The sequence below is a fragment of the Triticum urartu genome, chromosome 5A (assembly GCF_056163025.1).
Source record: "Triticum urartu cultivar PI428250 chromosome 5A, HENAU_Tu73, whole genome shotgun sequence".
NCBI classification, from domain to species: domain Eukaryota; kingdom Viridiplantae; phylum Streptophyta; class Magnoliopsida; order Poales; family Poaceae; genus Triticum; species Triticum urartu.
The window spans coordinates 311,280,451-311,352,185 of NC_141877.1; the positions used below are offsets into that span (position 1 = coordinate 311,280,451).

The 71,735-nt window shown below is 46.0% G+C and overlaps 4 protein-coding genes across 5 annotated transcripts; 1 reads left to right on the forward strand and 3 right to left on the reverse strand.

The window, feature by feature from the left end:
- The first annotated feature begins 11,955 nt into the window (after positions 1-11,955).
- On the forward strand, positions 11,956-16,482 carry LOC125508641 (uncharacterized). Its single transcript, XM_048673398.2, has 7 exons — positions 11,956-12,303; positions 12,719-12,804; positions 13,174-13,182; positions 13,332-13,420; positions 13,777-13,901; positions 14,440-14,516; positions 15,605-16,482. Exons 1-7 carry the CDS (start codon positions 12,023-12,025, stop codon positions 16,222-16,224), a joined length of 1,287 nt encoding a protein of 428 aa, XP_048529355.2. The 5' UTR covers positions 11,956-12,022; the 3' UTR covers positions 16,225-16,482.
- A 418-nt stretch (positions 16,483-16,900) lies between these two features.
- LOC125508642 (protein ENHANCED DOWNY MILDEW 2-like) lies at positions 16,901-20,869 on the reverse strand. 2 transcript variants are annotated; one of them, XM_048673401.2, is made up of 8 exons: positions 20,614-20,869; positions 20,331-20,468; positions 19,655-19,698; positions 19,004-19,118; positions 18,814-18,912; positions 17,683-17,930; positions 17,494-17,583; positions 16,901-17,393 (listed from the first exon to the last, which is right to left on the reverse strand). In XM_048673401.2, exons 2-8 carry the CDS (start codon positions 20,433-20,435, stop codon positions 17,111-17,113), a joined length of 984 nt encoding a protein of 327 aa, XP_048529358.1. In that variant the 5' UTR covers positions 20,436-20,468; positions 20,614-20,869; the 3' UTR covers positions 16,901-17,110. The 2 variants fall into 2 exon arrangements, with proteins under 2 accessions (XP_048529358.1, XP_048529356.1); XM_048673399.2 differs by having other exon boundaries at positions 20,331-20,465; positions 20,614-20,868.
- Positions 20,870-23,696: 2,827 nt separating this feature from the next.
- LOC147971190 (uncharacterized) lies at positions 23,697-26,066 on the reverse strand. The gene has a single exon (XM_087523860.1). The coding sequence runs from the start codon at positions 26,064-26,066 to the stop codon at positions 23,697-23,699; it is 2,370 nt and encodes a 789-aa protein (XP_087379986.1).
- Positions 26,067-27,072: 1,006 nt separating this feature from the next.
- On the reverse strand, positions 27,073-27,576 carry LOC147971191 (uncharacterized). Its single transcript, XM_087523861.1, has one exon. The coding sequence runs from the start codon at positions 27,574-27,576 to the stop codon at positions 27,073-27,075; it is 504 nt and encodes a 167-aa protein (XP_087379987.1).
- Between the last annotated feature and the right edge of the window lie 44,159 nt (positions 27,577-71,735).

Genomic DNA, 71,735 nt, shown 5'->3' on the forward strand with positions numbered 1-71,735 from the left:
AGATCGTGTAGTTCGTATGCTAAAGCTTTTCTAATGTCAAGTATCATTTCCTTAGACCATGAGATTGTGCAACTCCCGGATACCGTAGGAGTGCTTTGGGTGTGCCAAACGTCACAACATAACTGGGTGGCTATAAAGGTACATTACAGGTATCTCCGAAAGTGTCTGTTGGGTTGGCATGAATCGAGACTGGGATTTGTCACTCCGTGTAAGCGGAGAGGTATCTCTGGGCCCACTCGGTAGGACATCATCATATGCGCAATGTGACCAAGGAGTTGATCATGGGATGATGTGTTACGGAACGAGTAAAGAGACTTGCCGGTAACGAGATTGAACAAGGTATAGGGATACCGACGATTGAATCTCGGGCAAGTACAATACCGCTAGACAAAGGGAATTGTATACGGGATTGATTAAGTCCTTGACATCGTGGTTCATCCGATGAGATCATCGTGGAACATGTGGGAGCCAACATGGGTATCCAGATCCCGCTGTTGGTTATTGACCGGAGAACGTCTCGGTCATGTCTGCATGTCTCCCGAACCCGTAGGGTCTACACACTTAAGGTTCGATGACGCTAGGGTTATAAAGGAAGCTTGTATGTGGTTACCGAATGTTGTTCGGAGTCCCGGATGAGATCCCGGACGTCACGAGGAGTTCCGGAATGGTCCGGAGGTAAAGATTTATATATAGGAAGTCCTATTTCGGCCATCGGGACAAGTTTCGGGGTCATCGGTATTGTACCGGGACCACCGAAAGGGTCCCGGGGGCCCACCGGGTGGGGCCACCTATCCCGGAGGGTCCCATGGGCTGAAGTGAGAAGGGATCCAGCCCAAAGTGGGCTGGGGAGCCACTTCCCCTAGGGCCCATGCGCCTAGGGTGAAAGGGGAACCCTAAGGAAGAGTCCCAAGGAGGGAAGGCATCTCCTAGGTGCCTTGGGGGGGAGGGAAACCTCCCCTGGCCGCCGCCCCCTAGGAGATTGGATCTCCTAGGGCTGGCGCACCCCCCCCCCCTTGGGCTCCCTATATATAGTGGGGGTAGGAGGGCCTCTTGAGACACCCCTTATGCCTTTGGTGCAGCCCCTCCCTCTCTCCCAAGTTCTTCTCCTCTCCCGTGGTGCTTGGCGAAGCCCTGCAGGATTGCCACGCTCCTCCATCACCACCACGCCGTTGTGCTGCTACTGGATGGAATCTTCCTCAACCTCTCCCTCTCTCCTTGCTGGATCAAGGCGTGGGAGACGTCACCGGGCTGTACGTGTGTTGAACGCGGAGGTGCCGTGCGTTCGGCACTTGATCATCGGTGATTTGGATCACGACGAGTACGACTCCATTGACCCCGTTCACTTGAACGCTTCCGCTTAGCGATCTACAAGGGTATGTAGATGCACTCTCCTTTCCCTCGTTGCTGGTCTCTCCATAGATAGATCTTGGTGACACGTAGGAAAATTTTGAATTTATGCTACGTTCCCCAACAGTGGCATCATGAGCTAGGTCTATTGCGTAGATTCTATGCACGAGTAGAACACAAAGTAATTGTGGGCGTTGATTTTGTTCAATATGCTTGCCGTTACTAGTCTTATCTTGATTCGGCGGCATCGTGGGATGAAGCGGCCCGGACCGACCTTACACGTATTCTTACGTGAGACTGGTTCCACCGACTGACATGCACTAGTTGCATAAGGTGGCTAGCGGGTGTCTGTCTCTCCTACTTTAGTCGGATCGGATTCGATGAAAAGGGTCCTTATGAAGGGTAAATAGCAATTGGCATATCACGTTGTGGTTTTGCGTAGGTAAGAAACGTTCTTGCTAGAAACCCATAGCAGTCACGTAAAACATGCAAACAACAATTAGAGGACGTCTAACTTGTTTTTGCAGGGTATGCTATGTGATGTGATATGGCCCAAAGGATGTGATGAATGATATATGTGATGTATAAGATTGATCATGCTCTTGTAATAGATAATCATGGAGCCCCAAGATGGAGATCAAAGGAGCTATATGATATTGGCCATATCATGTCACTATTATTTGATTGCATATGATGTTTATCATATTTATACATCTTATTTGCTTAGAACGACGGTAGTAAATAAGATGATCCCTTACAACAATTTCAAGAAGTGTTCTCCCCTAACTGTGCACCGTTGCTACAGTTCGTCGTTTCTAAGCACCACGTGTTAATCGGGTGTGATGGATCCTTACGTTCACATACAACGGGTGTAAGACAGTTTTACACATGCAAAAACACTTAGGGTTAACTTGACGAGCCTAGCATGTACAGACATGGCCTCGGAACACAGAAGACCGAAAGGTCGAGCATGAGTCGTATAGAAGATACGATCAACATGAAGATGTTCACCGATGTTGACTAGTCCGTCTCACGCACAGATCGGACACGGCCTAGTTGACTCGGATCATGTAATCACTTAGATGACTAGAGGGATGTCTATCTGAGTGGGATTTCATAAGATGAACTTAATTATCCTGAACATAGTCAAAAGGATTTTGCAAATTATGTCATAGCTCACGCTATAGTTCTACTGTTTAGATATGTTCCTAGAGAAAATTTAGTTGAAAGTTGATAGTAGCAATTATGCGGACTAGGTCCGTAAACTGAGGATTGTCCTCATTGCTTCATAGAAGGCTTATGTCCTTAATGCACCGCTCAGTGTGCTGAACCTCGAACGTTGTCTGTGGATGTTGCGAACATCTGACATACACGTTTTGATGACTACATGATAGTTCAGTGCGTAATGCTAAACGGTTTAGAATTGAGGCACCGAAGACGGTTTTGAAACGTCGCAAAACATATGAGATGTTTTGAGGGCTGAAATTGGGATTTCAGGCTTGTGCCCACGTCAAGAGGTATAAGACCTCCGACAATTTTCTTAGCCTACAAACTAAGGGAGAAAAGCTCAATTGTTGAGCTTGTGCTCAGATTGTCTGAGTACATCAATCATTTGAATCGAGTGGGAGTTGATCTTCCAGATGAGATAGTGATGTTTCTCCGAAGTCATTACCACCAAGATGCTAGAGCTTCGTGATGAACTATAACATATCAAGGACATATATGATGATCTTTGAGATGTTCGTGATGTTTGACACCACAAAAGTAGAAATCAAGAAGGATCATCAATTGTTGATGGTTGGTGAAACCACTAGTTTCAAGAAGGGCAAGGGCACGAAGGGATACTTCATAAAATGGCAATTCAGCTGCTGCTCTAGTGAAGAGACCCAAGGTTGAACCCAAACCCGAGACTGAGTGCTTCTGTAATAAGGGAAACAGCCACTGGAGCAGAATTACCCTAGATACTTGGTAGATTAGAAGGCTGGCAAGGTCGATAGAAGTATATTGGATATACATTGTGTTGATGTGTACTTTACTAGTACTCCTAGTAGCACCAGGGTATTAGATACCGGTTCGATTGCTAAGTGTTAGTAACTCGAAATAAAAGCTACGGAATAAACGGAGACTAGCTAAAGGTGAGCTGACGATATGTGTTGGAAGTGTTTTCAATGTTGATATGATCAAGCATCGCACGCTCCCTCGACCATCGAGTTTGGTGTTTGCGTTGAGCATAGACATGACTGGATTATGTCTATCGCAATACGGTTATTCATTTAAGGAGAATAATGGTTACTCTGTTTATTTGAATAATACCTTCAATGGTCTTGCACCTAAAATGAATGGTTCATTGAATCTCGATCGTAGTGATACACATGTTCATGCCAAAAGATATAGAATAGTAATGATAGTACCACCTACTTGTGGCACTGCCACATAAGTCATATCGGTATAAAACGCATGAAGAAGCTCCATGTTGATGGATCTTTGGGCTCACTCGTTTTTGAAAAGTTTGGGACATGCGAACCATGTCTATTGGTATATATGCATGAAGAAACTCCATGCAAATGGACCGTTTTGTACTCGCTTGATTTTGAATCACTTGAGACATGCAAATCATACCACATGGGCAAGATGACTGAAAGCCTCATTTTCAGTAAAATGGAACAAGAAAGCAACTTGTTGGAAGTAATACATTTTTGATGTGTGCAGTCCAATGAGTGCTGAGGCATGTAGTGGATATCGTTATGTTCTTACTTCACAGATGATTTGAGTAGATGTTGAGTATATTTACTTGATGAATCACGAGTCTGAATTATTGAAAGGTTCAAGTAATTTCAGGGTGAAGTTGAAAGATCATCGTGACAAGAGGATAAAATGTCTATGATATGATCATAGAGATGAATATCTGAATTACGAGTTTGGCACAGAATTAAGACATTGTGGAAATTGTTTCACAACTGATACAGCCTGGAACACCATAGTGTGATGGTGTGTCCGAACATCATAACTGCACCCTATTGGATATGATGCATACCATGATGTCTCTTATCAAATTACCACAATAGTTTATGGGTTAGGCATTAGAGACAACCACATTCACTTTAAATAGGGCACCACGTAATTCCGATGAGATGACACCGTATGAACTATGGTTTAGAGAAACCTAAGCTGTCATTTCTTAAAAGTTTGGGACTGCGACGCTTATGTGAAAAAGTTTCAGGCTGATAAGCTCGAACCTAAAGCGGATAAATGCATCTTCATAGGACACCCAAAATAGTTGGGTATACCTCCTGCCTCAGATTCGAAAGCAATAAGGGATTGTTTCTAGAATCAGGTCCTTTCTTGAGGAAAAGTTTCTCTCGAAAGAATTGAGTGGGAGGATGGTGGAGACTTGATGAGGTTATTGAACCGTTACTTCAACTAGTGTATAGCAGGGCACAAAGAGTTGTTCCTGTGGCACCTACACCAATTGAAGTGGAAGCTTATGATATTGATCATGAAACTTCAGATCAAGTCACTACCAAACCTCGTAAGATGACAAGGATGCGTACTACTTCAGAGTGGTACGTAATCCTGTCTTGGAAGTCATGTTGCTAGACAACAATGAACCTACGAGCTATGGAGAAGCGATGGTGGGCCTGGATTCCGATAAATGGCTCGAGGCCATAAAATCCGAGAGAGGATCCATGTATGAAAACAAAGTGTAGACTTTGGCAGAACGGCTCGATGGTCGTAATGCTATTGAGTACAGATGGATTTTAAAAGGAAGACAGACAATGATGGTAAGTATCACCATTAAGAAAGCTCGACTTGTCGTTAAGATGTTTTCCGACAAGTTCAAGGAGTTGACTACGGTGAGACTCTCTCACTCGTAGCGATGCTAAGAGTCTGTTGGAATTATATTAGCGATTACTGCGTTATTTATGAAATCTTGCAGATAGGATGTCAAAACATTGTTTCCTCGAAGATTTTTCTTGAGGAAAGGTTGTATGTGATACAACCGGAAGGTTTTGTCAATCCTGAAAGATGCTAATAAGTATGCAAAGCTCCAGCAATCCTTCTAGGGACTGGAGTAAGAATCTCGGAGTTGGAATGTATGCTTTGATGAGATGATCAAAGATTTTGGGTGTATACAAAGTTTATGAGAAACTTGTATTTCCAAAGAAGTGAGTGGGAGCACTATAGAATTTCTGATGAGTATATGTTGTTAACATATTTTTAATCAGAAATGACGTAGAATTTCTGGAAAGCATATAGGGATATTTGGAAAGTGTTTTTCAATAAAAACCTGGATTAAGCTATTTGAACATTGAGCATCAAGATCTATAAGGATAGATCAAAACGCTTAATGGTACTTTCAAATGAGCACATACCTTGACATGATCTTGAAGGTGTTCAAGATGGATCAGTCAAAGAAGGAGTTCTTGCCTGAGTTGTAAGGTATGAAGTTAAGACTTAAAGCTCGACCACGGCAGAATAGAAAGGACGAAGGTCGTCCCCTATGCTTAAGACATAGGCTCTACAGTATGCTATGCTGAGTACCGCACCTGAAGTGTGCCTTGCCATGAGTCAGTCAAGGGGTACAAGAGTGATCCAAGAATGGATCACAGTACAGCGGTCAAAGTTATCCTTAGTAACTAGTGGACTAAGGAATTTTTCTCGATTATGGAGGTGGTAAAAGAGTTCGTCGTAAAGGGTTACGTCGATGCAAGCTTAACACCTATCCGGATAGCTCCGATAGAGATACCGGATACGTATAATGGAGCAACAATTTAGAATAACTCCAAGTAGAACAGTTATTTGGAATAGCTCCAAATAGAACATGGTAGCTGCATCTAGGAGATGACATAGAGATTTGTAAAGCACACACGGATCTGAAAGGTTCAGACCCATTGACTAAAACCTCTCTCACAAGCAACATGATCAAACCCAGAACTCATTGAGTGCTAATCACATAGTGATGTGAACTAGATTATTGACTCTAGTAAACTCTTGGGAGTTAGTCACATGGGGATGTGACCTTGAGTGTTAATCACATATCGATGTGAACTAGATTATTGACTCTAGTGCAAGTGGGAGACTATTGGAAATATGCCCTAGAGGCAATAATAAATTGGTTATTATTATATATTTCCTTGTTCATGATAATCGTTTATTATCCATGCTATAATTGTATTGATAGGAAACTCAGATACATGTGTGGATACATAGACAACACCATGTCCCTAGTAAGCCTCTAGTTGACTAGCTCGTTGATCAATAGATGGTTACGGTTTCCTGACCATGGACATTGGATGTCATTGATAACGGGATCACGTCATTAGGAGAATGATGTGATGGACAAAGACCCAATCCTAAGCCTAGCACAAAGATCGTGTAGTTCGTATGCTAAAGCTTTGCTAATGTCAAGTATCATTTCCTTAGACCATGAGATTGTGCAACTCCCGGATACCGTAGGAGTGCTTTGGGTGTGCCAAACGTCACAACATAACTGGGTGGCTATAAAGGTACATTACAGGTATCTCCAAAAGTGTCTGTTGGGTTGGCACGAATCGAGACTGGGATTTGTCACTCCGTGTAAGCGGAGAGGTATCTCTGGGCCCACTCGGTAGGACATCATCATATGCGCAATGTGACCAAGGAGTTGATCACGGGATGATGTGTTACGGAACGAGTAAAGAGACTTGCCGGTAACGAGATTGAACAAGGTATAGGGATACCGACGATTGAATCTCGGGCAAGTACAATACCGCTAGACAAAGGGAATTGTATACGGGATTGATTAAGTCCTTGACATCGTGGTTCATCCGATGAGATCATCGTGGAACATGTGGGAGCCAACATGGGTATCCAGATTCCGCTGTTGGTTATTGACCGGAGAACGTCTCGGTCATGTCTGCATGTCTCCCGAACCCGTAGGGTCTACACACTTAAGGTTCGATGACGCTAGGGTTATAAAGGAAGCTTGTATGTGGTTACCGAATGTTGTTCGGAGTCCCGGATGAGATCCCGGACATCACGAGGAGTTCCGGAATGGTCCGGAGGTAAAGATTTATATATAGGAAGTCCTATTTCGGCCATCGGGACAAGTTTCGGGGTCATCGGTATTGTACCGGGACCACCGAAAGGGTCCCGGGGGCCCACCGGGTGGGGCCACCTATCCCGGAGGGTCCCATGGGCTGAAGTGAGAAGGGATCCAGCCCAAAGTGGGCTGGGGCGCCACTTCCCCTAGGGCCCATGCGCCTAGGGTGAAAGGGGAACCCTAAGGAAGAGTCCCAAGGAGGGAAGGCATCTCCTAGGTGCCTTGGGGGGGAGGGAAACCTCCCCTGGCCACCGCCCCTAGGAGATTGGATCTCCTAGGGCTGGCGCACCCCCCCTTGGTCTCCCTATATATAGTGGGGGTAGGAGGGCCTCTTGAGACACCCCTTATGCCTTTGGTGCAGCCCCTCCCTCTCTCCCAAGTTCTTCTCCTCTCCCGTGGTGCTTGGCGAAGCCCTGCAGGATTGCCACGCTCCTCCATCACCACCACGCCGTTGTGCTACTGCTGGATGGAGTCTTCCTCAACCTCTCCCTCTCTCCTTGCTGGATCAAGGCGTGGGAGACGTCACCGGGCTGTACGTGTGTTGAACGCGGAGGTGCCGTGCGTTCAGCACTTGATCATCGGAGATTTGGATCACGACGAGTACGACTCCATCGACCCCGTTCACTTGAACGCTTCCGCTTAGCGATCTACAAGGGTATGTAGATGCACTCTCCTTTCCCTCGTTGCTGGTCTCTCCATAGATAGATCTTGGTGACACGTAGGAAAATTTTGAATTTATGCTACGTTCCCCAACAGGAGTTAGGGTTGGAAGGTCTCCGAGGGGCCCACAAGCCTAGGGGGCCCTTGGGGCATGCCCCTAGGGCTTGTGGCCTCCTAGTAGGTCTTCTAGCCTCCTCTCGGAGCTTCCTAGGTTTCTTCTGGTCCAAGAAAAATCATCGTAAAGTTTTATTCCGTTTGGACTTCGTTTGATATTGATTTTCTGTAAAAGCCAAAAACAAGGAAAAAAATAGCAACTGGCACTTGGCCCTAGGTTAATAAGTTAGTCCCAAAAATAATATAAAATAGAATATTAATGCATATAAAACATCCAAAACAGTTAATATAATAGCATGGAATAATAAAAAATTATAGATACGTTGGAGACATATCAGCCGCTCACATGTGTATTGATGTGGAAGGAGTAGCGCGGGGTCACTCACAGTTTCCCCACACGGTGGCATAATAACACATGATGAGTCCGGGATGATGTGGAAAGAGTAGTGGGGTGGCACGCCCTAAGCATGTCATGCTATCATCCTCTTCGTTGTTAAAATCATCAATAATGTCATACCATTGTTGACCCTCTGTAAGTCATTCATGTGCCTCATGCGGCCACCGGTCACCGCCTATGTTGATGTGGAAGGAGTTGCGTGGCTCCACATGCTAATCCCGCCATATTATAGTCCTCTTCATTGTGAAAAGTAATGTTGGTGCCACACCATCGTCGACGCCCATGGGATATCCATTTGTCTCATGCGGCGGCACACTTACACACAGTGAGACCAGTCTGATTTGGCATGACTAGTGTAGGGTCACACCCTCAGCCTATCATAGTATCGCCTATTTGATGTTAAAAGGATGGTCAATGTCACACCATTTGTCGATGCTCCTAAGCCATTCATTTGTCTCATGTGGTCGTCGCTCACAAGTGATAGCCCTAGGCTGATGCAGAAGGAGTAGCATGGGATCACGTGCTAAGCCCGTCATAATGTAGTCCCCCTTAGTGTTAAAAGGAAGGCTTGTCTCATACCATCACTAACATTCTAGAGCCGCGGACGCACACTCACGCGTGATTGGGGCGAGGTCGATTTGGAAGGAGTAGTTTGCGGTTACACTAATCCCATTGACTTGTAGTCCTCTTAAATGTTAAAATGAAGATTGGTGACATATCATCATCGATGCTCTTGAGTTGTCCATTTGCCTCACGCAACCACATGCTTACACATGTTAGGGCCAAACCGACATGGGAATGAGTAGTGTGGAGTCGTATTGAGCCCATCGTGATGCAATCCTATTTTAGTGTTAATAGGAAGGCCGACACATGACACCATTTTCAACACTCTCAAGTTGTCCATTTGCCTCCCTTATCGCACGCTCATAGGTGATGGAGCATGATGTAGTGGAATAGAAGCATGGAGTCGTGTGATAACCACATAAGGTTGTAGCTCTAAGGTCACACCATCGTCTAGGCTCTCAAGCTATTCATTTGCCTTATATGGGGTCACATGATAAGCTAGTGCATAGTCCTCTTCAATGTTAGAAGAAAGTGCATGTCATAATTTTTCTTCGTATGCCAAGCAAGTATCTGAATAACATACTATGAGACAAATTTCCTCTCACTAGCCGTGAATATACCCATGCCATCCATGCACAATTACTTTGTGATTAATTGGTAGAGGAAGATTAATTCAAGCACCCATTGATCATACTGTTATGCCCAGTGGATTGGTTCTGTTGCATAAAATCACGAAAACAATCTTGAGAATGGAATCAAGAACATCTTTAGTATTTCCCTAAAATCTCTTGAACTATATAAAAAACTTCACTTTGAGGACTTATACCCGATCTAGCCCTTCCCTCATATCTTCAATTTCTCAAAAGTTTAAGGACTTACCCCTCACAATAGCCCTCCCTCCTTAAATTTAAGCCGCCACTCAAAATCTTCATAAAGCTTTTATTTCCTCTCTCAGACTCAGTCATCGCCCACCTCCTCGGCGACAACGTCTCAGAGTTCCCCGTCGTCCATGTCGACTACGCGCGACAACCCCGACTACCCCCACCCCACGCTTTCTCCCTCCTCGACGATTGCCAAGCTCCTGTAATCGCCGCTATCTCCCTCCACCATAGCTACAACAAATAAGAACGTAGTGATTGAGATAACTCACACATAACTCGTCGGGAGCTACTAGCCTCTCGAAAGAGGTCATTGTTGAGGAGGGCAACTGCCGAAGGGCCTCATGATGCTACATGCGCCCTTCGCCTCTATTGTCGGGATCCTTCGTCAGAGGCCGATATGGTGGCAGAGGTGGTGACATGTGTGAAGACGAGGCTCTGGACCTCGTCGATCGGTGTGGGAAGGATATGTCGGGGCGGAGGTGTACGAGGTTGGCGCGGGTGAGACCCTATCGCGAAAACATGCATGAACAACACCATGAAGCAGTGGCCCCTATTGTTTTAGAGCTCAAGGTGGGACATCTTAGCACCGTTAGTGTAGATCCTAGCACGGTAGAGGTCAAAGGGGCCCCACTCAATGAATACCTTGATGCACAAGCCGACAAAGGCAGAGGGGACATGGTCTATCTTGGTGGATTCGAGTCGCGGGGATGTCGATTTGGAGAATAAAGGATAGGAAGAGAGACGGGCTTGCATGCGGGACCCAGGGTGTAGAGGAAGAAGAAAGGATAGGGAGAGAGATGGGTTTCCTTTACTCTTGAGAATGGAATTAAGAAAGGAGATGGAGAATGGAGTTTAAGCAGCCACTTGATATCTCCCTAAAGCTTCTCTCCCCCCCTCTCAGACTCAGTCATCACCCAACTCCTCAACGGCAGCGTCTTGGAGCTCCCGGTCGTCCGTGTCGACTATGTGCGGCCTCGTCGACCCCCTCCTCACGACCACCCTGCTCCCGTAATCGCCCTCGTCGCTCTCCACTATGGCTACAAACATAGAAGAGCAAAACGATCGAGATGGATCACACAAAACTCACCAGGAGTTACTGGCCTCTCGAGAGAGGTCATGGCCGAGGAGGAGGACGAGTCGAAGGGTCCAACGATAGTCGATAGTCGTGCTCCTTCATCGGAGGCTGAGCTGGTGGCAGAGGTGGCGATGAGACTCTAGCCCTTGCCGGCTGGTATGGGGAGGATCATGCTGGGGCGGAGGCGTAGGAGGTCGGCGCGGATGAGGCCCTGTTGGGAAGCCGCACATAGACAAGACAATGAAGTCATAGCCCCTCTCGTTTTAGAGCTTGGGGCATGACACCTTGACACCATTGGTGTAGATCCTGACGCGGTAGACGCCAAACGAGCCCCGCTCGGTGAATACCTTGACGCGCAAGCCGACAGAGGCAAAGGGGCAGGATGTATCTCTGTTGGATTCGGTCACGGGGATGTCGGTTTGGAGAATAAAGGAGAGGGAAAGAGACATGCTTCCATGCGGGACCCGGGGTTTAGTGGGAGTTAACTGAGGGAAGAGTAAGATGCAACAAAATTAACTCATCAAAATCTAAAGGGCCAAGGTTTTCGAGTTGTTCCCTAAAAAAAAAGGTTTTGAAGTTGTTTGAGAAATGAAAAATTGGAGGAACGGCTAGAGATGCTCTGCCCCCCTGCCTTTTAACCATGGCTAGCTGTCATCGGTGCATGTTTTTTCTGCTTTAAAGCAAATGAGCCCTTATGTGCAACATTACAACAAGCAAGGTGTCATGAGAAACTAATGCCTGCTGGCGCTTAATGAAAACAATTAAGAAATAAAATAAAACCCTCGAGCAGAGTACCAGGCCGCACAGCCTTCTCCCTCTATAAAACCCCTGCCTACTTTCTTTCTTCCACCTTGACTCCCCACTCTCGCTCGGCCCACCACCATTGACACAGCACAGAGATCATGAAGAGATCCCCTCCTCCTCCTCCTCCTCAGCCATCTCCTTCTTCTTCGCCGGCATGCTCGCTGTCGCCGTCGCCGTCGTCTCCTTCCTCCTCCGACTCGTCCTCGATCGCCATTCCCCGCAAGCGGGCGCGGACGCAGAAGGCCGGGAGCGCCAAGGCCAAGGCAGCGCCCAAGCGGGCCAAGAAAGACGCGAGCAGGAGCAGCAAGGAGTCTGACGCCTCCGCCAATGGCGCCGCCGCGGCAGGGAAGAGGAGCTCCATCTACAGAGGGGTCACAAGGTATGGATCATGCCTGTATTCCGTGGATTGATTTCGATCTCTGCCCGCAAAGTAACCAGTCAATTGCGCATTGCCGCTGATTAATTAGGAGTCGCACAATTGGTTGGTCCCCAACCTTGGCTTGCATGTCAAAAGTCTGCACCCTTTTTTCCTTCCTGATCTCTCGGAGAGCCTGTTAAGCATGATCCCGGTGGAGTTCTTGAATTCGGCCATCGGATTTTCTTGCCGTGCTCCATTTGAATAATTCGGTCAACTGCTGTTAGTTGTTAGGAAGTAGGAGGGCTGGTTGATCTGCAATCTGCATTACTGCTGCCTGCTCATTTAATCCGGTCAATCAGTTTTTCCTTACTTTTTTATCTCCTTGAAAGGCAAGTGCTTATATTGATCAGCTGCATCCATGTCAATATGTACCCAGGCACAGGTGGACGGGCAGATTCGAGGCACACCTCTGGGACAAGAACTGCTTCACTTCCATCCAGAACAAGAAGAAAGGGAGGCAAGGTAGATTTTTTTCCTTCACTTCTTCTGATTTTCAGATTTAAATCGCATTAATGTTTCAGATTTATAGAATTGTTTTTGTAAGCATCAAAGGAAAAATAGAGATGCAATACGAGGATGGTACCTAATACTGAATAAAAAACTGCAAGGTCCTTGTGACCGAGGCTGCTCTGGATCCTGATATTCCCATCTCTGATATTAGCACAAAGCATATTTTTTTCTTCCGTAAAGCGAAACGAATTTATTAAGGCTGACATTCTGATTATACTTTTTTATCTCTTTGTTTTCTGTTATCTTTTGTGGGGGTCCTTGTCTGGTGATCTGCATGTGACTGCGATCTACTTCTGCTTTGATGCTGTGTTGGCTCAATAGTCTATCTGGGTAAGTCCCACAAGCATATTTGTAGACACACATCCAGCCTACCTGTTTTTGGCAGATTCATGTCACTTGTCATTTTTTTTCTTCAATTTTCCTTTAGAATCAAAATACTTATAATCTGCTTGTTGACGATTTGGTTGTCAATTCTGCAGGGGCTTATGATACAGAGGAGGCAGCTGCTCGTGCGTACGATCTTGCAGCTCTCAAATATTGGGGCCCTGAAACCACACTGAATTTCACTGTACGTTGTTCTCCTCTTGGAAATAGAAAAAGTAATGCATTGATATGAATGTGTACATATATATCCAAGTTGCTGCGTCAGTTCCTGTTTGGTACAAGCAGGAGCCAGGGTGTGTCTTGGCAAACACCACCATTGACTCGAGAGTTATGGTGGTGACAGCAGAGAGAGTAGTAACGTCTTGACAGCCCATGTCGCTTGTGTTTTAGTAGCACTACTACTAGATGAGCAACACGCATAAAAAGACGGCCTTGAATGTGCTGGTTGTATAACAACTGTTTGTTGTTTTTCTCAACAAAATAAACATAGTTACTTACCATGAGAAATTATATTAATTCATGGACGGACGCATGCTGCAGGTGGATGAGTACGCGAAAGAGAGGTCGGAGATGGAGGGGGTGTCACGGGAGGAGTACCTCGCCGCCCTCCGCCGCCGGAGCAGCGGCTTCTCAAGGGGGGTCTCCAAGTACAGGGGCGTCGCCAGGTACTACACTATTACTGCATTAATTAGCAGCTCCGTTTGGGTAACACTATTGCGAGGCATGCAAAATTCATGAAGAGACACGTGGCATGCAAGTGCCAAGTGTATGCTACGTGGGATACAGGGATGGTGCTGACTCGGGAGGAGGGACCTTTCTGGTCGACTGACAAAATAGGGGTACGTAGGCAGCTAGGATCCATCTGCACCGTGGAGTCAGTGGCATGCGTCAGCTGGCAGGCAGAAAGTGCAACGTCATACCCCAGCCAGCCATGTCATCTAGAGTGGCCACAGATGGCTCACCTACCTACCTCTTTCTCCCGTCAGCTTCGTGTGTCGAAAAAAGTCCAACCTGGCCGACAGCAGGCCGCCGGTTTGGAAATTCGACTGGAATTCACAGAAACGGCTCAACAATATGCATCCAACTTTTTTCTCGTGACTAATTTTGACAAAACACGGGAACTAATTTTGCTGAAATTTCAGAGAGAAACAGTTGGATTTGTTGTGTCTGAATATATGTAAATGTTTATCATTTTGGGTGCAGGCACCACCACAATGGGCGGTGGGAGGCGCGAATTGGGCGGGTGCTGGGGAACAAGTACCTATACCTGGGAACCTTTGGTGAGCTCCTCCTCCTACTCCTTTGAGCAAGAAAACAGTTTTAATTAATCGGCATTGAAAGGCTACCATTGTTCGTTGTAGAATCGTCCTGCTTAACATTCCGCAAGAGCAGAGCAGCTGCCCACCTAACTTTTACCAGAATTTTATGATCAAACCTAACACCCACATATATTCAATGGCATGCACTTGTTGTTTCCCTCCCTTCAATGCACCACACCCGGCCTTACCCTGATGCTGCTACCATAATCTTTACTACTAGCATGTTAATTACTAGTTGTTCTCGCTTTATTTCTACTTTCTTTTTATTTTCTATGTATCTGAAAAAGAAAGAAAGGAAGAAAAAAGGGGCAGTGGCAGGGTCAAGATTCAGGACCATGAGAGAGACAGACCAAGATACCATCCTGTGTGCAATCCCAAGGGGATTGCTCAACTTGCCCTAAGAATAACATTAAGCACACAGACAGAGCGTTGGATCAGATCATACGCAATGCCTGCACCGCTAATTACCAGTAAATACTGCGGGCATGTGAGCAGCACGTGGTGGGAGTGGTAATGCCACCGGCTGGTGCATAGGGATCTTCAATCTCTCCCTGTCTTCTTTTCACTTGCCTCTCTGACTCAGCAGTGAGTGGTCGCCTCACGTGCATGGGGCATGCCCTCCTCTCTGTCAAAAAACAGACCAGATCAAGATTCAGGATCCAAATCACCGCACAAATGATATGATTCACCACACTAACAGCAGAGATAAAAAAGAAAAAAAAATCCCCAAAGGGCGAGAAGATCGCCACTAAAGGGCAGGTTGCCACAAGAGTTCTCTAGTTAATTACTGCAGTAGCAAAACACCGCAATCAACTCTAGTGACCAGCACATGTGAAAGTAGCAAGCATCCCATCCACATCCACTGTCGTCTTTCAGGCAACTAGGGTGTGAAATTCAGCATCTTCTACTCTAGATATCTGATGCTTGCGCTCATTCACTGATACCACCAAACAACTCTTGTCCTTTGGGAGAACAATGGAGCCAATTTGACACAAGTTGGTAAATTCTGTGATTTAGCTCACCATAGTGCATCTACTTTCTTCCTGCAGATACCCAAGAGGAAGCAGCCAGGGCCTATGATCTTGCGGCCATCGAATACCGAGGCGCCAACGCCGTAACCAACTTCGACATTAGCCGCTACCTGGACCAGCCACAGTTACTGACACAACTGGAGCAGGGGCCACAGGTGGTGCCAGCATTGCAAGAGGAGCTTCAACATGATCACCAAAGTGACAATGCAGTCCAAGAGCTCAACTCAGGTGAAGCGCAGAAACCAGGTAGCGTCAACGAGCCCATTGCAGTGGATGACACAGACAACACCGGAGACATGGGTCCCCCCCTTGTGTTTGACAGCGGCGTCGAGGAGAACCTGTGGAGCCCTTGCTATGAATTGGAGAACTTCTTTGGGCCCAACAACAGCAACTCGATGAATCTGAGCGAGTACTTCAACGTAAACGATGCCACCTTTGAGAGCAACATCGGGTACCTGTTCGAAGGATGTCCCGACATCGACGACTGCAGCACCAGGCATGGCACAGGCCTGGCGGCGCTCGGTTTTCTCAAGGAAGGTGACGATAATATGAAGGATGTTCCAGACATGGATGCAGAATTAACTCCTCAAGCAAACGATGTCTCCTGCCCTCCAAAAATGATCACTGTGTGTAATTGAGTATCTCTGTGCTCTCATGTCCAAGGAAGGTTTCAGGTTTTCATGTTGGGTATACTTCTTAGCTAGCTCCTTGTAGGCTGTCTGTCTGTCTGATCAGGTCGGAAATTCATGTGTTCATCCCCATCCTTTGAGAAAAACCCAAAGGCATTCTACTTGGTATGGTATGAGTGCCAATGTTCCTTTTTCTTCTCCTTAAAAGTTACCCAGAAGGCTAATATACTAACCTCAACGAGATGTGCTCACTTAACCTCGGTTTAACCAATCACATTGTGATAGCTTACAAGTTTCATTCATGTATTTACCCTTTATTTTTTGAGTTGGATTCATGTATTTACTTGTTCCTATAGAAGTACGGTGGTCCTAATATACTACTCCCTCTGTAAAACATCTTATATTTGTTTGAGGACGTATTACAATATAGCTTGCTTGATTTGAAAATTCCCGCTACGAATGCAGAGAATGTCCTAGGTCCCCCCAAAAAAATCTTGATGGAAGAATCTTAACTTCCATTCAACACAAATGCCATCTGTGGTAAAAACAAAAACAAATGCCAAGTACTTAGAAGCAACGTTCTTGCAACAAGTTTTCGCCGTAGAAATAGTTCAATAAAAGTTCCCGTCATGGTTATTCTTTTTCCTTTTCAAATCAGAAAAAACAGAGGCAGAACCTCAGGATATATTCTGGTAAACGTAATGTTTATTTGGCGAATTGTCATGTTATAGTGTGTCTAGCCAACCAAATAGTGGAAATGACATACGTATTAAACTTAACAAAGGGCTACATAACATTTTCTTTTTTTCTTCTCGAGATGACATGAAATGTATAAGAGGGAGCCTGTAACCGATGGTTTCTCTACACGGCAAGGTGGGAGACAAGGAATGGATCATCAGTCATCAAGCCAACCGCAGGAGCCTGGCTGTGGACGCAGGAACAAGTGCTTCGGCGCAAATGAATCGATGGGCTTCACCCTACCGCGGCCAGTTTCTGCCGGCTGAGGGGACTGAGATGGATTGCAGGACGCTAGGCGGTCGAGTAGCTCGTCTTCGTCGGGTATATCGTGCCCGTGAGGTGCACCTCTATGCCTTTCTGCTGCATCAGGATTTCTCGCATCTGGAAAGACAATATGGTCCCTCTTGGGAGTTCCCAGCTCTTCTTGAATCTCATGCTTCCTGAAAACATTTACAGAAATTCACAGAGGGTACCAGAAACCAAGACAAATGGAAAACAGGAGAAATTATGTGGCTGATCAAAGTAGGAGAATCAACAGACCTGCAGTAGATTAAAATTTGATCAGGTAGAATGCCATCCCATGCCCTTTGTGGAGTAGCCTCTTCCTCGTCCTCTACCAAGGAAATATCCCTGGAAAACAAGTAAAGGTGACGACCAGAAATTCTTATTTTCTGCAATGGGACATTACATAAAAGAGACCGGGTTGAGGATGGCAATGCAAAGGCAAACCTTGGCAAGCACTTCCGGTGATATACAGTAGGACAGCGCCTGCATACTGCGAATTGCATTTCCTTGTCATGCTTGTTCTCTGCTTCCTTACACCGCTTACATTTATGCACGGGACAACTGAATTCCAGTCCACCAGCAACACAATGCTCAAAACATGTGGCCTTGGCTTTGTTATCAGGGTAGAGTATTTTAGCAACACATCCCGGGTGGTAAAAGTGCCCACACTTTTGCTCCTTACATTGGAATACCTGAAAAGCCATCAAGAAATGGGTAAGAAAATTAAGTATTTTATAAGATGAGAACACACAAGCATTATACTCCCTCCATTTTTATTTACTTCGCATATTAGCTTTGACCTAAGTAAAACTTTACAAAGTTTGACCAAATTTATAGAAAACAATATAAACTTTCACAGTAAAAAATATATATGATGCGAAAATATATCCAATGATGATTCTAATGGTATTGATTTGGTATTGTGGATGTTAATATTTTTCGTATAAATTTGGTCAAAGTTTACAAAGTTTGACTTGAGACAATGCTAATACGCAGAGTAAATAAAAATGGAGGGAGTAATTATTACTCGTATAGATGTGCAGCACACAAAGTCAAACGCCTTCTAAGATTTAATTTCACTGCAAAGCTCTGACATGGTCCTGACATACGCGCATATCCCAATACAAGCTGGCGGATAAGATAAGAAGGTATAAGACCGAGCTCAACAACACCTTTCCTGACAGGTAAGCAAATAAGCACATCATCATCGAGTGCGGCGTTGGTGTGCTCGATGTCAATTTGTGGTGGCAGTCCATCCAGCTTTGAATACACCGGGTGATAGATTTGACACCGATGGTTTGGATGCGAGGGGATATGTATATGTTTGATTTGGCACGATCGTCAAAATTTCTATACATGCAGTATATAGTTTTTTATTAATTCACAGCAACACATTGGTGTTGCACTACTTTCTAACATCTTAGAAAATACTATAATGAAAAAGGCATCTTGAAATGCTTCCTATTTCTTATAACTTTTGAGCAATATACTTAATTTCATTTCTTCATCTCTTCTGACATAAACAAAGACAGAAAGTATCGATGAAAGATAATGAAATGTATCTGTTCTGCATACCTCAGGACCTGCTGTTAAGTTTGAAGACCCCAATAATCCACAAGCAAAACATTGATGCTGCTTATGCTTGCAGTTCTCGCACAAATATAACCCCTTTTCCTGAATTACCATTCAAAATATGAAGCAAAATGTCAACTCCTATACATAAATAGAAGTGCAAAATGAAAAACGACTAAAATATATCATATACCGCTAGTGCTTTATGCTTTTGCCACTTTGCTTCATTTAGCCCAAGGGTTGTGCACATTGATCTTTCACCATGTCCTTTGGTTGGGTGGAAGGATCTCAGACATCCACCATCACAGCTAAAAAAACATAATGTAAGAAGGAAAATTGACATAAAGCAAGGAATGCGGTTCGTTCAAAGCAACAGGAAATTCAACAAACTTGCATCTATAACACTGGAAACCATAACTCAGTGTTGCGTTACAAACACATTGATGACAATATTGAAGAAGATCCATATATTTCATTTCAAACATGATGCCTATCACAATATTGGTGGGGCTGAATCACAGAACAATTTCTGGACATAGTGAACGTGCTATCTATTTGGAAACAACTATCATGTGAATGTCAGCTATCCGAGTAGAAAAGTACAGCATTCCTAGTTTCATTAGTTTGGTTGAAGAAACATGGAATCTGTTGCTTAAAGAACACTAATTAACTACAACGTTACACAACCAATGCCCGTGTTATGTGTCAAGAAACTAAATTGCTCTATAGAGTGGGTCAAAGTTTCAGTGGAGAACGATTCTCGAGGAAAGAAAGTGAATTCGCGATCACAACTGGACATTCATTAAAGATGAAGCCGCTGAAACTTGATTGTAGATAAACCTACCAGATTAAATCACCACCATCGTCGCAGAATGCACAAACTTCCCTCTGCACAAAAATTAGATATGTTAGCTTCGCAAAATTGGGCTTAAGTAGACCAGCAGAAAACGAACACAAAATCTGGGAACTAGTTAAGAAAAGGAAAATATGGTAATATGCTAGGCATATGGGTGGAAAAATTCAACTGAATCAAGAAAATGGTTAATGTAGTTGCCTCCAGAGAAGTCCATGGTTAAGAGCTTAAGGCTACTTGTGTAATTTCGAAAAACAAGATGACAACAAGCTAGGCATATGGGTGTCAAAAATCTGGGAACATGAGTACATCACTGCTAACTTCGCTTATAGCTTTGTAATGGCATTTTTTGTAGGTTGTTTTCTGTAGTCACATTTTTTATTATGCCAAGTTGGCAGTGCCATATTTCAAATTAACCAAGTTCAAAAAGAAAGAGTCAAACTTGTTTAAGTTTGACCAACACTGTACACAAATGTGGTAAGATCTAAACCACCAAATACACATGGTACAAAAAATATATTTCATAAATAAATAATCTCATGAGACTAATTTGGTGTTATAGATGTTAATATATTTTTCTATAGACTTGGTCAAACTTAAACAAGTTTTGACTTAGAACAAACCCAGAACTTGAATTATTTTGGAACAGAGGTATAGTATGCGGTACCTGCTGAGGCTCAACTGGTGCCTCGCCATTGGCCCTCTTGTGCCTGCTGTCCTCAACACTCTTTGCCTTGCGGAGTTTGCTCACTCGCACCTTTATCACGGCCATGATCTCCCCCAAGGATCGGGCAAGGCAGATCTGCTGCCAAGACGCGAACTTTAGTTTTTCATAGGGTCCCAAACAAAAAAAGAGAAGAAAAAAACTGTCAATCTCCCTCCCCCCTCCGCGGAGAAGTGCGGCGACCGAGCCGACAGACCGGACGCGGGCGGAAGTGAGAATCGCTCACCTCGAATCCTCTGGACCTACTCCTCTAGCGGATGCTGCAAAATCTCGGCCGCTGAAATCGCCATTAGGTTCGGATCGCTGGAATTTATGGAGCCTGGGACGCGTGATGGCGAAATCAGACTCGGATCGGTAACGATTATGGAGCCTGACACGCGTGATGGCAAAAATCGGATTCGGCACACACGTTATTATGCATAAATCATCTACCGTGTTGGACCCACCTGTCTGTCAGGAACTAGCTAGCAATCGGGATGCGATCTAGAGATTTGGAGGGGAGAGATTGCGGAATTCCGCCCAGATCTCGAATGTATGTATTAATATATGGATTTACTTAGCCATTTAGGCAATTCTCAGCAACAGCACGATGCCTCCAGCCAGCCATAGCCCGGCAACGGGGTGAAACGGAACAGTAACAGCTAACGGTAAAGACACAATTCAATCTAACGGCTAGCGACGAGCGGTAACAGTGAGGAGTCATCTTAGCCGGCCGTTTCTTCTAAAACGTTTTCCTTGATCTGCTACAGTTAACTGAAACTATCGACACCTGGTTCAGTCCTGACATTGCCCCCTTCTTGAGTTTCGACGTGGCCTCACGACGATGTTGCTTCTCGCTGCCATGCTCGTGTAGTGGTACTGAAGAACTCGGGGTACGTGTACTTGATGAAATCCGCGTTCTCCCATGTTGCATCTTCAGGTGGCAAGTTAACCCATCGAATCAGCCATTGCACCACTGGCACGTTGTGTCTCTGAACCTGATGAACTTGAAGTACTTCGACTGGCCCCATTTTCATTGTACCGTCCGCATTCACCAATGGTAGGTTAGGGCTTGGGATGGATTTGTCCCCTATGTGCTTCTTCAGCTGGCTGACATGAAAAACAGGGTGTATTTGCACTTTATCTGGTAACTGTAATCTGTATGCAGAATTGCCCACTTTTTGTGTCACCAGAAAAGGCCCATAGAACTTGTTTTGTAACTTCAGTGCTCCCCTGAATCCAAATGCAGCTAGTCTATAGGGTGCCATTTTGAGGTAAACATGATCTCCAACTTGAAAAAATTCTTTCACTTCTCTTGGTGTCTGCAAATTTCTTCATCCTGTTCTGAGCCAACAACAAGTTCTCTTTCAGTTGTTGCAAAATTTGTTGTTTGGCAGACAGAAAATCTTGTGCTTTTGGATCATCAGGACCAGGAATGGCCAACTCTGAAATGAGTGGTGGAGGAAAACCATATAAAGCCTGGAAGGGGGACATCTTGATTGTTGTGTGGTAAGTAGTGTTCTACCAGAATTCAGCTAGAGATAACCATGAAAGCCATTTCTTAGGAGCTGAAGTTGTCGTGCATCTTAAGTAAGTTTCCAGGCACTGATTTACTCTCTCGGTCTGACCATCAGTTTGTGGATGATATGCTATGCTGTACCTTAGTTCTACTTTAAGGGCTGCAAAAATATCTCTCCAGAGTTGACTAGTAAAAATTCTGTCTCTATCAGATATGATCATTTTAGGAGGGCCATGCAGTCTAATTATGTTATCCACAAAAGCTTGAGCCACACTGAGTACTGTATATGGGTGAGAAAGTGGGATGAAATGTGCATATTTAGTAAATCTGTCCATTATTACCATGATCACATCTTTTCCCTGAGAACTAGGCAGTCCTTTAATAAAGTCCATTGATATATGTTGCCATGCCATGTCAGCTACAGGGAGTGGCTCCGGTAGTCCAGGTTGCAAGCAGTTTTCATGTTTTGCTCTTTGGCAGATGGGACAGGCGGCAATGAAAGCCTCTACTGTTGATTTCAATCCAGGCCAGTAGAAAATGCTTTTAACTCTGTGGTAAGTTGCTCTTCTTTCAGAATGACCCCCCACAGGAGAACTATGCAGTGCAAGTAGTAGTTTGTTTCTTAACTCAGGGATATTGCCCACCAAATTTTTTCCCTTATATCTTATAATGCCAGCTGTAAGGGAATAATCTGATACTGAGTTGTCTTTCTTCAGTAGCAATTTCTCCAACAACTGAAGACTTCCTGGGTCTTTGTGATAACTGTCAACTAGTTCTTCTGCCCATATAGGAGTAGCAGCAGAGATGGCCATGCATTTAGGGAGCAGTCTTGACAATGCATCAGCTACTTTGTTCTGAATCCCTTTTTTATATTGGATGGTGAAATTAAATTCCAATAGCTTCATCATCAACTTATGTTGTACTCCTTCAGTAATTTTCTGGTCAGTTATAAACTTTAGTGACTGCTGGTCTGTTTTGATAATTAGCTCTTTGCCCAAGAGATAGTGCCTCCACCTCTTGAGAGCTTCCAGAATGGCCAAGGCCTCTTTTTCATAAGTAGACAGAGCAACATTTCTAGGGCAGAGAGAAGAACTGTAATAAGATATAGGTCTTCCCTGCTGCATTAACACAGCTCCAATACCTTTCCCACAAGCATCAGTTTCCAACATAAAAGATTGTGTGAAATCTGGTAGAGCCAACACAGGAGCAGATGTGAGAGCTTGTTTTAGTTGTTGGAAAGCCGTATTATGCTCAGGTTGCCAGGAGAAGTTGCCCTTTTTTAACAAGTCATGAAGGGGTCTGCATATTATACCATAACCTTTAATAAATCTTCTGTAATATCTAGCCAGACCCAAAAAACTTCTCAGTTTAGTTATGTTTTCAGGAGTTGGCCATTCTGCTATAGCTGAAATTTTCTGGGGGTCTGTTGCTACCCCTTTCTCAGAGATAACATGACCCAAATACTCCACTTGCTGTACTGCAAATACACACTTGGACATCGTTGCATATAGCTGATTTTCTCTGAGCAATTCCATTACTAGTTTGATATGTTCCAAGTGTTCATTGAGAGATTTGCTGAATATTAATATGTCATCGAAGAAAACCAATACAAACTTCCTCAAGTAAGGGGAAAATATGGTGTTCATTAATTCCTGAAATGTACCAGGAGCATTTGAAAGTCCAAATGGCATAACAAGATATTCAAAATGCCCTAGAAATGTTCTAAAAGCAGTTTTTGGTATATCTTCAGGAGACATCCTGATCTGATGGTACCCAGACCTTAAGTCCAATCTTGTGAAGTATTTTGCTCCTTAGAGTTCATCTAACAAATCTTCTATAACTGGTATAGGAAATTTATTTTTAATGGTGAGAGCATTGAGCTTTCTGTAGTCTGTACATAACCTCATAGGTCCATCCTTTTTCTTTACTAGGAGGACAGGAGCTGCAAAAGGGCATTGACTGTGTTTTATCATGTGTGCAGCTAGCAGCTTTTTGATTTGCTTTTCCATTTCCTTCTTTTGGTGCTGAGGAACCCTGTAAGGTCTGACCTGAGGTGGAGTAGCCCCAGCTACTAGAGGAATTTTGTGGTCCAGAACTCTCTGTGGTGGCAGTGTTTTTGGCTCTTCAAAGAGATTTGCATATTCCAGTAGTAACTTTTGTATTTGAGGAGGGGTTTTGAAATCTGGAGGGGCATCCATCAATATATTATTGATCTGACAAAGAAATACTTCAGGTCCTTTTTCCATCAGTTTGTCCACTCTCTTAGGTGGCACTTCTTTCAGATTAGCAGCACTTGAGAATATGGCTATAGATACAGTTTGTTTCCCTCCATGAGTGAATCCAAATTGCTGTGCAGGTTTGTCAAATGATACTGGACTTACATCAGTGAACCAATCATATCCAAGGATAACATCATGGCTGGGTAGAGGTATTACCCTAAAGTTGTGAGACAATGTCAGTTTAGCTATCTGAAATTTACAGTTGTGAACTACTGCATCAGATACTAATATGCCCCCTCCAGCTACTGAAATGTTTCTGGGCTTTACAGGTAACATGTTGCAGTTAGCTTTAACTGCAAAATCCTGATTAAGGAAAGAAGTAGTACTGCCAGAGTCAAGTAAAGCTACTGCCCTTTTTCCATTGATATGTATTATTACTGTTGGTGTTGGTACAGCTAACTGTTGTCCCATAGCAAAGGCAGATATAAACATAGCTTGATCTCCTTCAGATACTAGTTCCATTTGCTCCTCAAACTGTTGCTCTTCCATATCATAAGTTGTTTGCTCCTCTGTTTCCTGCTGCATGGCATGAACAGTTGGCACTAATTTACACTTATGACCATGCACCCACTTGTCACCACACCTCCAACACTCTCCTACTTTCCTGATTTTCTGTGTGTTGTTAACAGGAATTTCAGCTTGCCTGATAGGTGGTTGTTGCTGAGTAGAGGGAGTAGTGTTCTGTTTAAGAGGAGAACTGCCATGTGATTTCTGGTAGTAATTGCTATAAGGAACAGTATTTCTTTTGGGAACTGTTGATACTGGTGGATAGCAGGGCTCCACATCTTTAGCTAACCAATATGCATCAGTAAGTGTTTGAGGTCTCAGGGGTCTGATCTGGAATTTTATGCCATCTCTCAATCCATTGACATAGCATCTGACAAACCAAGATTCTCCCAGTTCTGGATTTTCTTCCTGAACTTCATCCATGAGATCTTCAAAGAGCTTTGTGTATTTAGATACATTGCTATTCAACTGTTTAACTGAATTGAATTTTTCAGTTAAGTCATAAGAACCCTGTGCAGAGAACCTCTTAGTGATTTCAGTGCAGAATTCCTTCCATGATACTTTCTTTTTTAACAGTCCTGATCTCCTCAACCACACATCTGCTTCCCCTATAATGTATAATTGTTCCAAAGAAACCTTATATTCTTCTGGTGCTCCAGACATTTGGAAGTATTTGTTACACTGCCTAATCCATCCAACTGGATCTTCACCTTCAAATCTAGGAAAATCCATTTTAGGCCCTTTTGTCAGAGATCTCATGAACTGGCACTGCATGTCATGTTCATAAGTTTTTGCATAGCCCTGCCATAACTGTCTATCTCTGTTTTGCTGATAATGTTGTTGAAATGCAGGAGTATAAGCATTGTGCCTAGCTATCAGAGGTGTTCCCAATGGACTTGCTTGCTCTGTTCTGCCCTGCTGATTAAATCCAGGAGGTACTGCTGGTTTACTTGTTCTGATAGGAGGTAAGTTTTGTATCTGCAACTCTTCCAGTTGTCTAGTTTTCTCTTTTTCTGCTTCTAGATGCTTCGTGAGTTGTTCTGTTCTGAGTAGTTGGTTCTGCATTTGCTCCTGATGTCCTGCTGGTGATTTAGGAACTTGCTGTGAGCTGGAAGGTAGATCAGTAGCCTCTCTTTGTACTTGGTTCTTCACCAATGTTTGCAGCACTGCATTAATTGTGGAGAGTTGTTTGCCTAGGTCCAACACAACTTGCTCAACATTCCCCACTTGCACTAATATTTCGCCCCGTTTGGAACTGATAGAGTGGACATCATCATGCAATTTCGCCATATCTGCCTGCATCTGAGCTTGATCTTTCTGTAAAACTCCCAAATCCTCGCGCAGAGACAACATCTCTTGAAGATCTGCCTCGTCAATTGCCTTTGTGCGCCCCATCTCCTTGATCTGAAGTGGTTCTTAGGAATTTTACCACTAGATGCCCAGCAACCCTCGCTCAACTTCAGATCCTGTCGTCGCCATGATCCACGCCTCCAAGGTACACGGATCAGTGCTCAGACACAGGATTTTACTGATCAGGCGATGTGCCCGACCAACCGCTCCTGCTCGACTGATCTGTACCCGAATGATCGCCGATCAGAAGAACTAGGGTGGGAAATCGGGTGGGATCTGGCTAGAGAGAAAAAATTTCCCCAATTTCACTCACTTCCGCCGAGGAACGACTGCTCATGATACCAATTTGTTAGGAACTAGCTAGAAATCGGGATGCGATCTAGAGATTTGGAGGGGAGAGTTCCGCCCAGATCTCGAATGTATGTATTAATATATGGGTTTACTTAGCCATCTAGGCAATTCTCAGCAACAGCACGATGCCTCCAGCCAGCCACAGCCCGGCTGTCTTTATAGGCGATAGCTCCCGGCAACGGGGTGAAACGGAACAGTAACAGCTAACGGTAAAGACACAATTCAATCTAACGGCTAGCGACGAGCGGTAACAGTGAGGAGTCATCTTAGCCGTCCGTTTCTTCTGAAGCGTTTTCCTTGATCTGCTACAGTTAACTGAAACTATCGACACCTGGTTCAGTCCTGACACTGTCATTGAGAGTATTTTCTCTTCCGGCGTGGGCAGGGAGCGGCGTGGCGTCGATTCGGGTGGCTGTAATGCCCCTGATCCAAGAGGTGATCAGCGATCCAGAGAGGGTGAGAGGGAGCAGGTGAGGAAAGGGGATGAGCTTGGAGAAGGGGTTGGGATTGCTGAGGGAAGTTTAGATATAGAAGTGATTTACACACGCATGCTTCATACGGCCACATGCGGCCACCCTTTATCGTCACCCACGCCTCCACTTGGCCGGCCAGCTGGCTGGGCCCACCAGCCAGCTCTTAGGCACACTAACAGCTGGTTATGTGTGACATTCTCCCCTCCTTAAGACGAGGCATCCCCCTCCTAGATGGTAGCTGTGGGAAATCGCCGGCGTAGCACTTCGTAGTCCTCCCAGGTGGACAAATCCGAAGATGATGACGACCACTGGATCTTGAGCTGCACCACGGGCGCGTCTCCATGCTTCATCATGCGCCTCTCCAGAATTTTGACGGGCTCTGTCGTCGAAGCAGACAGGTCTTGGACTCGGGGAAGCTCGGCGAACACCAGCGAGTAATCCAGCGTGAATGGATTAAGCTGGGAGACGTGGAAGACCGGGTGCACGCGGCTGTCCGGTGGCAAATCCATCTTGTAAGCCAGAGGTCCAATCTTCTCCAGCACGGTGTAGGGGCCGAAGAACTTGTAGGCAAGCTTGGCGCATGGGCGTGAGACCACGGAGCGTTGCACATAGGGCTGCAGTTTCAGCAGGACTTGTTCGCCCACTTGGAAGGAGCGCTCGACGCGGTGCTTGTCCGCCTGCTTCTTGAAGCGGTGCTGGGCGCGCGCCAGCTGGGCACGGATGGCATCCATATGTGCTGCCCAGTCCAGGTCGTCGTCGGCTGGTGCCTCATCCGCCTAGGTTGCCATGGCGCCCAAATTGGCTTCTCTGCCGTACAGGGCCTTGAAGGGTGTGCACTTGAGCGATGAATGGAAGGTCGAGTTGTACCAGAACTCAGCCATCGGAAGCCTGCGGCGCCACTTGTTGGGGGAGTCGTGGACGGCGTAGCGCAGGTACATCTCCAGGCACTGGTTCACCCGCTCGCTCTGGCCATCGGTCTGCGGGTGGTACGCTGTTGAGTACAGTAGCTTGGTGCCCGCGCTCTCAAGCAGCTCGCGCCAGAGGTTGCTGGTGAAGATCTTGTCGCGGTCGGAGACGATGGACGAAGGGATGCCGTGCAGCTTCACAATGTTGTCCCAGAACGCGCGGGCGACTGTCGCGGCGGTGAAGGGGTGGCGGAGTGGCACGAAGTGCGCAAACTTGGTGAAGCGGTCGACGACCACCATGATGGAGTTGCAGCTCTCGGACGCCGGCAAGCCCTCGATAAAATCCATTGTCAGGTCCTCCCATGGCGCAGAAGGAATGGGCAGGGGCGCGAGGAGGCTAGCCTGTTTGGTGTGCTCGTGCTTGGCATGTTGACAGATGGCGCATTGATGCACAAACTCCTCCACGTCCTTCTTCAGGCCACGCCACTTGAAATGCTTCTTGACATGGTGATAGGTCGCCGTGACGCCCGAGTGGCCACCCACCGCGCTATTGTGGAGCGCGGCGATCAGCTTGGTGCGCAGGGCCGTGTTCGCCCCAATCCAGAGCCGGCCTTGACGACGAATGACGCCTCGGTGGAGCTCGTACCCGTCTGCATCCGGGCTGGACACGGCCAGATGTTGGAGGTGCTCCTGGGCCTCCGCGTCCGTCGCATAGGAGTTAGCCACCTCTTGCAACCACCCCGGCTGGCAGGTCGAGAGCACGGCCACGCCCATGAGCTTGCCCACCCTGGAGAGCGCATCCGCTGCGTTGTCGAGGCCGCGCTTGTACAGGAAGCGAAACTGGAGATCGACGAGCTTGGACATGGCCTTGCGCTGGACGTCTGTCTCGAGGTGTTGCTCGCCCAAGTTGCAGAGGCTCTTGTGGTCCGTGAGGATGTCGAACGGCCCGCGTTGTAGATACTGTCGCCATTTGTCCACAGCCATCATAATCGCGAGAAACTCCTTCTCATAAGTGGAGAGTTTCTGGTTGCGTGCGCCCAGTGCCTTGCTGAAGTAAGCCACGGGGTGCCCCTCTTGAGTGAGCACAGCGCTGATGCCCGTGTTGCAGGCATCCGTCTCGATGGCGAACGGCCTGTCAAAGTTGGGGAGCGCGAGCACCAGTGTGGTGACCATGGCCTGCTTGAGCAGGTCGAACACAGCTTGGGCGTGCTCGGACCACTCAAAGCCTTTCTTGGTGAGGAGCCGCGTGAGTGGCTTGGCGATGATGTCGTAGTGCGGCACAAACTTGCGGTAGTAGCCGGTGAGGCCGAGGAAACCGCAAAGTTCAGTCGCCGTCGTCGGCGTAGGCCACTGCACCATGGCCTGGGTCTTCTCCGCATGGGTGGCGACGCCCTCGCGGGAGATCACGTGGCCGAGGTAGTCGATGTGGTCGGTGGCGAACTCGCACTTGGAGACCTTGACATAGAGTTGGTGTTGTCGGAGCAACTCCAGCACCATGCGCACATGTTCTAGGTGCTCCTCCATCGTTTCACTAAAGACCAGAATATCGTCAAGGAAAATGATAACGAACTTGCGGATGAACTTACGGAAGATCGCGTTCCTCAGGCATTGAAATGTTGCCGGTGCGTTGGTGAGGCCGAACGGCATGACGTGTGTCGGTGTCAAAACCGGCGGATCTCGGGTAGGGGGTCCCGAACTGTGCGTCTAAGGCGGATGGTAATAGGAGGCAGGGGACACAGTGTTTTACCCAGGTTCGGGCCCTCTTGATGGAGGTAAAACCCTACGTCATGCTTGATTAATATTGATGATATGGGTAGTACAAGAGTAGATCTACCACGAGATCGGAGAGGCTAAACCCTAGAAGCTAGCCTATGGTATGATTGTATGTTTTCCTATGGACTAAAACCCTCTGGTTTATATAGAAACCGGAGAGGGCTAGGGTTACACAAGGTCGGTTACAAAGGAGGAGATATCCATATCCGTATTGCCTAGCTTGCCTTCCATGCCAAGTAGAGTCCCACCCGGACACGATACGAAGTCTTCAATATTGTATCTTCATAGTCCAACAGTCTGGCCAAAGGATATAGCCCGGCTGTCCGGAGACAGCCTAATCCAGGACTCCCTCAGTAGCCCCTGAACCAGGCTTTCAATGACGATGAGTCCGGCGCGCAGTATTGTCTTCAGCATTGCAAGGCGGGTTCCTCCTCCGAACACATCTCAGAAGAATTTGAATACAAGGATAGTGTCCGACCCTGCAAAATAAGTTCCACATACCACCGTAGAGAGAATAATATTTCCACAAATCTTAATCTGCTGACACGTTTTGGCAGCATGACATCATGCCATGGCCCGATGATTATTCGAACCGTTTTTCTTCAACCAGCTCCACACATAACGTGAGGCGGTTTCTTGACACGTCTTGTCAAAGCAGAGATTGCGTTCCCCTAATTACAGGATTCTCATCAATATGGTCGTGGGTAACCCAACCGTGTCTAGGACTCCTAGATTATAGGCAAGTCCCAAACGGCTACGGAGAGGACGCTTGATATTCACCCTCTTTATAAAGGGACAAGGCTTTTACTTTTTTCCCTCCCGTGCTCAATCGAATCCTTCCCCCGCCTCGAGTTCTAACACCCAAAGCCCAGGTCAGGTGCTTCGGACCTTCAATCATGTCCGGATCTAGCCTTCAAGGCCGGTGGATGCCCTCCTCCATTACGGAAGAGGATATCAAGAAGTTGAGGGAGACCAGATACCTGACCGCCGAAATTTCGCATAGGCTGCCCACCCGAGGGCAGGTCATCCCTACTCCCGAACCCGACGAGAGCGTCATGTTCGTCTCCCACTTCCTCCGAGGTCTAGGCCTCACTCTGGATCCCTTCGTTAGGGGTTTGACGTTCTATTACGGGCTAGATTTCCACGATCTAGCCCCAGACTCCTTTCTCCACATCTCGGTATTTTATTGTCGTATGTGAGGCCTTCCTCCGCATTACCCCTCACTTCGGCCTGTGGCTCAAGACCTTCGACGTGAAGCCGAAGATGGTCGAAGGGCAGCATGTAGCGTGCGGAGGCGCATTAATAAGCAAGATCGCCAGAGCTCCATGGCCGAAGGGTTCCTTTCCAGAGGTGTCCGGATTATGGCAACGGGAGTGGTTTTACATCACAACTCCCAGAAGTGCCAAGTGGGTGGCTGCCCCTGCTTTCCGCTCGGGCCCTCCACCACAACTAATGTCATGGATTAGCAGAGGGCTGAGCTGGGGTCCAGCCAAGGACGTGCTTGTACTGCAGAGCCGCATTCAAGATCTCTTCGAAGGAGATTTTAGTCTGGTTATGGTGGTGCAAGTCATGCTGGTTCGACGAATCCAACCATGCAAACGCCGGCCCCTCCGCATGTGGGAGTTCAACCCAGAAGGACCGCGCACTATTCAGAATTTCCTCGGCCTGACGCACGAGGAGATGTACAAATCATTCTTCGGACCCCAAATGGAGTGTTCGGAGACTACCGAGGACGTGGGCCTAAGCAGCAACCATACCACCGACCAAGTAAATAATCCTTTAGCTGAACACACCGTCTTTCATTTACCATGACGTCATTCTGAGAAATTGCTCTTTGACCAAGACTGGCTAACAAGGGTGAAGATGATTCGGTGTTCGCCCCCCCTCCCTGAGGGTTTGGAGAATCCGGTACTGGAAAAGATGCTTGAGCTAGCACCTTGCCCGGAGCCCTCAAAGGAAGATAAATGGGGGAATAATGAGGTCGAAAGCGGACCCCCATCGCTACCAATTCCAACCGAGGGAATGAGCGCTTCCGTGAAGGAGGATAACCAAGGGGAAGAATCTGACCTTCTTTGGGGAAGGAAGAGGACTGCCTCTAAAGACCCGGAAACCAAGGCTTCCAAACGGGAGAAGAAGTCTCCACCAGAGGGTCCTGCCTTGGAGGGTGCTTTTGCCGCACAAAGTCCACGCGAGGATCAGCCCTCCAACGAGCTGTAAGTAATCAAAAAGTACTTTAATAGTGGAGATATACTATCTTACCTCTGAGGAAAATAACCGAGGCGTATATCTTGCAGTTCGGATCTTAGCCCTTCTCAGTAGAGCTCGTCTTCGGGGGATCTTCTTCCGGAGATGATGGAGAGCGAAACGCCTCCCCCAGACTCCCCCGCTCAAGAAGCGGGCGACCTTGAAGTGTCGTCATGGAGGGCCTATCCGGATCCGGTGAGGCTAGAAGATAATCCTATAGTCACCCGAAGTCCCCAATGCCCGACTCTTGAAGAGAGCAAACAAAAGAGTCCCGCACCGTCTGGTATGCGGTCGGACATACTGAGGGAGCTGTTGGAGCGAGCGGCCATCTCAGAAGAACACCGTACATTGATGGGTACGGTGATGGAAAGAATTTCATCCGCCGAAAGCGGATTGCATGAAGCTTTTATGAGTCTACTGACAGGCTTTGAGGTACGTGAAATGATATACTTTTTGATAGTACCGCACATTTTTAGGTGTGCCCTGTGTAGATAGTAGCCCCTGAGACTCTGGTTGTCATCGAGAACAGCGGCGAACAGAGGATCGTAGTCCCTGGTAATAACCAAACTGCCTTAATGTGCAGGTGGTGGAAGATCCGGTGGCTAGCCAGACTAATGAGTTTGCCGAACTAAAGCGGCAACTGGATGCGGCAGATGCCGACATCGAGCTTGTTAACAAGCGGCTTGACAAGGCACATGGTAAGTAATGTTTTCTGGTGAATGTCACATAGTAAGAGCAGCATGATGCCAGTATCTTTAATATGTTGTGACCGCAGATGGAGCTGCCACCATGGAGACCCTTCGGGCGGAACTTGCCCGAGCCAAGGAGCAAGCAAGAATTAGTAATGCGGCCGCTTTAAAGGCGACCGAAGAGTTAAGAGCCGAAAAGGCTGCACATTGCGAGAGCAAAGATAAAATGGCCAAGATGGCTATAAAGTTAAGAGACACTGCCGACCGTTTCCAGTTCCTTGAAGAAGAGAACCGAGCGAAGGCAACAGACCTCAAAAAGGCCACGGTGGCGGCCAAAGACACCCGCTCTGCCATGAGGGCAAAGAAGGAAGAGCTGCGTGAGGCTGGTGATATTGCGGCTGGGAAGCCCTTTTTGCTGTGGAGGAAATTCGGAGATCTGCGGTATGCTCCTCTGGATCGGCTGTGGAGTTCGGCAGACGCGTATATGGACTTGGCGGCGAGCGCTGTTGATGCAGCCGAATACTTCCGAGATCAGATAGATCGTGAAGTGGACAAGCTGTTCTGGTCGCAGTTTAACGTTCCAGAGCATCTGCTTCCATTGACTGATCAGCTAGCCAAATGGGCCGAACTCAAGAGGTTGTCCGGACTCGCCATGAGGTCCGTCGTAGATCATCTGTGGCTGGAAAAACCAAGGCCGAACAATTATTTCAGCTTAGTGCAGCAGTTCCTTGGAGCGGTGCCGCGCATCAGTGCGATGAAGAGGTCGGTGTGTATAGAGGGCTCGCGGATGGCCCTTGCCCGTGTCAAAGCATATTGGGCAGAGATGGATGCTACCACTGTTGCGGCGCAGGGTTCGGCCATAGGCCGAGTGGCTGCCGAGCACTATTTCGAAGACGTTCTCGAGGGTGCTCGTTTGATAGAGGCCCAGTGCTCGAAGAATATTATGTTTGAGTGACATGTATTCCCATTATAAACACAATGTTTTTATGAAATTTATTAAGGCTGTATTTATACTTTTGCCTGGAAGTAATATGATGCCTCATGTGCGGCCGTTTATGTATATATGTATATAACCTGAAAGATTGCAGTCGTCGGCTTCAACCCCCATGCATATAATGCGGAGGTGTTCGCAGAAGACGCGTGTTCACACTTAACCCAACGTCTTGGTCCTATTAAGGAGGTGATAGCGCAGCGAACGAGGCAACCAGACTATAATGCTTTAACACTTTCACTTAGCCATAGGAGTTTGACGGTGGGGCTACTATATAGCCCCTGGTGGCTCCGCACTCTCCCGAATTCGGGGTGCGTACCTGCCTGGCCGGGAAATGGCCCTTCGTTAAGGCGGAGGAATTCTAACATTCCGATAGGTCATCGAGTGGTTGACCAGTCTCACGCTATATCATGACAATCAGTTTTCGGCTTTCTCTATTGAGGTGCTCGTTCGGATGAACCGCGGCACAATCGCAGTAGTTCTCCTGGTGCCGCCTTAGCCGATAGAGCGGAACATAAGGCAGCAAAACACAGGAGCCGGGCAAACCCAACATTTGACCAAAGACATGACTCGGAGCTGATGCATATAAGGCCAAACTCGCGACGCCGAACACTCCCTAAGGTATTCGGTCTTTATGGTATAAACCGGGCCTAAACAGTGCCCTTTGTAAGGAGCCCCTGGTGTCCAGGTACGTGCATTATTCTGACGTGGCCACATGCCAAGACGCCAGCATCTTTCTCAATAGTACTGAGAATCCGAGGGATGTGTATCAACAAGAGACAGTAAGAAAGGTTTACGCAGGGTCTTAATCTAAAGAGAATCCTTGGAACGGGTCCCTGCTGCACGTCTGCGCCTGTGTCTCCGTTGTGCCGTATCCTGGACGGGTGTAGCACGATGGTCATCTGTAAAAGAGAGGAACTTAGGTGAAAAGTTGTCGTGCAAAAAAGGTAGGTTTAAAGAAACCAAGTATAATTCGAGATGAGTTAAAATTGCCACTTGTCTGCGCGCGTTGAGCCCCTTGTGTTTGTAATAGGGGTGTGGCCTTCAAACCTGTATGAATTACATATAGCTGCGTCGTACTCGTCTAACCGTGTCCATAGTCTTGACGACCTATCAGATGCTTTAGTTGGTGAGGCTGTTTTAGTGTGCGGCTGCCAGGGATCGCTCCATATTTCCATTTGCTGTAATGATGCCACGTGGACCGGGCATCTTAAGCGTGAGGGAAGCGTAATGCGGTATGGAATTAAAGCGAGCGAAAGCTTCGCATCCAAGTAGTGCTTGATAGCCACTTTGGAATGGAGCAATGTGGAAGGTTAAATTTTCGCTACGGAAGTTATCAGGGAAGCCGAATATAACCTCTAGTAGCAGGGAGCCCGTGCAATGAGCCCCTAGGCCTGGCGTTACTCCTTTAAAGGTAGTATTGATGTGGCAACTTTTCGTTGGGTCTATCCCCATTTTGCGGATTGTGTCCTGATATATCAGGTTTAGACTGCTGCCATCGTCCATCAGGACTCGTGTGAAAGGGTATCCGTCAATTATTGGGTCTAATACCAAGGCAGCCCATCCTGCATGCCGGATACTTGCTGAGTAATCCCGATGGTCGAAAGTGATCGCTTGAGACGACCAGTGGCCGGACTCCGCGGTGATAGGCCCTTGGGCATATTTCTCTTGGAGTGCCGCTTTGTTTCTCCCCTTGATCACGTGTAACACGTTTACTGTTTTGACTTCTGGTGGAAATTTCTTTTGTTCCCCAGTGTCTTGCTTGAGAGGCTCATCCTTGTCTTTGCTTGGTGTATCCTCCCCCTTGTGTACGGCTTTGAGCTTGCCGGACTGCTTGAAGACCCAACAGTCTCTGTGGGTATGATTAGCGGGTTTACCAGGGGTGTTATGGATCTGACATATTTGGTCCAGAATTTTGTTTAGGCTGGACAGTTCATCTCTGGTGCCTTTAGAGGGCGGCTTTTGCTGACCTGGCCGAGAGCTTCTGAATCCGGCATTTACTGCCGTGCTCTTCGGGCTGTCTTGTTTATTCCGGCGCTTATTATTTTTGCTGCGCCGTGATTTCCCGTTTCCATCTCTAACTTCGGATGTACTGGGGTCGCTGGTGCTGCATCTGGCTAGCCAGCTATCCTCACCCGCGCAAAAGCGAGTCATGAGGCTTGTTAATGCTGCCATTGTTCTCGGCTTTTCTTGGCCGAGGTGTCTGGCAAGCCATTCGTCGCGGATGCTATGCTTAAAAGCTGCCAAGGCTTCGGCGTCCGGACAGTCGACTATTTGGTTCTTTTTAGTAAGAAACCTGTTCCAAAGCTTTCGGGCTGACTCTCCGAGCTGTTGAGTTATATGACTCAAGTCGTCCGCGTCCGGAGGTCGGACATAAGTCCCTTGAAAATTTGCCCGAAAAGCGTCTTCGCGCTCTTCCCAGCTTCCAATGGAGTTTTCGGGGAGGCTTCTAAGCCAGTGCCGAGCTGGCCCTTTGAGTTTGAGGGGTAAATACTTAATGGTGTGGAGATCATCTCCTCGAGCCATATGTATATGGAGGATATAGTCCTCAATCCAGACCCCCGGGTCTGTTGTTCCGTCATATGCCTCTATGTTTACGGGTTTGAATCCCTCTGTAAATTCATGGTCCAGCACCTCGTCGGTGAAACATAGGGGGTGTGCAGCACCCCTGTATCTGGGTGTACCGTGGTGTTCGGATGTTTGTTGTGTTGCATCGTATGCTGGAGTGTGCTTGCATGGTCCATAGATGGATCTGGCTGCGTCATCCTTTTGATGCGAGCCATCGCGTGAATCGCGTATTGGCTTATGTGCGGCATTGGTTGCCGCTCTATGTTGGCCGTGAGGTCGTCTATTCGGCCAGATGGCCGTTTTAATTTTTGGTTGCGGGGGGTCTAAGGCCTCCTCATCGAATTCGGGTAGCAACTTCCGCTTCGGGTAGCTCTTGGTGGGGTGATTACCGCCGTACTTTGCTGCTGTGTTGAGCACTTTACTCCATCTAATTCTGAGTGTGTCTTGCGCAGCCTTGAGCCTTTGCTTCTGCTTTTTTAGACTCCTCGCGATGGCAACGAGCCTTTGATGGGCATTCTGTTGCTCTGGGTGTCTGTCCGGTGTGATGTCGTCCGGACTATTATCTTTGACAGAGTCGGGTTGTTCGGTTTGATTCTCCGTGTTGCCGTGGTCCGACGATGGTTCACCCTGCTCTAACGCTGGGTCTATATGATCGTTGTTTCTGCCGAGGCGGGATTTGGAGCGGCGCTTACGTCGCCACTTTGACTGCTTCTCGAGGGGACAGCCCTTCGTTGCGTCCTTCCGTTCCTCGTTGCCGTCTTCTTTTGGTGTGTCCACCATGTATACGTCATGTGATGAAGTGGGCGTCCAGTGCCCTGTGGGCAGTGGTTCCTGTTCGTCTCCTGCATCGTCGTCCATACTGTGGATGTCTTCGGAGTCGGAGTCGAGCATGTCGGTTAAGTCATCGACAGTGGCTACTAAGTGGGTGGTGGGTGGGCGGCGGATTTCTTCGGCATCCGCATCCCAATCCTGCCAGACATATTTCGGCCAGGACTCTCCTGATAAGGAGAGAGACTTTAATGAATTTAGTATGTCGCCGAAGGGCGAGTGCTGAAAGATATCCGCGAAGGTCAACTCCATGATCGGTGCCCAACCGGATTCGATAGGAACGGGCGCAGGCGGTTCGGAGTCCGTGGCCGGAGAAGTATCCGGCAGTTTAACAACACGGCTCTTGATACATCTCCAATGTATCTATAATTTTTGATTGCTCCATGCTATATTATCTACTGTTTTGGGAAATATTGGGCTTTATTTTCCACCTTTATATTACTTTTGGGACTAACCTATTAACCGGAGGCCCAGCCCAGATTTGCTGTTTTATGCCTATTTCAGTGTTTCGAAGAAAAGCAATATCAGACGGAGTCGAAACGGAACGAAATCAACTGTAGAAGTTATTTTTGGAAGGAAACACACCTGATGGACTTGGACCCCACGTCAAGGAAGAAACGAGGTGCTCACGAGGGTGGGGGACGCGCCCCCCCTAGGGCGCGCCCCCTGTCTCGTGGGACCCTCATGACTCCCCTGACGTACCTCCTGCACCCATATATACCTACGTGACCTAAAACTTCCAGAACGCAACATAGATCGGGAGTTCCGCCGCCAGAAGCCTCCGTAGCCACCGAAAACCAATCTAGACCCGTTCCGGCATCCTGCCGGAGGGGGCAATCCCTCACCGGTGGCCATCTTCATCATCCCGGTGCTCTCCATGACGAGGAGGGAGTAGTTCTCCCTCGGGGCTGAGGGTATGTACCAGTAGCTATGTGTTTGATATATATCTCTCTCTCTCTCGTGTTCTTGAGATGATACGATCTTGATGTATCGCGAGCTTTGCTATTATATTTGGATCCTATGATGTTTCTTCCCCCCTCTACTCTCTTGTAATGAATTGAGTTTCCCCTTTGGAGTTATCTTATCGGATTGAGTCTTTAAAGATTTGAGAACACTTGATGTATGTCTTGCCGTGGATATCTGTGGTGACAATGGGATACCGCGTGCCACTTGATGTATGTTACGGTGACCAACTTGCGGGTTCATGAACCTATGCATAGGGGTTGGCACACGTTTTCGTCGTGATTCTCTGGCATATCTTTGGGGCACTCTTTGAGGTTCCATGTGTTGGTTGAATAGATGAATTGAGATTGTGTGATGCATATCGTATAATCATGCCCATGGATACTTGAGGTGACATTGGAGTATCTAGGTGACATTGGAGTATCTAGGTGACATTAGGGTTTTGATTGATTTGTGTCTTAAGGTGTTATTCTAGTACGAACTCTAGGGCTGTTTGTGACACTTTTAGGAATAGCCCAACGGATTGATTGGAAAGAATAACTTTGAGGTGGTTTCGTACCCTACCATAATCTCTTCGTTCGTTCTCCGCTATTAGTGACTTTGGAGTGACTCTTTGTTGCATGTTGAGGGATAGTTATGTGATCCAATAATGTTATTATTGTTGAGGGAACTTACACTAGCGAAAGTATGAACCCTAGGCCTTGTTTACCATCATTGCAATACCGTTTACGCTCACTTTTACCATTAGTTACCTTGCTGTTTTTATATTTTCAGATTACAAATACCTTTATCTACTATCCATATACCACTTGTATCACCATCTCTTCGCCGAACTAGTGCACCTATATAATTTACCATTGTATTGGGTGTGTTGGGGACACAAGAGACTCTTTGTTATTTGGTGCAGGGTTGCTTGAGAGAGACCATCTTCATCCTACGCCTCCTACGGATTGATAAACCTTAGGTCATCCACTTGAGGGAAATTTGCTACTGTCCTACAAACCTCTGCACTTGGAGGCCCAACAACGTCTACAAGAAGAAGGTTGTGTAGTAGACATCAAGCTCTTTTCTGGCGCCGTTGCTGGGGAGGTGAGTGCTTGAAGGTATATCTTTAGATATTGCAATCGAGTCTTTTAGTTTCTTGTTTTATCACTAGTTTAGTTTATAAAAGAAAATTACAAAAAAGGGAATTAAGTTTGTCTCATACGCTTCACCTCTTTAATATCTTTCGTGAGTATGATGGAAAAGAAAATTGTGCTCAAGTACTAGAAGAAGAAATCTATAAAATATTTGGCACTAGATCTTTGAATAATGAGCATGATTGCAATGTTGTTAGTATGAATTCTTTGAATACCCATGATGCTAATGATGATTGCACTAGTTATGATGAAAATGTCTCCTATGAACATGTCAATTTTTGTGGAGTGCATTGGGTTTGTAGGTACACACCAAATAGGGAAGATAGATATTGCAAGAAGCATAAGTACTTAGAAACCAAATTGTTGCAAGAAGAGCTAGATGAATGTGCTGAAAATTTAAATTATTTTGGCCGTGCTTGTGGACTTTGCAATGAAATTGGTCATTTAGCTATCCGATGCAAATTGTTTCACGATCTAATCATGTCCAAAAATTATGATGACTTGATTTCCCTTGCACATTATAATGAACTTAGTTTGCTTATGGGTTATGAAGAAATGAAACGTTTAACTAATTATCTTCCAGAATTTGCCCATTACAAACTTCTTGGCTTTGACCTAGAAGAAATTTATATGTATTGTGCGGTGAATTGCATTGAAAATCCTTATATTGCCAATTACATAAAGAAAAGAAAACAAATAGAAGATGAAGAGAATACTAATGAAAGGGAAGAGACTTCCCAATATCCTCCTATTATTTCTTATGATGAATCAGGTAATGAGGAGGAGCCTTCTACTCAACCAATCTCATTAATAAGGAGCTCCAAAAAGAGGATTGAACCCCCACACTCTCAACACTTTATGATGATCTCGTTATGCCTATTGCTTGTTGTGATGATTATGATTGGGAATATAATGATACTTCTTATGATCTTGAAAATCTTTTTGGTACTTGCTTGGAAGAATATAATAATTGCTATACTATTGGTGCTATACATGGTAGTAATGATGAGAGTGATTATGCTTATGATACGAAAAGGCCCAAGCTTGGGAAGCTATGTTGATGCGGATGACATATTTGAGAATATATTTGCCGCAATTAATGTTTGTCCCAAGCTTGGGGAGGCTATGTTTAATAATGATGATATTTTTAGCCTCTCAAGTTTTGATATGCAAAGTAGTTATGATGATAGCATGCCTTCTACCTATGATGATTATTGTGATAAAATTTATGCTATAAAGAGTAGTGATGATTATATTTATAAAACTTGTCATGATTATGAGTACCCTTTCTCTGAACATTACTCTTTTAATGTGGAGACAATTTATAGTATCCAAGTCTCTTATAATACTCCCACTATTCTGAATGAGAAGAATTTTGCTTATGTGGAGAGTAATAAAATTTCTATGTTTGTAGATCATGAAAAGAATGCTTTAGGTGCTGGTTATATTGTTGAATTCATTCATGATGCTACTGAAAATTATTATGAGGGAGGAATATATGCTTGTAGGAATTGCAATAATATCAAGTTTCCTCTCTATGTGCTTAAAATTTTGAAGTTATGCTTGTTTTACCTTCCTATGCAAGTTGATCCTTGTTCCCACAAGTTGTTTGATCACAAAATCCCTATGCATAGGAAGTATGTTAGACTTAAATGTGCTAGTTATATTCTTCATGATGCTCTCTTTATGTTACAATTCTTATCTCTTATGTGAGCATCATTGAAATCATCATGCCTAGCTAGGGGCGTTAAATGATAGCGCTTGTTGGGAGGCAACCCAATTTTATTTTTGTTCCTTGCTTTTTGTTCCTGTTTAGTAATAAATAATTCATCTAGACTCTGTTTAGATGTTGTTTTATGCTTTTAATTAGTGTTTGTGCCAAGTAGAACCTTTGGGAAGACTTGGGGGAAGTCTTGTTGATCATGTTGTCAAAAACAGAAACTTTAGCGCTCACGAGAATTGCTGCCATTTTTATTTGGAGAGTGATATTTAGTTAATTCTTTTTGCAGACGATTAATAGATAAATTCCTCAGGTACAGAAATTTATTTAAGAATTTTATGAGTTCCATAAGTATACGTTTGATCCAGATTACTACAGACTGTTCTGTTTTTGACAGATTCTGTTTTTCATGTGTTGTTTGCTTATTTTGATGAATCTATGGCTAGTAAAATAGTTTATAAACCACAGAGAAGTTGGAATAAAGTAGGTTTAACACCAATATAAATAAATAATGAGTTCATTACAGTACCTTGAAGTGGTGATTTATTTTCTTGTACTAATGGAGCTTTCGAGTTTTCTGTTAAGTTTTGTGTTGTGAAGTTTTCTAGTTTTGGGTAAGGATTCGATGGACTATGGAATAAGGAGTGCCAAGAGCCTAAGCTTGGGGATGCCCGAGGCAACCCAAGGTAATACTCAAGGATAGCCAAGAGTCTAAGCTTGGGGATGCCCCGGAAGGCATCCCCTCTTTCGTCTTCGTTCATCGATAACTTTACTTGGAGCTATATTTTTATTTACCACATGATATGTGTTTTGCTTGGAGCGTCAATTTATTTTTTTAGGATTTGCCTGCTGTTATTTAGAACAATGTTTTGCATCTTTTATTTCAATAAAAGTGGCATTGATAGCCTTTACTATGCCTATGTTACAAGTATACATGTTGCTGTTTGAAAACAGAAAGTTTACCGCTGTTGCAATAATTCCCTAGAAAATTCAGAATGTGATAAAATGTTGAAACATTTTGAATATTAAGCTCTGATAAATTTACTACAGTGGGAATTTTCGTTCATAATTTTTGGAGCTAGGGAAGTATGGATGTTGCTGCATTCTTTACAGACTGTCCTGTTTAGGCAGATTGCTGTTATGTTTGCATTGTTTGCATATGTTTGCTTCTTTAATGATTCTATTTGAGGATAGGAATATTAAATATGCAGAGGCATTTAGTATGCAATGTTGAATAATAATTTTAGTGATTTGCTACAGTAGAGTATAATAAGGTTTCGGCAATGGTTTATACTAACTTATCTCACGAGTCCTTGTTGAGTTTTGTGTGGATGAAGCTTTTGAGATTTAGGGAGACCGTGATATGAGAGGAATTAAGGAGACACAAAAGCTCAAGCTTGGGGATGCCCAAGGCACCCCAAGATAATATTTCAAGAATTCTCAAGCATCTAAGCTTGGGGATGCCCCGGTTGGCATCCCACCTTTCTTCTTCAACAACTATCGGTTAGTATCGGTTGATCCTAAGTTTTTGCTTCTTCACATAATGATTGCTATTCTTAGATGTCATTTTATTTTGCTTTGCTTTCTGTTTGAATAAATTACCAAGATCTGAAATTATTAAATGTTAGAGAGTCTTCACATAGCTAAAAAAATTATTTAACTACTCATTGGTCTTCACTTAAATCTTTCGGAGTAGTTTGTCATTTGCTCTAGTGCTTCACTTATACCTTTGAGAGCATGGTGGTAGTTTTATTCTGAAGAAATAGATGAACTCTCATGCTTCACTTATATTATTTTTGAGAGTCTTAAATAGCATGGTAATGTGCTTAAAAATCCTAATATGCTAGGTATTCAAGAATAATAAAATCCTCTTATGAGTGTGTTGAATACTAAGAGAAGTTTGATACTTGATGATTGTTTTGAGATATGAGGATGGTAATATTAGATTCATTCTAGTTGAGTAGTTGTGAATTTGAGAAATACTTGTGTTGAAGTTCGTGATTCCCGTAGCATGCACGTATGGTGAACCGTTATGTGAGGAAGTCGGAGCATGATTTATTTATTGATTGTCTTCCTTATGAGTGGCGGTTGGCGACGAGCGATGGTCTTTTCCTACCAATCTATCCCCCTAGGAGCATGCGCGTAGTACTTTGTTTCGATAACTAATAGATTTTTGCAATAAGTATGTGAGTTCTTTATGACTAATGTTGAGTCCATGGATTATACGCACTCTCACCCTTCCACCTTTGCTAGCCTCTCTAGTACCGCGCAACTTTCGCCGGTACCATAAACCCACCATATACCTTCCTCAAAACAGCCACCATACCTACCTATTATGGCATTTTCATAGCCATTCCGAGATATATTGCCATGCAACTTTCCACCGTTCCATTTATTATGACACACTCCATCATTGTCATATTGCTTAGCATGATCATGTAGTTGACATCGTATTTGTGGCAAAGCCACCATTCATAATTCTTTCATACATGTCACTCATGCATCATTGCATATCCCGGTACACCGCCGGAGGCATTCATATAGAGTCATATTTTGTTCTAAGTATCGAGTTGTAATTGTTGAGTTATAAGAAAAATAAAAGTGTGATGATGATCATTATTAGAGCATTGTTCCAGTGAGGAAAGAATGATGGAGACTATGATTCCCCCATAAGCCAGGATGAGACTCCGGACGAAAAAAAGAGGCCATAAAAAGAAGAAGAGAAAAGGCCCAAACAAAAAAATGATGAGAGAAAAAGAGAGAAGGGACAATGTTACTATCCTTTTACCACACTTGTGCTTCAAAGTAGCACCATGATCTTCATAGTAGAGAGTCTCTCATGTTATCACTTTCATATACTAGTGGGAATTTTTCATTATAGAACTTGGCTTGTATATTCCAATGATGGGCTTCCTCAAAATGCCCTAGGTCTTCGTGAGCAAGTGAGTTGGATGCACACCCACTAGTTTCTATTGTCGAGCTTTCATACATTTATAGCTCTAGTGCATCCGTTGCATGGCAATCCCTACTCACTCACATTGATATCTATTGATGAGCATCTCCATAGCCCGTTGATACGCCTAGTTGATGTGAGACTATCTTCTCCCTTTTTGTCTTCTCCACAACCACCATTCTATTCCACCTATGGTGCTATATCCATGGCTCACGCTCATGTATTGCGTGAAGATTGAAAAAGTTTGAGAACATCAAAAGTATGAAACAATTGCTTGGCTTGTCATCGGGGTTGTGCATGATTTAAATATGTTGTGTGGTGAAGATGGAGCATAGCCAGACTATATGATTTTGTAGGGATAACTTTCTTTGGCCATGTTATTTTGAGAAGACATGATTGCTTGTTAGTATGCTTGAAGTATTATTATTTTTATGTCAATATTAAACTTTTGTCTTGAATCTTATGGATCTGAATATTCATATCACAAGTAAGAAGAATTACATTGAAATTATGCCAACTAGCATTCCACATCAAAAATTATCTTTTTATCATTTACCTACTCGAGGACGAGCAGGAATTAAGCTTGGGGATGCTTGATACATCTCCAACGTATCTATAATTTTTGATTGCTCCATGCTATACTATCTACTGTTTTGGGCAATATTGGGCTTTATTTTCCACTTTTATATTACTTTTGGGACTAACCTATTAACCGGAGGCCCAGCCCAGATTTGTTGTTTTATGCCTATTTCAGTGTTTCGAAGAAAAGGAATATCAGACGGAGTCGAAACGGAACGAAATCAACTGGAGAAGTTATTTTTGGAAGGAAACACACCTGATGGACTTGGACCCCATGTCAAGGAAGAGACGAGGTGCTCACGAGGGTGGGGGGCGCACCCCCTGTCTCGTGGGACCCTCGTGGCTCCCCTGACGTACCTCCTGCACCCATATATACCTACGTGACCTAAAACTTCCAGAACGCAACATAGATCGGGAGTTCTGCCGCCAGAAGCCTCCGTAGCCACCGAAAACCAATCTAGACCCGTTCCGGCACCCTGCCGGAGGGGGCAATCCCTCACCGGTGACCATCTTCATCATCCTGGTGCTCTCCATGACGAGGAGGGAGTAGTTCTCCCTCGGGGCTGAGGTTATGTACCAGTAGCTATGTGTTTGATCTCTCTCTCTCTCTCTCTCTCGTGTTCTTGAGATGATACGATCTTGATGTATCACGAGCTTTGCTATTATATTTGGATCCTATGATGTTTCTTCCCCCCTCTACTCTCTTGTAATGAATTGAGTTTCCCCTTTGGAGTTGTCTTATCGGATTGAGTCTTTAAAGATTTGAGAACACTTGATGTATGTCTTGCCGTGGATATCAGTGGTGACAATGGGATACCGCGTGCCACCTGATGTATGTTAAGGTGACCAACTTGCGGGTTCATGAACCTATGCATAGGGGTTGGCACACATTTTCGTCGTGATTCTCCGGTAGATCTTTGGGGCACTCTTTGAGGTTCTATGTGTTGGTTGAATAGATGAATTGAGATTGTGTGATGCATATCATATAATCATGCCCATGGATACTTGATGTGACATTGGAGTATCTAGGTGATATTAGGATTTTGATTGATTTGTGTCTTAAGGTGTTATTCTAGTACGAACTCTAGGACTATTTGTGACACTTATAGGAATAGCCCAACAGATTGATTGGAAAGAATAACTTTTAGGTGGTTTCGTACCCTACCATAATCTCTTCGTTCGTTCTCCGCTATTAGTGACTTTGGAGTGACTCTTTGTTGCATGTTGAGGGATAGTTATGTGATCCAATTATGTTAGTATTGTTGAGGGAACTTACACTAGCGAAAGTATGAACCCTAGGCCTTGTTTACCATCATTGCAATACCGTTTACGCTCACTTTTACCATTAGTTACCTTGCTGTTTTTATATTTTCAGATTACAAATACCTTTATCTACTATCCATATACCACTTGTATCACCATCTCTTCGCCGAACTAGTGCACCTATACAATTTACCATTGTATTGGGTGTGTTGGGGACACAAGAGACTCTTTGTTATTTGGTTGCAGGGTTGCTTGAGAGAAACCATCTTCATCCTACGCCTCCTACGGATTGATAAACTTGAGGTCATCCACTTGAGGGAAATTTGCTACTGTCCTACAAACCTCTGCACTTGGAGGCCCAACAACGTCTACAAGAAGAAGGTTGTGTAGTAGACATCAAGCTCTCGTGAAGGGTAAGATCGATATTCGGCTCGATCGCCGTTGGGGATGCGGCCTCTGTGGCAGGGTCTATCCACCCATCCATGGGAGGCGTAACTGACTCCGAATTAAGGGTTGGAGCGGTTGCCGGTGTGATTTCTTAAACACTGTACGATGGTAGAGCTAAATCGTACTCATCGTGACCGCGAGACGCACAAGGCAGAGGCTCGAATCCGTCGAAGATCAAATCTCCACGGATATCGGCCGTGTAGTTTAAGCTTCCAAACCTGACCTGGTGGCCAGGGGCGCGACTTTCGATCTGCTCCAGATGGCCAAGCGAGTTGGCCCGCAGTGCGAAGCCGCCAAACACAAAGATCTGTCCGGGGAGAAAAGTCTCAACCTGGACTGCATCGCCATCGATGATAGTAGGAGCCATCAAGCCTAACGGCGACGACACAGAGGAACTCTCAATGAAAGCACCAATGTCGGTGTCAAAACTGGCGAATCTCGGGTAGGGGGTCCCTAACTGTGCGTCTAAGGCGGATGGTAACATGAGGCAGGGGACACGGTGTTTTACCCAGGTTCGGGCCCTCTTGATGGAGGTAAAACCCTGCGCCCTGCTCGATTAATATTGATGATATGGGTAGTACAAGAGTAGATCTACCACGAGATCGGAGAGGCTAAACCCTAGAAGCTAGCCTATGGTATGATTGTATGTTGTCCTACGGACTAAAACCCTCTGGTTTATATAGACACCGGAGAGGGCTAGGGTTACACAAGGTCGGTTACAAAGGAGGAGATATCCATATCCGTATTGCCTAGCTTGCCTTCCACGCCAAGTAGAGTCCCATCCGGACACAAGACGAAGTCTTCAATCTTGTATCTTCATAGTCCAACAGTCCGACCAAAGGATATAGCTCTGCTGTCCGGAGACCCCCTAATCCAGGACTCCCTCAACGTGGAACTGAAAATGGCCGTGATGGGTTTTGAACGCCGTCTTGGCCTCATCTTCTTCTCTCATTCGAATCTGATGATGAAAGTGCAACTATCCCTAGGTGGTTTTGGTAATTCCTAACAACATATAGCTCATTGAGCTAACATTATTCCAAGATTAATATTTCAGGAAAAGCTCAATGAATGACATGGCATGGATGAGGAAAGTGGATCCCTCAAAATTCTAAGGACAAAAAGTTTGGCTCAAGCTTGAAGCTCAAGACTCTACATTTTATATTTTAGTGATCCAAGATCACATTGAGTCTATAGGAAAAGCAATACTATCAAGGAGGGATGAGGTGTTGCTTAATGGCTTGCTTGCTCAAAATGCTCAGTGATATGCTCCAAAATCCTCAACTACCTTCCCACATCCACATATGACCTAAACCAAAAGTCAAACTCGGCCCCACCGATTCTTTCTATCCGGCGCCACCGAGTTTCAAATGTCATAGCCACTGCCACAAACCCTAGGCAAATCGGTCTCACCGATAGGGATCTCGGTCTCACCGAGATGGGATTGTAATCTCTCTGTTTCCCTTCGTAATGTTTCAGTCTTACCGAGATGAGCGATCGGTCCCACCGAGATTGCAATGTAAACTCTCTGTTTCCCTTTTGTAACATTTCGGTCTCACCGAGATGAGCGAATCGGTCCCACCGAGTTTACCTGACCAACTCTCTGGTTAGCTTATTACCAAAATTGGTCCCACCGAGTTTGTGTAATCTGTCACACCGAGATTACGTTATGCCCTAAACCTAACCATATCGGTCCTACCGAGTTGCATCTCAGTCCCACCGAAAATCCTAACGGTCACTAGGTTTGCTGAATCGGTCCGACCGAGTTTAACCATTCGGTCCCACCGAGTTTGGCAAATTGTGTGTGACGGTTAGATTTTGTGTGGAGGCTATATATACCCCTCCACCCACTCTTCATTCGTGGAGAGAGCCATCCGAACATACCTACACTTCCAATACACATTTTTTGAGAGAGAACCACCTACACTTGTGTTGAGGTCAAGATATTCCACTCCAACCATATGAATCTTGATCTCTAGCCTTCCCCAAGTTGCTTTCCACTCAAATCTTCTTTCCACCAAATCCAAATTCTGTGAGAGAGAGTTGAGTGTTGGGGAGACTATCATTTAAAGCACAAGAGCAAGGAGTTGATCATCAACACACCATTTGTTACTTCTTGGAGAGTGGTGTCTCCTAGATTGGCTAGGTGTCACTTGGGAGCCTCCGACAAGATTGTGGAGTTGAACCAAGGAGTTTGTAAGGGCAAGGAGATCGCCTACTTCGTGAAGATCTACCGCTAGCGAGGCAAGTCCTTCGTGGGCGACGGCCGTGATGGAATAGACAAGGTTGCTTCTTCGTAGACCCTTCATGGGTGGAGCCCCCCGTGGACTCGCGCAACTGTTACCCTCTGTGGGTTGAAGTCTCCATCAACGTGGATGTACGATAGCACCACCTATCGGAACCACGACAAAAACATCCGTGTCTCCAATTGCGTTTGAATCCTCCAAACCCTTCCCTTTACATTCTTGCAAGTTGCATGCTTTACTTGCTGCTGCTCATATACTCTTTTGCATGCTTGCTTGAATTGTGTGGAGATTGCTTGACTTGTGCTAAGATAGCTAAAATCTGCCAAGAACTAAAATTGGGAAAAGGCTAGATTTTTATTTGGTCAAGTAGTCTAATCACTGTAGCGACCAGACCTCAAACAGTCTGATCTCTGTGCTCCGGTGTCATCCCTGGATCAGTAATGCTGACACCACACAGTACTCGGAGGATTTATAGCAGAGTAGCAATCACACACTTATTACATCGAGTGTCTCAAAAGAGAACTTATTACAATAAATATGGCTTAAGGCCATCTAATACCGATAACAGCGGAAGGCTTGGAAGATAAGTGAGTCGATCAACTCCAACGGCATCACTGAGTATAGAACCACGACCTAAAACTCCTCAATCGTCGTCTGAAAAGTCTGCAACATTAACGTTGCAGCCCGAAAACGGGTCAGCACATGGAATATGCTGGCAAGGTAACACATAGAGAGTAATGGAATGCAACAGCTATACTATATGCATATTTGGCTGGTGGAAAGCTCTAAGGTTACAGTTTTGTGTAAAGCCAATTTTTCCCTACTTCAAAGGAATAAAATTAATTACTATCATGGTGGTTGTTAAACATTGAGAATGGTTGACAGCATTCTCAATCCCAATTAAGTAACATCATTAAAAACCCCACAAAATTAATTTAGAGTAACATGTTGAGATTCACATGATAATCCAGGTACTAGATACTCAAGATGTCCATAACCGGGGACACGGCTAACCATGATTAGTTTGTTACACTCTGCAGAGGTTTGCGCACTTTTCCCCACAAGACTCGATCGCCTCCGTTTGGTTTCTCACAGTACAGGGTGTTTGAGAAGACGGATGACCGAGACACAGTCTTTCAGAAGCGCTAGCACCTTACGACGGATAGACCGGTACACCTACTTTCCCCTACATCTGCTAGTCTACCCTGTAAGAGTTCGCACAACTTAGTCAACTATGCCAGAGCCCATAATTGCTTGTGGCTGCACACGGAAGTTTCTAGTATGAATAATCTCATGATCCCTTTGGGCCTGGGTGGCGGTCCAAATAAAAACAGGCAAGTCCTGGAAACCCCAGGTGCCTCAATCCACCCAGATGTGTGTTAGGTTGCCACCTTAGATAAACCCTTAATTATCAATCTCACATCTGTCATGGATATCACTCACCCAATCCACGTCTACTAGCATAGCATGGCATAATAAGCAAACGTAGAAGTAACTCCCAAAGGTTTGATAATAAACAGGTAATAGGTACTACCTCATATACTTCCCATCCCACAATTTAATTAGATCCTAATCATGCAATGTGTGAGGATTGATCTAATGCAATAAAACTGGGTTGTAGAAAAGGTATGATCAAAGTGTTACTTGCCTTGCTGATGATCCGCGTAACCTAGAGATTCGAAGTAACAGGCGGCGCACTCCGGGTATTCTATCGCAGACAAACAACAAGCATACAATAAGTACTCATCTAATGCACAGGTAAAACTCAAATAAGAGATCTAACCAGAAAGTTCAACTTAAGAACCCTGGTTTGCAAAAAGAATCAAATCGAACGAAGCAAAAGAAATCAAACGGCGAAAGAAAACAACTTAGTTCTAGTAATCTGGATCTAGGGCAAATTTTACAGTAGCAAAAACATGTTTAAGTTGATTATTCGGAAAGAGGGTTTCGAGACGAAATTCCATGCGCTTGAATCGCCTGATTCCGATAAACGAGCGAAAAGTTATACTAAAACGAAAATCGGATCAGAAATCACGATCAGAAAATAACCGCGAAAAATCCGACGAAAAAGAAAAACGACGAACAGATTTTTTTTAAATAGCACGGAAAACGAGGCGGCGGCGAACCTCGGGCGGCGCGCAACTCCGGCGGCGGCGGGCGGTGGTGGCGGCGGCTGGGGCGGGGCTAGGGTTAGGCGGCGGCGGCTGGGCTCTCTCTCGGGTCGGGCCTCGGGCGCCTTATAAAGGCCCCGGCCAGGGAGTCCTGGCCGAGTACGGCCCGTAGTCGGTTCCGGTTTTTTTTAAATAATTCCGCTCCAAAGAAAAATAAAAAGAAATACTAAACGGACTCCAAAAATCACGAAATAAATTTTGCCGGGTTTCTAAAATCAAGCCCGATAAAGTGAACATTTATCTGGGCCCAAACTACAACTTTGAAAATCGCGCATTTTTCCTAAATTCAATTAAAAATACCGAAAAACTCTGAAATAAAACTTATTTGATTTTTTATTAAATCCTCAATATTTCTATATTTTGGGAAAGTCATTTTATTCCCTCTCTCATATTTTTGTAATAGAAATAATTTATGATAAAATAAATAAAATCAAATGATCCTGTTTACATAATTTGAGAAAACTGAAATATGTAAATAACGAAATCCCCAACTCTCTCCGTGGGTCCTTGAGTTGCTTAGGATTTTCTAGGATCAAAACCAAAAGCAAAATAAAATATGATATGCATGATGATCTAATGTATAACATTCCAAATTGAAAATTTGGGATGTTGCAAACCTACCCCCCTTAAGATGAATCTCGCCCTCGAGATTCGGGTTGGCTAGAAAATAGGTGAGGGTGGTCTTTAAGCAAATCTTCCTCTCGCTCCCAGGTGGCTTCATCCTCCGTATGGTGGCTCCACTGAACTTTGCAAAACTTGATAACCTTGCTGCGAGTAACTCGACTGGCAAACTCGAGGATCTTGACTGGTTTCTCCTCATAGGTCAAATTGTTATCCAACTGAATTGCTTCTAATGGCACTGTGTCTCTCAAGGGTATGTCAGCCATCTCCGCGTGACACTTCTTCAACTGAGAAACGTGGAACACATCATGCACTCCTGCCAATACTTCTGGCAATTCCAACTTGTAGGCCACTTCTCCCATACACTCCAAAACTCGATATGGTCCTACAAATCGTGGCGCTAACTTCCCCTTAACTCCAAAGTGCTTAATCCCTCGAAGTGGGGATACTCGAAGATAAACTCTGTCTCCAACTTCGTAAACTGTCTCCTTGCGTTTAGAATCTGCGTAGCTCTTCTGCCTGGACTGGGCTACCTTGAGCCTATCGCGAATCAACTTCACCTTCTATTCAGACTCTTTAATCAGATCTGGTCCAAACAACTGGCGGTCTCCAACTTCGTCCCATGACAACGGTGTCCTGCACCTCCTTCCGTACAAAGCTTCGAAAGGGGCCATCTTCAAACTGGTCTGATAGCTATTATTGTAAGAGAACTCTGCATATGGCAAATTATCATCCCAACTAGATCCATAATCTAGCGCACAAGCTCTCAGCATATCCTCCAAAATCTGATTGACTCTCTCGGTCTGTCCATCTGTCTGCGGGTGAAAAGCTGTACTAAATTCTAGCCTAGTACCCAAAGTCTCATGCAACTGCTTCCAGAACTTTGAGGTAAACTGGGTTCCTCTATCTGATACGATGCTCCTCGGAACTCCATGCAAACATACGATCCTGGTCATGTATATCTTTGCCAACTTAGCACTGGTGTAAGTGGTCTTTACTGGGATGAAATGAGCTACCTTCGTCAATCGATCAACTACAACCCAAATCGAGTCATAGCCTGAACGAGTCCTTGGTAATCCCATGATAAAATCCATGCCTAACTTATCCCACTTCCATTCGGGTGTTGGCAATGGTTGCAACAATCCTGCTGGCTTCTGATGCTCTGCCTTTACTCTCTGACATACGTCACAAACTGCTACATACTCCGCAATATCCTTTTTCATTCCAGTCCACCAGAAAATATCCTTCAAATCCAAATACATCTTGGTATTTCCTGGGTGAATCGAATACGGTGAATCATGTGCCTCTTGCAAAATCAACTTTCTGATCTCTGGGTCATTGGGTACATAAACACGGTCTTCGAACCATAGGGTGTCGTGCTCATCCTCACGAAATCCTTTAGCTTTTCCTTCTTTCATCTTCTCCTTTATGGAAGCAATCTCCTTGTCAGATTTCTGAGCTTCTTTGATTCTGTCCATCAATGTTGACTGAATCTCGAATGCTGCTACATAGCCTCTCGGAACTATTTCCAAACATAGTTCATGAAAATTTTCTGCTAACTCCTTGGGTATTTCTCCCGTCATTAACGTATTGACATGGCTCTTGCGGCTTAATGCATCAGCTACTACATTAGCTTTTCCGGGATGGTAATGTAATTTCATATCATAATCCTTGATAAGCTCCAACCATCTCCTTTGTCTGAGGTTCAACTTCTTCTGCGTGAAAATGTACTTCAAACTCTTATGATCCGTGTACACCTCACAATGATTTCCAATGAGGAAATGTCTCCATGTCTTCATTGCATGCACTACGGCTGCTAACTCCAAATCATGCGTGGCATAATCCAATTCGTGGGGCTTCAGTTGTCGTGAAGCATATGAAACAACTCTCCCTTCCTGCATAAGCACTGCTCCAAGTCCTCGACGTGAAGCGTCGCAATACACCTCATAATCCTTGGTTTGATCTAGCAAAATCAACACTGGTGAGGTAACCAAGCGTTTCTTCAACTCCTGGAAACTAGCCTCACACTCCTCAGTCCATTTGAACTTGGTATCCTTCTTCAGCAACTCCGTCATAGGTTTCGCGATCTTTGAGAAATTCTCAATAAATCTCCGGTAGTATCCTGCGAGTCCAAGAAAACTCCGGATCTCTCCAACGGTAGTTGGGGCTTCCCACTTGGTCACGGTTTCAACTTTAGCGGGATCTACTGCTATACCTTCTCCAGATATAACGTGTCCGAGGAATCCTACTTCCTTCAACCAAAATTCACATTTGCTGAACTTGGCGTATAATTGGTGTTCTCTGAGCTTTCCAAGTACCAAACGCAAATGCTCCTTATGCTCCTCTTCATTCTTCGAATATACCAGGATATCATCAATGAACACTACGATGAACTTATCCAAAAACTCCATAAACACTTTGTTCATCATGTTCATAAAATAGGCAGGCGCGTTAGTCAGTCCAAATGACATAACGGTATACTCATACAGTCCATATCTTGTGGTGAATGCTGTCTTCGGGATATCCTGTTCTCGAATCTTCAACTAATGGTATCCTGATCGCAAATCAATCTTGGAAAACACTTTAGCTCCTTGCAATCGATCAAACAGATCATTGATCATTGGTAGCGGGTACTTGTTCTTGATTGTTACTTCGTTCAATCCTCGATAGTCAACAACCATCCTTAACGATCCATCCTTCTTCTCCACTAGAAGTACTGGTGATCCCCAAGGCGAAGAACTTGGGCGAATATATCCCTTATCCAGTAACTCCTTAATCTGCTTCTTAATTTCCACCAAATCTTTTGCTGGCATCCTATATGGTCTCTTCGATATTGGCCTAGTGCCTGGCAAAAGCTCAATCAAAAACTCAATGTCTCTATCCGGTGGCATGCCTGGCAACTCTTCGAGAAATACATCAGGGAAATCCTTTACCACTGGTACTTCCTCCTGCACAACTCCTGTTAGGCAATTTAGTTGGGTGCTCTTTGGCACATGCCGGGATACATACTTGATCCTTCTCCCTTCTGGGGTGGTAAGCAAAATTGACTTACTAGCACACTCAATATTCCCTTCATACTTTGATAACCAATCCATGCCTAATATCACATCCAATCCTTGAGATTCCAATACTACTAGGTCTGAGGGAAAAACATAGTTACCAATCCTTAATGGTAACCGATCACACCATAGACTAGCCACATACTCTGCTCCTGGCGAGGTTACTAACATGGGTGACCTAAGAGCTTGGGTTGGAGGCATCTGAGGGTTTAGAAAAGATGAGATATAAGAATAGAGGGGGTCTAAAGAGAAAACACTACCCATATGCACATGAGGCAAAAGCAACCAATTCACTTCATTCAAACAAACAAATGCATACAATCGATCTAACTATCGCAAAGTGCTCGGACTACTATATTTACATGGTGGACTACTACTACTGATGATGCGGTCTACTAGAAATATTCTACGGTTGTAGACTCCATGATATCTGCTCCTGCTTCATCCACATAGTCATCATCGCTACTATCTTGCTCCGAGTCGGTGCAGTCAATGATGATGTAGTCTTCCGGGCTAATCTCCTTGGGTTCTTCGTCTTCATCTACTGGTGTCGGGCCTCCCATAAATATTCCAATCTTCTTGATCAGATCGTCATTCTTCTCCACCAATACTTCAATTTCTTCTTCATAATCTTCGCGTGTAGCCTTGAGTTCTTCCTCTAGTTCCTTGATTCTAGTCTTAGCCTTCTTCAGATCTATCATGTCGGCGCACATCTGATTCTCCTGTCGTCGAATGTGCTGGTTTAACTCCTGGATAAAAGATGCAATTGATCTATCTTTCCTGGTGCTGATCATCTCCCAGTGTTCATCTCGGCGTCCACAAATCTGGTAGATAGTATCCTTGAGATCCTTGCGGTAGACTTCTCCAATGCGTCCCATGGCGATATGAGCTGCCATGCTCTTTCCTAGACTCCAAGTTGGTGCATCAAAAGAAAACTCTATGGGCTCAGTGACTCGCATAAACGTCCTTCCTGGAACTTGAACTTGAATCATCCAGCGCTCTTCTTCAGGTAAGGTGGCGTTGTAGGTTCCCGTGAAGCTTGGTACTCCTATGTTCAGGTATCTAGTGACTTCCTTCAAGTGGCGTCCAAAGGGTGTATCTTCATCTGGTTGTGTGAACTTGTTCCTTGCATCCGCCATCCTAAAGAGTAGAAAAGATGAGAAGTCAGAAGAGAAGAGGGTGAGTAGTGATCTAAGTCTTTAGATTAGTGGTCGTGTCCTACAGTCAGCGTGTGCTCTGATACCATCTCTGTAGCGACCAGACCTCAAACAGTCTGATCTCTATGCTCCGGTGTCATCCCTGGATCAGTAATGCTGACACCACACAGTACTCGGAGGATTTATAGCAGAGTAGCAATCACACACTTATTACATCGAGTGTCTCAAAAGAGAACTTATTACAATAAATATGGATTAAGGCCATCTAATACCGATAACAGCGGAAGGCTTGGAAGATAAGTGAGTCCATCAACTCCAACGGCATCACTGAGTATAGAACCATGACCTAAAACTCCTCAATCATCGTCTGAAAAGTCTGCAACATTAACGTTGCAGCCCGAAAATGGGTCAGCACATGGAATATGCTGGCAAGGTAACACATAGAGAGTAATGGAATGCAACAGCTATACTATATGCATATTTGGCTGGTGGAAAGCTCTAAGGTTACAGTTTTGCGTAAAGCCAATTTTTCCCTACTTCAAAGGAATAAAATTAATTACTATCATGGTGGTTGTTAAACATTGAGAATGGTTGACATCATTCTCAATCCCAATTAAGTAACATCATTAAAAACCCCACAAAATTAATTTAGAGTAACATGTTGAGATTCACATGATAATCCGGGTACTAGATACTCAAGATGTCCATAACCGGGGACACGGCTAACCATGATTAGTTTGTTACACTCTGCAGAGGTTTGCGCACTTTTCCCCACAAGACTCGATCGCCTCCGTTTGGTTTCTCACAGTACAGGGTGTTTGAGAAGACGGATGACCGAGACACAGTCTTTCAGAAGCGCTAGCACCTTACGACGGATAGACCGGTACACCTACTTTCCCCTACATCTGCTAGTCTACCCTGTAAGAGTTCGCACACCTAGTCAACTATGCCAGAGCCCATAATTGCTTGTGGCTGCACACGGAAGTTTCTAGTATGAATAATCTCATGATCCCTTTGGGCCTGGGTGGCGGTCCAAATAAAAACAGGCAAGTCCTGGAAACCCCAGGTGCCTCAATCCACCCAGATGTGTGTTAGGTTGCCACCTTAGATAAACCCTTAATTATCAATCTCACATCTGTCATGGATATCACTCACCCAATCCACGTCTACTAGCATAGCATGGCATAATAAGCAAACGTAGAAGTAACTCCCAAAGGTTTGATAATAAACAGGTAATAGGTACTACCTCATATACTTCCCATCCCACAATTTAATTAGATCCTAATCATGCAATGTGTGAGGATTGATCTAATGCAATAAAACTGGGTTGTAGAAAAGGTATGATCAAAGTGTTACTTGCCTTGCTGATGATCCGCGTAACCTAGAGATTCGAAGTAACAGGCGGCGCACTCCGGGTATTCTATCGCAGACAAACAACAAGCATACAATAAGTACTCATCTAATGCACAGGTAAAACTCAAATAAGAGATCTAACCAGAAAGTTCAACTTAAGAACCCTGGTTTGCAAAAAGAATCAAATCGAACGAAGCAAAAGAAATCAAACGGCGAAAGAAAACAACTTAGTTCTAGTAATCTGGATCTAGGGCAAATTTTACAGTAGCAAAAACATGTTTAAGTTGATTATTCGGAAAGATGGTTTCGAGACGAAAGTCCAGGCGCTTGAATCGCCTGATTCCGATAAACGAGCGAAAAGTTATACTAAAACGAAAATCGGATCAGAAATCGCGATCAGAAAATAACCGCGAAAAATCCGACGAAAAAGAAAAATGATGAACAGATTTTTTTAAACAGCACAGAAAACAAGGCGGCGGCGAACCTCGAGCGGTGCGCAACTCCGGCGGCGGCTGGGGCGGGGCTAGGGTTAGGCGGCGGCGGCTGGGCTCTCTCTCGGCTCGGGCCTCGGGCGCCTTATAAAGGCCCCGGCCAGGGAGTCCTGGCCGAGTACGACCCGTAGTCGGTTCCGTTTTTTTTAAATAATTCCGCTTGAAAGAAAAATAAAAAGAAATACTAAACGGACTCCAAAAATCACGAAATAAATTTTGCCGGGTTTCTAAAATCAAGCCCGATAAAGTGAACATTTATCTGGGCCCAAACTACAACTTTGAAAAACGCGCATTTTTCCTAAATTCAATTAAAAATACCGAAAAACTCCGAAATAAAACTTATTTGATTTTTTTATTAAATCCTCAATATTTCTATATTTTGGGAAGTCATTTTATTCCCTCTCTCATATTTTTGTAATAGAAATAATTGATGATAAAATAAATAAAATCAAATGATCCTGTTTACATAATTTGAGAAAACTCAAATATGTAAATAATGAAATCCCCAACTCTCTCCGTGGGTCCTTGAGTTGCTTAGGATTTTCTAGGATCAAAACGAAAAGCAAAATAAAATATGATATGCATGATGATCTAATGTATAACATTCCAAATTGAAAATTTGGGATGTTACAATCACCCCCCTCTAGACATACTTAATTCCAAATTGAAAATTTGGGATGTTACAATCACCCCCCTCTAGACATACTTTCGATCCTACAAGTGGTATCAGATCTTTGGTCTCCATTTGCTTTGATTTCCATAGCTTTTGGTGGTCATAGCCTTGGTTTCACAACCTAGGTGAGTATGGCGTCTAGCGAGGGAAATTATCACCGTAGAGGTCCTTACTTTGATTGCACTAATTTTGCTAGTTGGAAGCATAAGATGAAAATGCATATTCTTGGACATAACCCCGCCGTTTGGGCTATTGTGTGTATTGGCTTGCAAGGTGAATTCTTTGATGGGAAAGAACCGAACCGTGAAGCTACCGCGGAAGAGTTGAAGATGCTGCAATACAACGCTCAAGCTTGTGATGTCCTCTTCAATGGATTGTGCCCCGTAGAATTCAACAAAATCAGCCGTCTTGAGAATGCAAAGGAAATTTGGGATATGTGACACTCCAAAATTTTTATTTGGTTTTCAGCAAAAACTTTGTTGGTTTTGAAAAGAGGCCATTTAAAATTTTTCTAGAAAACCTTCCTCTTAAAAACTTCTTTGGCAAGGATTTTTATTCTTGTATCTTCTTCAAACTATGGTGTTTGATCATTTAAAACTCTTTCTCTGATGGTTCCCTTCTCAAAGTATATTTTTGGAAATTATTCTTTTTCTTATAAAAAGAACTCTATGAATTTTGAGGTTTTTCTTATCTTGAAAACCACCCATGGTTTTACCATGTCTCCTATAGTAAATCTTCTCAAAATCCCTCCCTCCACTTTTGAACAATCTAAATTCTCTGTCTCAACAGGTCCAAACAAGTTTTGGATTTTATTTCAATTATTTTATCTCTCAAATCATTTCTGCCAATTATTTTGAGCCTGAGTGATTTTCAAAGCAAGTACCTCATTGCCTTTGAGTTTTTATCTCAAACCAACTCCTCTGGATAGTCCTTAGTACCCACAACCTAGAACCATCTTGGTCCACTCTTCTTCTCTTCAAATTTTTCAAATTTCACTCACCGCAAGTTTGGACCAGATTTGCCAAATTTGGTGAAATTCATATCTACACTTCTCCAAAAATTCCACCAAAATTCAAGCAACCTCTAGTTGCAATGAGAGGCCACTCCACCAAAAATCAGCTCAAGCAGAGCCTCCCTCATACCAAAAACATTCTGTCGAACACCTGAACTGCACTGTTCCTTTGCACATTCAGAAAATTCAGAGAAACTTCAGGGTTCAGTGTCATTTCTCTTCGTCAGATTTCGGTCATGCGGCCACAGTGCCCTTGGCACGTTGCTCGCCGCCTGGCCTGCTTGTCCGGAGCTCCACATGCGCGCTTGGCGCCTTCCTGGCGTCGGTAGCACCCTGGCCCGCCTGCACCGGCCTGTCTTGCGGCGGCCGAACCACCGTAGCGGCCGACAGGGAGCAGAACGGCGGCTCAACGCCGTTCGGCGCCGCCGAATCCTCCTGGTAGCTCCGCGTGGCCATCTCCTTGCCAGCGCACGCATGCGGCACCGTCGCCGTGGCGCGGCACGCACAGAGCGTGCTCCCTGACGCCGACGGGCCCGCGCCGCCCCGTTCCGTCGAAACCCACCCCAAGCTCCTAATCCAAGTCCGTTTAGCGTCTGAATGGAACCAGTGGACCTCCACGTTGATGCCCAACCTCCTAAACTCCCCGACCGAGCACTGCGCCGCCGTAATCCATCGCCGGAGAACCCCGTTCACGGCCACCGCCTCGGATCGCCTATAAAAGGGGACCCCGAGCTCGCCCTCGAGCACACACCCTCACTACACCCCACAGACACCCCGCCAGGCCACTAGGAGGACCTCGAGGAGGTCTCCTCCCCCAACTCCGGCCGCCTCGTTCCGCCTCGGCCACCAAATCGATTCACTCCGGTGAGGCCATCCCCGATGCCCAAACCTCGTCAGTAGCCCCCTCGAGCACCCGGTGAGCTAACCCAAGACTCAATTTGGCCTTCGCAGCTCTCCCCGACGAGATCCATCTCCACCCGAGCCACCGTCCGTCGGAGCAAGGGCCGCCGTCGACGTAGAGCTCGCCGGCGACCACCACCACCACCCAGTTTGTGCATTTATGGAATTGTTTTTGCGACCCTTTTCGCTTTTCTTATGGGTTTTACAAAATATATCCCCAGAGTGAAAAATGTCTCGTCCTTGGACTCGCTCCATGCCAACTCCACCAGAGGAAAATTATGACACTCAACCAGGCAACAATTTCACACAGGGACAGTCGAGTCAACAGGACAGTGAAACAGCATTTTCCCAAATGTGCCGCCTTTATGAGCAAAGTCAGCAACAACACCAGGAAATGATGAACCAAGTCATCAACATGGGAAATCACCATGGACAGTATCAGCAGCATTCCAAGTTATCTGAGCTACAGAAGACACGTCCCCAAACATTTTCTCATACTGACAAGCCTCTTGAAGCCGAGGATTGGCTTCGAGATATGGAGAGAAAATTAATTATTGCAAAATGTTCAGACCCCGAGAAGGTACTATATGCCCCACACTATCTCATAGGAGCAGCTGCATCATGGTGGGAGAATTTTCTGCACATGCACCCCAACGAAAATGATATAACCTGGGATGATTTCAAGGAAGGTTTCCGTGGTGCACACATTCCTAAGAGTATTATGAAAATCAAGAAGAGAGAGTTCGATGACCTCAAACAAAGGAACATGACAGTGTCAGATTACAACGGTCAATTTACTCTATTGTCTCGCTACGCCAATGAAGAACGTATGACTGAAAGCAAGAAGATGGAGAAATTCCTTGATGGTCTGGCGCCCGCGCTTAAATGCCAACTGGTCGTGCACACTTTTCCAGATTTTAAGACACTAGTGGACAAAGCCATTACTCTGGAAAATGAGAGACGTAGCTTGGAGGATTTCCGCAAGCGAAAAAGAGACCAGACTACTCTTGTGCGCAACCACCGAAGCAAGACAGATTTTCAGAAAGGTGGGACACACAAACCTATGACAAACGTCTCACGCCCAACCAAGAATTTCCATGCCAGAGACAAGGAGTTCACATATCGCCCAGGCGTTACTTGTTACGCCTGTGGAGAGGAAGGGCACTATGCCAAGCAGTGCCCCAAGCCAAGGAACTCGACCCCAAAGCCGAACAACGGTGGCAATAATTCAGCACCCAAGCGAAACAATTTCAACCCCAACAACAACCACAGGAAGGGTCATCTGAACCACGTGACCAAAGAAGAAGCACAGAACGCCCCGGATATCGTACTCGATACGTTTCCTGTCAACACAATACCTGCCATGGTTTTGTTTGATTCTGGAGCTTCTCACTCATTCATCTCGAAAAGTTTTGCTTTGCAAAATAATTTTTCGATGTTTCCCTTGGAAAAATCCATGATCATCAAGTCCCCTGGGATTCAGCAAGTCACTCAGAATTACTGTCAGGATGTGGTTATTGAGTTTGAAGGATTGAAGTTTCACGCCAATCTTATTGTATTGGAAAATAAAGGACTGGATGTCATCCTAGGGATGGACTGGTTAACCACCAACAAAGGTTTTATTGATTGTTTCAACCGGACCGTAATTCTCACACACCACCACGGGAAGACAATAAGAGTGTCGGCCAAAGAAAGAAAAATACCCCGGCAACCGAGATTGAATAAGGTGGACGTTTCTGAGCTAAACAAGGTTCCAGTAGTGTGTGAATTTCCAGACGTATTCCCCGAAGAACTACCAGGCATGCCACCAGACCGAGAGATAGAATTCAGCATTGAGCTAGCACCAGGAACCACTCCCATATACAAGAAACCATACAGAATGGCACCATCCGAGTTGGTTGAGTTGAAGAAACAAATAAAGGAATTATTGGACAAAGGGTATATACGAGCCAGCTCCTCACCTTGGGGTTCACCAAATTTATTTGCCAAAAAGAAGGATGGAACACTGAGATTGTGCATAGACTACCGAGCACTTAACATGGTCACAGTCAAGAACAAATACCCGATGCCAAGGATAAACGATTTGTTTGATCAACTCGCTCAGGCCAAGGTATTCTCAAAAATTGACTTAAGGTCAGGATACCATCAATTAAAAGTGCGAACAGAAGATATCCCCAAAACAGCCTTCACCTCCAGATATGGACTATATGAGTTCACAGTAATGCCATTTGGATTAACGAACGCCCCCGCATATTTTGTTCACCTCATGAACAAAGTATTTATGAAGTTTATGGACAAGTTCGTTGTGGTATTCATCGACGATATTCTGGTATACTCCAAGACACCAGAAGAGCACGCGGAACATCTCAGGATTGTGCTAGGAGAACTCAGGAAACACCAATTGTATGCCAAGTTCAGCAAGTGCGAATTTTGGCTAAGACAAGTAGGCTTTCTAGGCCACGTGCTGACCCAAGACGGTATTGCAGTGGACCCGGAGAAAGTCAAGGCCGTACTTGGCTGGAAGTCACCAGCCAGCGTAACAGACATACGAAGTTTCTTGGGAATGGCAGGACATTACCGTAGATTTATTGAAGGATTCTCCACCATAGTCAAGCCTATGACGCAGTTACTCAAGAAAGACAAGAAGTTTGAATGGACAGAAGCCTGCGAGAAAAGTTTCCAAGAGCTAAAACGGAAATTAACGACAGCACCGGTATTAATTGTGCCAGACATACACAAGAATTTTGAAGTGTATTGTGACGCGTCCAGAAAGGGTCTCGGATGCGTGTTGATGCAAGAAGGCAAGGTTGTCGCGTACGCTTCAAGGCAACTTCGCAAGCATGAGGAAAATTATCCCACTTATGACTTAGAATTGGCAGCAGTCATACATGCACTCAAGGAATGGAGGCACTTCTTACTTGGAAATCGTTGTGAAATATATACGGACCATAAAAGTCTCAAATATATTTTCACACAGCCAGAACTAAACTTACGGCAACGACGCTGGTTGGAATTGGTAAAGGATTATGATGTTGGTATCCACTATCATCCAGGAAAAGCAAACGTAGTGGCAGATGCTCTTAGTCGGAACCCCAGCCCGGATGACAACAGTCTGCCAGACTTGAGACCTGAATTCCAACAAGAATTTGCCAAACTCAACTTGTTAATGATCGCGGAAGGCACCATATCAAACTTGGAAATACAGCCCGACCTTGTGGAGAGAATTAAAGAAGCTCAGCCTGGTCACCCCAGCATCAAAGGAATTAAAAGAAAGGTGAGTATGGGCAAGGCCTCGGAGTTCGTCATAGACGATGGAGGAATATTATGGTATGGAGACAGACTCTGCGTGCCAAATATAGAGGACCTCAAACAGCAAATTCTAGCTGAAGCCCACACCGCCCCATATTCGATCCACCCTGGAGGAACCAAAATGTATAAGGATATTCAGGAAAGATTCTGGTGGCACGGTATGAAGAGGGACATAGCCACATTCGTTGCATGTTGCGATTCTTGCCAACGCATAAAAGTTGAGCATCAAAGACCAGCCGGACTACTGCAACCAAACAAAATACCTGAGTGGAAATGGGATGAAATAGGGATGGATTTCATTGTTGGACTACCTCGGTCACGACACGGGAATGATGCCATATGGGTCATCACCGATAGATTAACCAAGGTGGCACATTTCATTCCAGTAAAGACAACCTACAGAGGCTTGCCAGGATTTATCTCTCCCGTATAGTTTGTCTGCATGGAGTCCCGAAGACTATAATATCCGACAGAGGCACTCAGTTCGTCTAGATTTTGGGATCATTTACAACAGGCTCTGGGAACTCAACTGGCCTTCAGTACAGCCTACCATCCCCAGACTGATGGACAGGCTGAACGCGTAAACCAAATTCTAGAAGACATGCTGAGAGCATGTGTCCTCACCTATGGGACCAGTTGGGAAGAAAGCCTGCCATACGCCGAGTTCGCGTACAATAACAGTTACCAGGCCAGCCTGCAGATGGCACCATTTGAGGCTTTATACGGACGGAGATGTCGTACCCCATTAAATTGGTCAGAGACCGGAGACAGCCGCATCTTCGGCCCAGACATGCTCAGAGAGGCCGAGGAAAAGGTCAAGCTAATCAGAGATCGACTCAAGACCGCTCAAAGCCGACAGAAGAGTTATTACGATCAGAAACATCGTAGGGTCAGCTTCGAACCCGGTGAGTTCGTGTACCTAAGAGTATCCCCTATGAGGGGATTGCAACGATTCAAGATTAAAGGAAAGCTAGCGCTAAGATTCATCGGACCATTCTGTATAGTGGCACGAAGGGGCACTGTAGCCTACCAGCTAGACTTACCCGAAGAATTATCCGATGTCCACGACGTGTTCCACGTCTCGCAATTGAGGAAGTGCGTAAGCAACCCAGAGAAACAAGTATCCCATGAGAACATTGACGTGCAGCTAGACCTCACCTATCGAGAGCGCCTAGTAAAAATATTAGAAGGGTCTGAAAGGAGGACCCGACAAAAAACCATCAAGTTTTTCAAAGTTTAGTGGAGCAACCACACCGAAAGTGAAGCAACCTGGGAAAGGGAGGATTCCTTCGGACAGAGCATCCATACTTATTTAAGGATCAGCTGAAATCTCGGGGACGAGATTTTTCCTAAGGGGGTAGGTGTTGTGACACTCCAAAATTTTTATTTGGTTTTCAGCAAAAACTTTGTTGGTTTTGAAAAGAGGCCATTTAAATTTTTTCCAGAAAACCTTCCTCTTAAAAACTTCTTTGGCAAGGATTTTTATTTTTGTATCTTCTTCAAACTATGGTGTTTGATCATTTAAAACTCTTTCTCTGATGGTTCCCTTCTCAAAGTATATTTTTGGAAATTATTCTTTTTCTTATAAAAAGAACTCTATGAATTTTGAGGTTTTTTCTTATCTTGAAAACCACCCATGGTTTTACCATGTCTCCTATAGTAAATCTTCTCAAAATCCCTCCCTCCACCTTTGAACAATCTAAATTCTCTGTCTCAACAGGTCCAAACAAGTTTTGGATTTTATTTCAATTATTTTATCTCTCAAATCATTTCTGCCAATTATTTTGAGCCTGAGTGATTTTCAAAGCAAGTACCTCATTGCCTTTGAGTTTTTATCTCAAACCAACTCCTCTGGATAGTCCTTAGTACCCATAACCTAGAACCATCTTGGTCCACTCTTCTTCTCTTCAAATTTTTCAAATTTCACTCACTGCAAGTTTGGACCAGATTTGCCAAATTTGGTGAAATTCATATCTACACTTCTCCAAAAATTCCACCAAAATTCAGGCAACCTCTAGTTGCAATGAGAGGCCACTCCACCAAAAATCAGCTCAAGAAGAGCCTCCCTCATACCAAAAACATTCTGTCGAACACCTGAGCTGCACTGTTCCTTTGCACATTCAGAAAATTCAGAGAAACTTCAGGGTTCAGTGTCGTTTCTCTTCGTCAGATTTCGGTCACGCGGCAACAGTGCCCTTGGCACGTTGCTCGCCGCCTGGCCTGCTTGTCCGGAGCTCCACACGCGCGCTTGGAGCCTTCCTGGCGTTGGTGGCACCCTGGCCCGTCTGCGCCGGCATGTCTTGCGGCGGCCGAACCACCGTAGCGGCCGACAGGGAGCAGAACGGTGGCTCAACGCCGTTCGGCGCCGCCCAATCCTCCTGGTAGCTCCGCGTGGCCATCTCCTTGCCAGCGCACGCATGCAGCACCGCCGCCGTGGCGCGGCACACACAGAGCGTGCTCCCAGCCGCCGACGGGCCCGCGCCGCCCCGTTCCGTCGAAACCCACCCCAATCTCCTAATCCAAGTCCGTTTAGCGTCTGAATGGAACCAGTGGACCTCCACGTTGATGCCCAACCTCCTAAACTCCCCGACCGAGCACTGCGCCGCCGTAATCCATCGCCGGAGAACCCCGTTCACGGCCACCGCCTCGGATCGCCTATAAAAGGGGACCCCAAGCTCGCCCTCGAGCACACACCCTCACTACACCCCACAGACACCCCGCCAGGCCACTAGGAGGACCTCGAGGAGGTCTCCTCCCCCAACTCCGGCCGCCTCGTTCCGCCTCGGCCACCAACTCGATTCACTCCGGTGAGGCCATCCCCGACGCCCAAACCTCATCAGTAGCCTCCTCGAGCACCTAGTGAGCTAACCCAAGCGTCAATTTGGCCTTCGCAGCTCTCCCCGACGAGATCCATCTCCACCCGAGCCACCGTCCGCAGGAGCAAGGGCCGCCGTCGACGTAGAGCTCGCCGGCGACCACCACCACCACCCACCGACGCGGAAGGACGCACTGAACACAGAGGTACCACCCGACCCCCCTGCCTCGCCGTGGATCGCCGCCGGCGACCACCGCGGCTCTCGGGCACCGTCGAGCTCTGCCGCCTCTTTTGAAAATTTAAACCTGACGGGCGGTGATGAAGCTATGTACCTAGGGTAGGGGCACGGACCCATCCAAAGAGCCCTACCCAAGGACATCCCTAGAAGAAATCACCTATCAATCGACTTGAAGGTACCCCACTCGACAGGTTCAAGACACTCGACCAAGAAACTACCACTCGACCATGAAGCTAATCACTCGACTGCCAGGAGACCTACAGTCACTCCGTAGGCAAACGGTCAGCTGTTAAGTAGTCTTCATGGTCATTATAGCACTTTATTAGAGGCGTTACCAGTAACGCCCAATCTTAAATGTACCTTAAACCCTGCATTACTGAGGGCAGGAGGGGGCCGACGAACTCTATATAAGCCACCCCCTCCTCAGTATGAAGGGTTCGCACCCCTGTAATCCATACACGCATAATCCAGTCGACCGCCTCTGGGCTCCGAGACGTAGGGCTATTACTTCCTCCGAGAAGGGCCTGAACTCGTAAACCTCGCGTGTAACAACTTCCCAATAGCTAGGATCTAGCCTCTCCATACTCACCCCCCTACATCACTGTCAGAGTCGGAACCACGACAGTTGGCGCCCACCGTGGGGCAGGAATCTTAGCACTTAGTTGGAGAAGTTGCGATCTTTTCCGATCCCTTTGATCATGGTTTCTTGCGGAGTTTTGGTGGAGGGCCGCGAGATCCGTCTCGGCGCGCTCACCTTCATCGCCGATGACTCCGCCTGGCTTCAGGAGGCACCACTCGACATCGACACGCTCCCCGTCCGCGGCGTGACGCACTTCCGCGCATGCATTCGTGGCGTCCTCCTGCGGCAGCCGTCGACCCAGTATCGGTCGACCCCTGCGTCGTCTCCCCGCCCTGTCTCCCACCAGCGCAAGCGCTCCGGTCGGTCGAGACTTCAGCGGTGGGTGAGGCATGCCGTGGCCCGCCAGTCGGCAGCCCCACAAGTTGCGGCAATCGAGCCCGTCGAGTCCCTCTATGGCCTGTTCGACCTGTCGACTGGCTCCGTGGGGACCGCATCCGAGTGCGACAGCAGCGACCCAGCGGCTGAGGTTCTGGCGGTCGATGGGACACACAGTCCCCCCGGTTTCCCTCGCGCTGACGGAGCTACGGGCGGAGGCGACCCGTCGCGTCCCCACGATGAGTATCTGCCCGAACCTCTCACGTCGTTACAGCGAGAGGAGCTTCGCCGCCGGAACATGGACGCACTCCACACTCCTATTGTCGGAGAAACCCCCGAGGCCCGGGCCTTGGAGGACGTGCACCTTGCTAACCTGGCCGAGCGCACTCGACTGGAGAATCTCCAGCGAATACTCGACGAGCAAGCGCGTCAGCGGGCTTCCAAGTCCAGTCGACGTCCACTAGCTCCCGAGTCCAGTCGGCGCCGGCTCTTCTCACCGCCTCAGGTATATCGAACCCCAGTTCAGAATTTCGCAGCTGCAGCCCGTATAGCAAAATCAATTTAGCCATCCCAGTCAGAGGTAGGCAGGGGCTTGTTGCAGATCAGAGCATTGCTCCGGGCGGCAGGAAACCAGAATTCCGCCGTTTCTCAGTCGTAGGATAGGATCCACAGTCGATCCGTTGCAGCAGACACAGTCCAGTCGGCCCACAGCCCGAGATCGCCCCTGAGGCGTGAGGGACGCGATGACCGGCATGATCAGTACAGGAGGAATGAGCAGTATGATCATCGATTCGGTCGAGATGATCGACGTCGAGTGCCAACCCCTGCCCCGAGGAGCGGGTCATATGCGCCTCGACGGCAAGATGACAGACGCCCTCACAGTGTTGGGCAGAGGATTCCAGTCGACCCCAGAGACCCAGGCTTTGATGCGAGGTCTATCCTTGTTCAAGGTTTGGTCGACAGGAACAGGGCTCATCGAGAGGGCCACAACAGAGATGCGCCTGCCAGCAGCAGTAGAGTACGTGTTTCAGGGCCAGAGTGCTTTAGTCGAGCCATCAGGGCCGCAGTGATTCCTCCCAATTTTAGGCTGGCAACTGGAGTCAGCAAGTTCACCGGCGAGTCCAAGCCTGACACTTGGCTCGAAGATTACCGAGTGGCTGTACAGATTGGCGGTGGCAATGATGAAGTGGCCATGAAGCATTTGCCTCTTATGTTGGAGGGCTCAGCCAGAGCGTGGTTGAATCAGCTGGCACCTAGCAGCATTTACACCTGGGAGGACCTCTCCCGAGTGTTTGTCACGACCTTTGAAGGAACATGCAAACGACCTGCAGGCCTCACAGAGTTACGGTCTTGCGTGCAGAAGCCGAATGAAACACTGAGGGATTACATCCAGAGGTGGATCACGCTGCACCACACAGTTGAGAACGTGCCAGACCATCAAGCAGTTTGCGCTTTCAAAGAGGGCGTTAAATACAGAGAGTTGAATCTGAAGTTCGGTCGAACTGGAGAGATGTCTCTGAATCGGATGATGGAGATCGCCACCAAGTACGCTAACGGTGAAGACGAAAACCGACTCCGAAGCGGCAAGCTCAAAGCAGTCGCCCAAGAAACTGGAGGAAACTCCACTCGGAAACAGAAGCGGAAGGCCGAGCCAGCTGCTCCCAGGGAGGCCCTGGCCGTTGCCCAGGGAAACTTCAAGGGGAAACCCAAGGGCACCTGGAAGCCCAAGAAGGTCAAAGATCAAGACGGGAATGATGTTTTGGACTTACCGTGTCACATCCACACCAAGAAAGACGAAGAGGGTAATTTTATTTACCCAAAGCATACCACTCGACAGTGCCGGCTCCTGATCCAGTAGTTCCAGGGCAAGCAGCCCAAAGATAAGGAAAAAGAGCCAGACAGGACTGAAGACAAAGAAGACAGTGACGATGGATACCCTCAGATCAATTCCACCCTGATGATTTTTGCTGATGTTGAGAGCAAGAGTCGACTGAAAGTCATTAACCGTGAGGTGAACATGGTTGCCCCGGCAACACCCAATTACCTGAAGTGGTCGCAGACTGCCATCACATTCGACCAGTCGGATCACCCGACACACATTGCCACCCCTGGGAGGCAAGCTTTGGTGGTCGACCCAGTTGTCGAAGGCACTCGACTGACCAAAGTATTGATGGACGGCGGCAGTGGCCTAAACATACTGTACTCTGAGACTTTGAAAGGGATGGGCATTCCGATGTCCAGACTTAGTACCAGCAACATGAGCTTCCATGGAGTCATTCCTGGGAAGAAAGCCGAGTCGCTCGGCCAGATTACTCTTGATGTAGTTTTCGGTGATTCAAAGAATTACCGCAAGGAAAGGTTGACATTCGAAGTTGTGGACTTCCAGAGTGCCTATCATGCCATTTTGGGTAGGCCAGCTTACGCACGCTTCGTGGCTCGACCATGTTACGTGTATCTCAAACTGAAGATGCCTGGCCCCAAAGGTGTGATCACTGTTACTGGCAGCCGAAAGAAAGCAGAAGAATGCTTTCAGAAAGGCCCAAAGATCGCTGACGCTCAGATGGCAGTAGTCGAGCTGAAAGAGTACCAAAAGACTGCTGATCCGAGTGAATTGCTGCGAACCAAGAAGCCCGCCTCAGAATCAGGTTTTCAGTCGGCTGGCGAAACAAAGACAGTCCACATTCACCCGACCGACCCCGACGCTGCTCCGACTCACATCTCGACGACGCTCGACTCCAAATAGGAAGAAGCGCTCATCCAGCTCCTCCGTGAGAACTGGGATATCTTCGCATGGAAACCCTCTGACATGCCTGGAGTTCCCAGAGGGCTGGCTGAGCACCGTCTACGAGTCGACCCAAAATTCAAGCCTGTGAAGGAACATCTTCGACGGTCCGCCTTCTAGAAGAAGCAAGCCATTGGCGAGGAAGTGGCTCGGCTCTTAGCAGCAGAGTTCATCCGAGAGATTTACCACTCTGAGTGGCTCGCCAATGTCGTCATGGTCCCCAAAAAGGACAAGTCGCTCCGCATGTGCATTGACTTCAAGCATATCAATCGGGCCTGCCCGAAAGATCATTTTCCCCTCCCTTGCATCGACCAAATAGTCGACTCGACTGCGGGGTGCGAGAGACTGTCTTTCCTAGACGCCTATTCCGGATACCATCAGATCCGTCTGTATGGGCCTGACGAGATCAAAACAGCTTTCATCACTCCATTCGGGTGCTTCTGTTATGTCACCATGCCGTTCGGCCTCAAGAACGCCGGAGCCACGTTCATGAGAATGATTCAGAAGTGTTTACTCACTCAAATCAGTCGGAATGTGGAGGCATACATGGACGATATCGTGGTCAAGTCCCGAAAAGGTTCCGACCTGCGGGCTGACCTTGCTGAAACCTTTGCCAATCTCAGGAGGTATGATATCAAGCTCAATCCATCAAAGTGCACATTTGGAGTTCCAGGTGGAAAGTTACTCGGTTTTCTCGTTTCCGAACGAGGGATCGACGCCAATCCTGAGAAAATTGGCACCATACTCCGGATGAAGCGTCCAGTACGCGTGCACGATGTACAAAAGCTTACAGGCTGCTTGGCCGCTTTATGGCGCTCATTTCTCGTCTCGGTGAAAAGGCGTTGCCTCTTTACCAACTGATGAAGAAGTCTGACAAATTCGAGTGGAATCTAGAAGCTGATGCAGCGTTTGCAGATCTCAAAGCTCTGCTCTCCACCCAGCCGGTGCTTGCTGCCCCAATCAGCAAAGAACCTTTGCTGCTTTACATTGCAGCCACAGGACAAGTTGTCAGCACAGTACTTATGGTCGAGCGGGAAGAGGAAGGAAAGGCCTTCAGAGTTCAGCGCCCAGTCTATTACGTGTCTGAAGTTTTGACCCCTTCAAAACAAAGATACCCCCATTACCAGAAGCTTGTATATGGGATTTACATGACCACAAAGAAGGTTGCACATTACTTCTCTGACCACTCCATTACAGTCGTCAGCGACGCCCCACTGTTAGAGATTCTGCACAACAGAGATGCAACTGGTCGAGTGGCCAAGTGGGCGATTGAACTCCTTCCCTTAGATATCAAGTTCGAGGCAAAGAAGGCTATCAAGTCCCAAGCAATCGCAGATTTCATCGCCGAGTGGATTGAACAGCAACTTCCGACTCAAGTTCACTCGGAGCACTGGACCATGTTCTTCGATGGATCTAAGATGCTTAATGGTTCCGGCGCGGGAGTAGTCTTAGTCTCCCCCCGAGGAGATAAGCTCAGATATGTTCTCCAGATTCACTTTGATTCCTCCAATAATGAAGCAGAGTATGAAGCACTTTTGTATGGGTTGCGCATGGCCATTTCACTCGGCGTCCGTCGCCTCATGGTCTATGGCGATTCGGATTTAGTGGTTAACCAAGTGATGAAGGAGTGGGACGTCAGAAGTCCGGCTATGACCGGTTACTGCAACGCAGTAAGAAAGCTAGAAAAGAAATTTGAGGGGTTGGAGCTTCATCACATTCCCCGACTGAAAAATCAGGCAGCTGATGATCTGGCAAAGATAGGCTCCAAGAGGGAAGCCATTCCCAGCAACGTGTTCCTGGAACACATCCACTCGCCGTCAGTCCAAGAAGATCCCTTCACAGAAGAGACCCCGCAGCCGAAAAGTGCCACAGATCCGACTGAAGTCGAAGTTCCTGCCGTGGTCGACCTAATCATGGAAGTCTTGGCGATCACTCCCTACTGGACGGTACTGTACATCGCGTATATCCTAAGAAAAGAACTCCCGGAGGACGAAGAAGAGGCTCGACAGATCGTCCGTCGATCCAAGGCCTTCACAGTCATAAAAGGAC

Coding starts and splice junctions, on each gene's coding strand:
- LOC147971191 (XM_087523861.1), bottom strand. CDS start 27,576: ATGGATGCCATCCGTGCCCAGCTGGCGCGCGCCCAGCACCGCTTCAAG.
- LOC125508642 (XM_048673401.2), bottom strand. CDS start 20,435: ATGGCCGTGATAAAGGTGCGAGTGAGCAAACTCCGCAAGGCAAAGAGT. Junction 18,913..19,003: donor AAAAGCATAAAGCACTAGCG/GTATATGATATA, acceptor ATGGTAATTCAG/GAAAAGGGGTTATATTTGTG. Junction 17,931..18,813: donor ACTTAACAGCAGGTCCTGAG/GTATGCAGAACA, acceptor ATGGCTTTTCAG/GTATTCCAATGTAAGGAGCA.
- LOC125508641 (XM_048673398.2), top strand. CDS start 12,023: ATGAAGAGATCCCCTCCTCCTCCTCCTCCTCAGCCATCTCCTTCTTCT. Junction 13,421..13,776: donor AAACCACACTGAATTTCACT/GTACGTTGTTCT, acceptor CGCATGCTGCAG/GTGGATGAGTACGCGAAAGA. Junction 13,902..14,439: donor AAGTACAGGGGCGTCGCCAG/GTACTACACTAT, acceptor TTTTGGGTGCAG/GCACCACCACAATGGGCGGT.
- LOC147971190 (XM_087523860.1), bottom strand. CDS start 26,066: ATGGGGCGCACAAAGGCAATTGACGAGGCAGATCTTCAAGAGATGTTG.